Genomic DNA, 72,089 nt, shown 5'->3' on the forward strand with positions numbered 1-72,089 from the left:
CCGCCAATCTACCCAGCACCGGGTCAGATCAATCCCGGTTAAACCGTTGGCTGTCAAGGCTATGAGCTTCAGCCATACAAAGGCAATGGTAGCACGCTCTTGTGAAGTTAGTGAGTCGGGAAGTTCAAAACCCATCGGAAGGCATTCTTCTCTAAAAGCCGACACGGGGTTCACGTTGCCGGGTGCAGTACTCTTGCAGTAAAACCAAGTTTCCCCCAACCTTTGGGGTGGCTAGGCAAGGCGGTAGCAGGAAAACCACGCTCTCTTCGCCTCTGAATTGTTACCCCGCCATGTTCCAAGATGGGCCCATCAGCAAATTCTGTCTGGCGGTTTAGGTAGAAGAATTCCCTGAATAAAAGAACCATGGGCTCTATTCCCAAGTATACCTCACAAAAAACTTGAAATTGTCATAAGTTGCTGATCGAATTGGGGCCCAAGTCTTGAGGATGAAGATTGTAGAAGTGCAAGGCATCTTGAAAGAATTTTGACCCGGGGGTGTAAAGCCTCGTTCAAGGTGATCAGCGAAAACAACTACTTCCCATCCGTCGGGTCGTGGACACACTTCCCCAACGGCGTCTCACCATATGATCTCTTCCTCAGGTGACAAGACTCCTAAGTTCATGCACTGCTGGAGCGCGGCTTCAGAAATCTTCGAAGGTAGCCAGTCGCATGTGGAAGATTTTGACATGATAGTGGATCCAGGAGGAAAAAGAGTTGCAGAGATGTGTTTGGCGGATTATCCAAATGATGAATAGATTGCTTGAAAAGCAAGGGACTCAAGAAAGAAGTAACAGATCAATTTACAATGTTCAAGACGCCCTAACTTGAGTCGCCATTTAAAGAAAATAGGCGACTTACAAAGCTAGTGAATTACAATCTTATCAAGGAAGCCGGTATAAAGTGAATGCGCATTGCAAAGGGATAAAGATTTCAGATTTTTTTTACTAAGTGTGGGACAAACAGGTTTCCACCAAATTGCCTAAAAATATGGATTTAACAATGGTTCAAGAAGGGAAGAATTTAGTAACCCTGGATGAGAGCGAGGTATGGAAGCAGTGGCAATTCGTTAGTTGGCAAATCTCACAAAGCATCTAGTTGGTGTTGTGCAAGGGACCAAATCACTATATCTACTGCAATCTAACGATGGAAAAATATCCATTGTAGGACCAAGTAGGTCGGCAATGGCAACGAACACGGGAGGAACTCCGACGAACTCTATTGAACTACAATGGGTTGACAGGCAGATCTGGGAGGAGAAAGGAACTTACCCGACAACACTGATGGTGGCAGAGAAGACCCATAGTACGGAGGTCAAGTCGCGCAACGCGACGTTCCAGGACCTGATCGATCGATGATGGAGGATGCGACGGCGGAGTCGTAGTGAAGGTCCGAGCTGGAGCAAGAAGAAGAAGTGGGGGGGGCAAGGTAAAAAGTAAAAGGGGCCCTCGTGGGTATTTAAAGGCCAGGTGGTGAAGTGCAAACGACAGGCGCGGGAATCCAGGCGGCGCAGTAAATTTCAGAGCCAAGGGCGCCTCGATTTTCGGGCTAAACTAATAAGTCAAAGGAGCCGTTACAATGACATCATTAAGTCTTTAGAATTTTGGGGCGGGTGACGTCATTGGTAAACAGGGCAAGACCTTATGAAGATATTTGAAGCCGGCATTTCTACCTCGGAAGAAAAGACCTGAATTTCACATGAGCCGCCAAGATTAAAGTAAAGACTATTGACGCTAATAAATTCAAGTCAATTTGGGGCCTAATGTTGGGGATATTATCCCACCGTATGACCCGCCCTATGAGGCTGGGTCAAGATTATGGTGGCTCAATGTTCATACTCAAGATGGGCCTTGACATACAAGACTAGAGGCGCAAGGCGGTTTACCAAGGGGGCCGGTGGTGGCCCAGGACACGAAGATGGTGACTGTGAGCCCACAAGGTAGAAGGTCGCCAGAAGTTTCCTTGATAGAGGATTAAGACGAGTTAAAGATATATCGGGTCACGAATCATAATGTGACGTGGACTCTTGTAAACCTACGGTCTCGACCTGTATATAAAGACGAGTCCCTAAGGCCAGTAGACTTAAGTTACAATCAATCGGGAGCTAGATCGGGCGAATCCGCACCCTTGTAATCGATTTCATCGTCAATACACACAAAGCAAGACGCAGGCTTTTACCTCCATCGGAGGGGCCGAACCTGGGTAAACCCGTCTCTCGTTTTCGATCAGCCCCTTTGAGTCGCCACGTAGTTGCGATGGCCTCATCACTAAGTCCTTTCACGAGGACATCTGTTGTGACAAAACCACGACAACATGGATAATAAATGATTATCATGAACAAGGAAATATAATAATAACTAATTTATTATTGCCTCTAGGGCATATTTCTAACATTCCCAAATCCTCGCATTGATATCGACTGATGGGCATCTCCATAGCCCGTTGATCCGCCTAGTTGATGCAAGACTTTCTTATCCACTTTTACCCATTTGAAACATACCACCATATTCTATTCCACCTATATATTATGTCCATGGTTCATGCTCATGTATTGCATGAGGTATAAAAAGCTGAAGCGCGTTAAAAAAGTACAATACAATTGCTTGGCTTAACACTATGGTGCTTGAAATTTATATTTATGTGGTGAAGGCGGAGCCATGCCATGCTAGTATGCTAAAATGAATGGGGGGGGGGTAAACATTCTTTAAGGATCATATATTCTGAAAATTGATGATTGTGTTAAATTTTGATTGTTCCATGCTATTTTATTGTCATTCTAGTATACTTTTTAAGCATTTACTTGTTGATTTATATTATTTTTGAACACTAACCTATTAACTCAGTGCCAAGTGCCAGTTGTTGCATTCTGCATGCTTTTGGTTTTTCAGGAATACCATACCAAACAAAGTCCAAATACCATGAAACTTTTTGTCTAATTTTTTGGGACAAAATAAGGACCTGGAAGCTTCAGAGGAAGACCAGAGGGCAAAATAGGCGCCCCAAGCCAACGGGTCGCGCCCGAGGTGGGGGGGTCGCACCCTGATGACTTGGGGCAACCTCCCACCCCTCCATCTCTCTTCTCTTGCCTATAAATTCTCTAATAACCCCAAAACCCTAGAGAGACTCCCGGAACACTTTTTCCTCCGCCGCAAGTCTGTGTTCCACCGTGTGCCCATCCGGAGCCCTGTTCCGGTGCCTTGTCGGAGTGGGGATCGATCACGGAGGGCCTCTACATCAACCTTACTGCTCCCATGGTGATGTGTGAGTGGTTCACCACAGACCTATGGGTTGTAGTTAGTACGTAGATGGCTCTCTCTCTCTATGTTCTTCATTGCCAAGATCACCACGATTCCCGTGGTGGTCTATCTTATGTAATCACTCTTGTGTGGTGTGTTTGTTGGGATCCAATGAATTGTGGGTTTATGTTTGGATTATTCATGAGATTATATTGAGTTCCTTGTTGGTCTTACATATATATGCATGATTATGATAGTTTCATAATTCTCTCCGATCTATTGATTTGTTTTGGCCAACTAGACTTATTTATCTTGAGCACGAGAGGTGTGCTGTAATGGGTTCAATCTTGCGGTTCTCAATTCCAGTGACGGAAGGTACATGACATGTAATGTATTGCTACCACTAAGGGTAAGACAATGGGGTTCATTCATACTAATTGGATTTACTTTGTCTACATCATGTCATTATCCTGCAAGCACTACTTTGTTTTCACTTAATACTCTAGATGCGTGCTGGATAGCAGTCGATGGATGGAATAATAGTAGTAGATTCAAGAAGGAGTCAATCTACTTGCTTACGGACGTGATGCCTATATGTAATGATCATTGCCATGAATAAATATTGCATAACTATGCACTTCTCTATCAATTGCCCAACCGTAATTTGTGTACCCACCGTATGCTTTCTACGAGAGAGAAGACTCTAGCAACAACTATGGCCCTAGGGTCTATTCACAAATATAATTACAAAAACCCAAAATACCTTGTTTTTCTTATTTACTTTCTATTTATATTATCAAACTATCCATCTACACTACTTATTGGTTGCAAGTAATGAGTTCAAGGGGATTGACAACCCTCCTGCTTGCGTCGGGTGCATATGTGTGATCTTTTATGTGTAGGCGATGAAGACGAGAAATTGTGTGGTTCTCCTATTGGTTCGATAACCTTAGTTATCACTGAGGGAAATACTTACATATACTTTGTCGCATCATCCCCTCCTCATCGGTGAAAAAACCAATGCATATCACAAGTATCAATATGCAATATTTATATTGGAAAAGGAGATGCACTATTAGATTTATTAAGGTGGGGTAGGAGAACACTAAGTTCTTCCATGCCATGGCAATTGAAAGATATATAAGGAATTCCATTGCTAATCCGCAATTGTCAGATGGAACTGTTGTATTAGAACATAGACAAATGGAAAGAATTTTGTGGTCATCTTTCAAGGCAAGAATGGGAACCTTAAGAGGAATTAACATGGGTTTTTATCTTAATGTCTTAATCTCTCAAGTGCCTGATCTGGATGCATTGAATAAATCCTTTACTTATGAGGAAATGGACGAGGTTGTTAAGTCCATGCCTATTGATAAGGCCCTGGATCTGATGGTTTATTGGAAATGCTGGCATACTGTTTGCAAGGATTTTTACTCTCTGGTTGAGAAATTTTATGAAGGAAAGGAAATGTTGGAGAACATTAATGGTTCTTATATAACTTTGGTACCTAAAAACTATCCCCTGATTCTGTTGGAGATTACATGCCAATCGTTTTGACCGGGATGGGTATCAAATTCCTTACTAAAATGGCAGCTAACAGATTCCAGGAGGTAATTATCATTTGTGTTCACAAGAACCAATATGTGTTTATAAAGACTAGGACTATTTAGAACTATATTGGTTGGACTCTGGAGTATTTGCATTAGTGCCGCCAGTCAAAAAGGCCCATCCATGTTTTGAAATTGGGCTTTGAGAAGGCCTTTGATTCAATTGAACATCAATTTATTCTGGACGTTTTAAGGCATAAAGGTTTAACAGTAAGTGGACGATGTGGGTCAAGCAGTTTTTGTCCACTGGTACATCTTTTGTTCCGCTGAATGGAGTTCCGGGCAATCAATTTTTGGGTAAAAAAGGTGTCAGACAAGGAGATCACATTTCACCTTTGTTGCTTTCTATTTTTGTTGATCTTTTGCAAAGAGTGGTTAATGACATGTTAAATAGGGGAGAAATTCAATTGCCAATTCCTTGCCATGACAAGGATTATCCTATAATACAATATGCAGATGATACTTCGATCATTGTCCCTACCAAGGAGGGACAATTATTGGCTCAAAGAGAATGTTGTTGGTTTTCTGTGAGTCAACTGGTTTGGGTATTAGTTACCGTAAATCATCTATGGTACCAATCAATGTATCTCTAGCATAAACTGAGAGACTTGTTGATGTTTTTTGTTGCAAGGTTGGAACAATGCCTTTCACCTATTTAGGGATGCTTGTTGGTACATCAAAACCTAAAATTGAAGATCTCATGCCCCTAGTTAATTGTATGGAGAGGAGGATGTCTACTTGTTCATCTTTTCTTGTTCGGGGTGGAAGACTATAGTACCTCAACTCTGCACTTTTCTCCATGGCAATTTCCCCTTTGCGGCCTTTCAATCCATCCAGGCATTCTGAAACACCTTGAGAGAATTCAGAGGCAGTGTTTCGGAGGAAGAACAAGCATGAGCAGGCCCCCTCATTGGCTGTTTGAAATTCAATTTACATGCTCAAAAATAAGGGAGGTTTGAATATACCGAATCTTGGGTTACAAAATGTTGCCCGCCTAACGAAACATGTCAACAAATTCCTCCACATGGCTGATTTGCCTTGGGTCAATCTGATTTGGAACACATATTATTATGAAAGAGTGTCCGAGGCAACTGAGCCATGCAGTTCTTTTTGGTGGAAGAACATCTTGAAGTTGTTGGACAATACCAGAGAAGTTATCTAGGTGGAGGCTAACGAGGGGGACACTATTTTGTTTTGGAAAGACAAATGGAAGATTGAAGATTCTGTGCTGCCACTTCAGGATAGGTTTCCAAGGTTATTTTCCTACACCAAAGATCCATCGGTTACTGGAAGATTGGAGATTTTGTGCTGCCACTATGGGATAGGTTTCCAAGGTTATTTTACTACACCAAAGATCCATGGCTTACTGCTAAGGAGTGGTCCCACTGTGAGAATTTGCTGGCATGGTTTAATCTACCCTTGTCTAACCAAGCCTTTGAGGAATTACAAAAGGTGCGTTCAATGATGAATGATAGAGAGCGCAAGGATGGTCAGTTGGATGTCTGGTTTTGGCAAGGGTCTATAAAGCAATACACTTCAAATATGTTCTATACACATGCTCATCAAATCATCTCTTTTAACCCTTTATTGGATTGGATTTGGGCGAACTGTTGTACTTTGAAGATCAAGGGTTTTTGCTTGGATGCTGGTGATGGACAGACTTAACACCAAGGATATGGTGGAAAATGGGCACTGGCACATGGATGATGGAGTCCATTATGTTCTTCGTCATTCTTAGGTCATTCTCCTTCACTTTCAACACAAGGATTTGGAATTACTTGAAAGATTGAATGGGGTCGTGGGATAATATGTCTGATATAGCTGTTCATGCGAGGAGGGATTTTGGTAAATCTTTCTTCTCTCAGGTGGTGTTCACTGCTTGGTGGCACATCTGGTTAGTTCAATATGCTAAGGTGATCACACATGTTAGGCCAAGATTTAGTGTTTGGAGATCACGCTTTGTTCTGGACATGTCTTTGTTAGCTCATAGAATTAAGGCTAGGTTCAAGAAAGACCTTCTTAGAGCATCTCCAATAGCCGTGCTAAATAAGCGTCGCGCCGTAAATTTGTCCTTTTTAGCGCGCGCGCAATCGATAATTGGGCTCCAGCGGACACGCAATAAGCGCGCACGTGGCATATAGAGTACAACGCGCGGTCCGAATCGCCATCGTGCACTGTGTATTTGGTACGCCCGCTTTCGCACGCCGCACACTCGAGCGCTCGCGCCGCACTCTCTCTGCCGCGCCACCCTTCGCCCCGCCCCGCGCCGTCGTCGACGAATTGACCCGATGGACGCCCGCGCCGGCATGGGCGGAATGTCTTCCGGTGTGCCTCACACACCTTCACATGATGTCGTTGAAGATCTTGTCAACACCGCACACGACAATGAAGAGGAGGAGGAAGAATCGTCTTTGGATGATGAATCGGAGGAAGAGGAAGAGGAAGATGAAGACGAGGATGGGCTTGATTGTTGATGGGCCATTCGTTGGTGTGAACTTTTGTGCCATGAACTTGGTTCGGATTTTGAACTTGGTTGGATGATGTTGTGGGCATGGACTTTTTATGTCATCATGAATTTGTTTGTGTGATTTAAATTATGACATCTCTTTGTTTTGATGTTTGAAATTCATTTCGTGTCCCAACGCTCCCCGCCGCACCAAAACAGACGATCCACACGCTGCAAACATATTTTTAGCGCGCCGCTCGTTGGACGGCTATTGAAGATGCTCTTAGGTGGGTGTCTTATTTGCCCCCGTGAGGGGGTTTGGTCAATTAGGACATGTTAGTCTTTTCTGTTTTACATTGGAGTTGTAACCTTGTAATTTTATTGTGTATCTGTTTGTTCTTTTAGTAAATGGAAAAGGCCGTGGGGTTTTTCCCTACAGTTTTTGGTGAAATTTTTAAGCGTTCAGAAAAAACCAAAAATTTCCATTTGAATGTATCATTTGTGAATAAAGATTTTTATATGTTTGAGCTCAAACGGCTATTTAATTACAAATCATACATCCAAGTGGGTTGAAACATTCCCAGGGTATAAAACATTTTTTATTATTCATTAGTATTTTTAATTTTTTTAAACATTTTATTTTTTCAGTTTGAAATATGAATTAATCTGGTGGGTCGGATTTTTAGTGGATAACTGATAAAAGGGTAAGTTACGTTGGGACTTGGCTTTGTTAAGGCCCTGTTTGGAACTAGAATAAATTATGATAATCTGAATTATGAAAATAGATTATATAATTTGATTTATAAAAATAATTTAGGTGTACATGTTTGGAGGCCAGATTATATAAACTATAATTCAGGTTTTATATTGTATAATGACCTATCCGTCCTCTGTTTTTATTTAAAAGAGGAGGGTGACGGTGGTAAGAATGTAATTATCTTCAACTTTACAAGGGTAATGAGTCATTAGCAATTCATAATCTGATTTTAGCTGTTGTAGAATAGATTATGAGTTTCTAATAATCTGTTCATCAAGTTTTTATAATCTACACCATAAACTGTCCTATTTGAAGACATAATAGATTATAAAAACTAAATTATACCCCCTTTGTCTTAAAATAACTGTCTTAACTTTGTACTAGCTTTAGTATAAATTTGTATACATTTATTTTGAAAGCGGAGGGAGTATAATCTAGATGATTCGAGACAGGACCTTAAGCTGAGTCCCATTTTCACTACCCGCCCCGTCTGCACCCTCGTCTCCCAAGCCGTGGACTCGCCGTATCTTTGGTTCCCCACAAACCCCGCAAAAAGGCCCTCCCCAAGTGCTCCGCCCACCATCTCTCCTTTCTCATGGCGGCACAAGAGGCCTCTGCCGGCGGCGGCGAGGACGCGCGCCGCGCTCTCGCTACCCCCGCGCTCTCGCTACCCCCGCGCTCCGCCGTCGAATCCTTCTTCGCCTCTGGTGCCACCGCCGCCTCCTTCGCCGAGACCAGCCCCGGCCCGTTCACCCTCACCGCCGCGCTCTTCCAGGACATGCCCTCATCGGCCTTCCACGGCTCCTTCACCCAGCTCCTTGTCGGCGCCATGGGCTCCCCAGCCGCACCCCCTGCTGGCGGCCCTTCCCCTCCCTCACCGTTTGCCGTGCCACCGGGGCTCTGCCCCACCGCTGTCCTCGGCTTCCCTTCGCTCTTCTCCCCTACGGTAACTTCTCCAGCGTTACTATACTTGCTCGTGCACCAGTGCTTGCCGTTGCTTAGGTTTCCAGCTCGTGCGTTAAGAGTGCTAGTTTGTTAAAGTTGCAGATACTATCCTGCTACTTTCAACTGGTACTGCGGATTTTTGAGACTAGTAGTACAATGATAGTGCCTGGACTGGGTAGTAGTGACGAGATTGGGTCGTGGAACCATCAAGGAGGGGTAAGAGTGCTGTAACTCGCAGTGTTTAGTGTGTGCACTCATGCATGATGTGATGGATTGCTCTATACGTTAGAAATAAGTTGTGGTCTACCCCCTATTCCTCCGCGCTTTTCCGTGGGGTAGGGACCTTCTTATACCGCGTTTCGAAAGAGACCTTCTTATACCGCGTTTCGAAAGAGACCTTCTTATACCGCGTTTCGAAAGAGTCCACCTCTTTTACAGTTACAAGATTCCTAGTCTTTAAACTAGTTTCCGGATAGAGTCCAGATCAAACTACCAACCATGATATAATTTGTCTGTTAGCGGATCCTATCCGTCGAGTCCCCGAAGCACGCGCTTGTGAGCAACGCGTCATAACAGAGTATAAGTTCCTCTAATTATGTAGATCAACATTAGGGCCGTAATCTAATTACACGATCTAGCTTCTTCCAATTATCAGCGTACCCGGGTAGTCTTTCCGATATATAAAATATATTGTATTCCACCGATAATTGACCAGCTTCCTTAAGGATGCAACACTTAAGTACATTCCAGCAAGAATAATTCCATGCACATAACACATGTCTAATTCCATATGAGGTATTCCGAATATTAACGATAACAAGTATTTGAATATAGTTGTAGGACACATAATCCCAACATCTCCCACTTGTCCGAAACAATCATTCAAAATATTCGTAAACCCATAGCCTTAACATGCTTACCAAATACCACCTGACTAAGAGACTTAGTCAAGGGATCAGCAACCACATCAGTACTAGGTAGAAATTCTAAAGAAACTGACTTAAGTCTATTAATTACATCACGTATATAGTGATACCTTCCCTCAATATGTTTGATCTTGCTGTGGAACTTGGGATATCTGGAAACCTTTATTGCAGCCTGATTATCACAATACACAACCACTGGTTTGCTAGCACTTTCAACAATCTTCAAAGTCGATTTTTTTTTTCTTCAACCACACCGCCTCTTTCACAGCTTCTGATGCAGCAATTTATTCCGCCTCCATGGAAGACAACGCCACGGAATCTTGCTTCTTACTACACCAAGATATAGCACCACCAGCCAATGCAAATAGATACCCAGATGTAGACTTCCGGTCGTCCAGATCGCCCTGCCAATCAGGCAATCAGCATCAGTATAGCCCTGCAGCTGTAGATTCCTTTTGGTTAAAACAGAGTGAATAATCCAGTGTTGCTTGAACATTACGAAGAGCATGTTTAATTTGATTCCAATGCCCAATTCCTGGATTTGTTTGATATCTACTCAACAGTCCAACCGTATAGCACAAGTCAGGGCGTGTGAATAACATGGCATACATCAAAGATCCCAAAGCAGAAGCATATGGAGTCTTCTCCATTTTCTTCTTTTCCTCAGGAGTTTTGGGACACATACCCTCACTGAGTTTAGTTCCTACAGCCATAGGCACTAAAGCAGGCTTGCAGTTTTCCATAGAGAAACGTTTAAGAACAGATTTGAAATAATTCCTTTGAGACAAACCCAAAGTTCATTTATTCCGATCTCTAAGTATTTCCACTCCCAGAACATAGGAAGCTTTTCCCATATCTTTCATTTCAAATGTAGAAGACAACCAAGTTTTAACTTCTACCAACATTTCCTTATTACTAGAAGCAATAAGTATATCATCAACATACAGTGACAAGAGTGTAAAATTTCCTCCCACTATTTTAAAATAAATGCAATGGTCTCCTTCCATCACAGAAAACCCATATGATGTAATAGCACCATCAAACAAGATATTCCATTGCCGTGAAGCTTGCCTAAGACCATAAATAGATCTATTTAGCTTACACACCTTTCCCTGATTTTCCTTTTCAACAAAACCATCAGGTCGAGACATATAAATCTCTTACTTCGAATGACCATTCAAGAAGGCAGTTTTAACATCCATTTGATGAAGTTCCAGATCAAAATAAGCAGTCAACGCATCAATTATACGGATAGAAGTAAATTTTGCTACAGGGGAAAAAGTTTCCACAAAGTCAACGCCTTCCTTTTGTGTGTACCCTTTAGCAACCAACCTAGCTTTGTATTTTTCAACATTACCAGAAGCATTCAGCTTTCTTTTAAAAATCCATTTTGATCCAATTGCTTTTCGGTCATTTGGTAGATCAACCAATTCCCAAACTTTATTCTTTTCCATGGAGTTTAGTTCCTCACGCATGGCTTCCATCCATGACTTAGATTCTGAACAAGACATGGCATGTTTAAAAGATTTTGGTTCTTCCTCTAAACTAGAAGTTTTAGAGTATACTTCCCCCAGAAATACATAATAATCATCAAGATATGATCGGGCTGCAACATTCCTCCCACTTCTTCTAGGTAAACTAGTTATGGGAGTTTCAACATTTATGTTGCCATAAGTTTGGTTTTCCTGATTGTGAGAATCAGTTTCAGCATTAGTATCTAATGGGGTTGACAATAATTCCACTCTCGCACGTTTGGTGCGGCGAGGTGTATCTTGATCTAGGAAAACAGCATCTCTACTTTCAGTTAACTTCTTCTTCTCCGGATCATAAAATCTATAACCATTTGAACCAGAAGCATATCAAATAAATATTCCTGGAAAACTTTTAGGTTCCAGTTTTGTTCTTAGTTGACTAGGCACTCTAATTTGTGCATTGCATCCCCACACTGCTAAGTTTAACAATGTAGGTTTCCTCCCTTTCCATAATTCATAAGGAGTTGAACTAACATATTTAGAAGGCGAATGATTAAGCAATTAAACAGCAGTATGAAGAGCCTCTCCCCAAAAAGATAAAGGAAGATCTGAATATGCCATCATAGACCTAACCATGTCCATTAAAGTTCTATTCCTCCTTTCAGCCACACCATTTTGCTGAGGGGTATAAGGTAAGGTATAATGATGAACAACTCCATTTTCCTTGCAAAAATCATCTAATATTCCTGATGTGTATTCACCACCACGATCAGTTCTAAGCACCTTGATCTTTTTGTTTAACTGATTTTCTACCTCAGCTTTAAATACCTTGAACATGTAAAAACCTTCCGACTTATGCTTAATTAAGTAAACATAGCCGTATCGAGAGAAATCATCTATAAAAGTACTGAAGTAGACCTTCTGTCCAAACGTAGGTACAGACATCTCGCCACAAATATCTGAATGAACAATGGCAAGTGGTTCAGTAGACCTTGACGCTTTAGGAAAAGGCGCCCTGGTCATTTTTCCTACAACAAATGCCTCGCAAATGCCGTAGTCCTCCCACTTAAAGTTTAGAATTCCAGAACTAATTAGCCTTTTAATTCTGTTCTTTGAGATATGACCCAAACGAAGATGCCAAAGATATGACTCTGAACAATTATTGTTTCCATCTATATTCCTCACTACCGAGTTCTGCTCAGTTACCATACAATCCATTCTATCAATGTCTAGAAAATCCTCAATATAGTAGAGACCATCAAATCTATTTCCTGATTGAACTAAATTTCCATTCATCAGTATTTTAACTTTGCCATCTCCAAATAAGACCTTAAAACCAATTGATTCCAGTCTAGAAACAGAGATTAAATTCTTTCTCATGCTAGGCGAATAGACTGTGTCTTTCAAAATTAATTTTCCTCCACCAGGGAGTTTGAGTGTATAATCACCTATGCCCAAAATATCAGCTTTTGCAGTTGTTCCTAGATAAATAAATCTAGTTCCTTTCGGTATGGGTTTTAAAGAGGTGAAACAAGCGCTATTCCTTGCAATATGCGAAGTGGAACCAGAGTCTACTACCCAATGATCTGAGGCTGAAGTAGTAAACAATGATTCAGAACAAACAAATAGATTGTACGTACCATCAGGAGAAGAATTATCCTTCTTGTTGCCCTGATGCTTGTCTTGGTGCTGCTTCTTAGACTTGTCATCTTGTCTATAAGGCTTCTTATTCTTGCACTCCGTTCTAAAATGCCCATACTCCCCACAACTATGACACTTAAAATTCCTCTTATCAAGATTAGAGTTTGGACCTCTTCCATTACGATCATCCCAGTTTCTCTTCCTGTTAATTTTGTCCCTCAAATCACCTCCTTGATTCTTCTTCTGCCAGCGCCTCCTATCTTCACCAAGGTGCAGCTCCTGATGGTGTGAGTGTCTTTCTTTCCCTTGTGAAGTTTTCCTATCTTCTTCCATGAGCAAATGATGCCTCAGATTGCGCATGTTCAGTAATCTTTCAGAATGACAGAATGATATTTTGAATTGTTCCCAAGTGTGCGGAAGTGAGTTCAGAGCCACCATTACTTGCACCTCCTCAGAAAAAGGATAACCAGCATTCTTTAATTCCTCATTCAGCACACACAACTTGTTTAGGTGTTCATTGACAGAAGTATTATCTGCCATCTTAGACGTCAAGAATCTGTTCAGCAAGCTAAGCACTTTGATTAAAGAGACTTCACCAAAATCCTCTTCCAGCTGTCTCATAATTCTGTGTGCAGCAACCTCTGTTTCAAATTCACCTGCCAACGAATCAGACATGGAGCCAAGAACAAAAATCCTAGCCCTTTTATTGTCCTTATTCCACTCCTTGAGTTCTTCTGCATAATTATCCTTTTCCTCATCTGATGCATCATCAGCAGGTTTGTTAGGCTCGGCGGACGAAATAACATACTCAATATTCTCAGCTGTAAGCAGAAACATCATCTTCCTTTTCCAAACAGTGAAGTTTGTGCCATCTAATTTGTAGTTCCTGGGCAACTCAGCGAACACGCTGTTTGAAGCCATCTATCCACAAAGTTCAGGGGAAAAGAAAAAAAAATCCTTGGTGGAGTTGAATTGGAGCAGCAGTAGCAGGTGAGAGACCTGACAAAATTCCAAGCAGCCGTTGGTGACTAGCTTGTGTACCTGATGCTGTAGCGGACGAAGACGACGGCCGATAGCAACTAGGACTGCTGCAGGACGTGGGCTTGGAGGCGAGCTAGAGGTGAGGGGCGGCTGGAGATCGGATTTCCGGCAGATTCGGCGAGTTGGTCAGTTTCTGATGGCGAATTCGAGGCGGCGCTCCGCGGCAGCAGTGCGACGGCGCGGCGAGATTGGAGTGTAGCGGCGGGAGACGGCGAGCGGCGCGGCAAAAATCGATCTGGATCAGCTTTGTGGCGGCGGGGCGAGCTTGTCCACGAAGCGCACACCAGATCAATCTAATTCCAAGTTGACGTTGGTGTGGATTCCTTGTATAGGTTGACCACGATCGATCTCGTAGAGTACGCAGCGGAACTGATTCCGGATCGAATCGAGTCGACGACTACGTCGTGAACTCTTATCGGCTCGGATGCCAATGTTAGAAATAAGTTGTGGTCTACCCCTATTCCTCCGCGCTTTTCCGTGGTGCCGCTCACAATCGCATATCTGAGGCTAGGGGGTAGGGACCTTCTTATACTGCGTTTCCAGAGAGTCCACTTCTTTTACAGTTATAAGATTCCTAGTCTTTGAACTAGTTTCCGGATAGAGTCCAGATCAAACTACCAACCACGATATAATTTGTCTGTTAGCGGATCCTATCCGTCGAGTCCCTGAAGCACGGGCTTGTGAGCATGGGGTCATAACAGAGTATAAGTTCCTCTAATTATGTAGATCAACATTAGGGCCGTAATCTAATTACACGATCTAGCTTCTTCCAATTATCAGCGTACCCGGGTAGTCTTTCCAATATATAAAATATGTTGTATTCCATCGATAATTGACCATCTTCCTTAAGCATGCAACACTTAAGTACATTCCAGCAAGAATAATTCCATGCACATAACACATGTCTAATTCCATATTGTTAGACTTATAATATAAGTCATGTACCCTTTTGTATTTATCCCGATATATAAGGGGTTTCCTGCATATAGTCCATCATCTGTACATGTATATATATTGGCCTATGGCCTCATGGGAATACAAGTTGCATATTCCTAACATGGTATTAGAGCTAGGTCAATTTTTTGCACGCTGCAACTCGTGCGATTGATCCCGATCAAAGCCGACGGCCTCGATCTCCTGTTCCCGATCGCAGACGCCGATCTCCTCCACCCCGATCGCAGCCGCCGATCTCCTTGTCCCGCCCGAGCTCGTCCCGCTCGCAGCTCCCGATCCTGCTCGAGCTCGTCCCGCTCGTAGCTACCGGTCCCACTCGAGCTCGTCCCGCTCCTGGCCAGGATCGAGGCCGCTGCTCCCCGTCCCGCTCGCATCAACGCCAGCGCTGGCGGATCGAATCCTCCTGCTGCTGGATCTCGCCGGTCAACGCCTGCTACCTCTCCTGCAGGCCCGCAGGTCTTCTGCAGCCGACACCGCCGCCCCACCACCGCCCCATCCCGCCGCCGCCGCTGCCGCAGGTGCTCCTCCCGCCGGATCTCGACCACGTCCGCTCCAGATCGAGGCTGCTCATCCCACAGCCCCCTGATCCGCTGCTGACGCGGTTCAGTCCCTAGATCCGTTGCTGACGCGGATAGTTCTTCTGCTGCTGACTCCCGTCGGTTTCCAAAAAAAAAAGACAAAAAAAATGGTCTACACCAGCACGCAACGTTGCAGTCCCTTGCTTCCCGTGACTCCTGTTGGTAGTGCTGGTAGTTCTTCTGTTGCTCCTGCGAGCTCTACATATGGTGATTGTCACTCTACACCGACTCCTCTCGCGACTTCCATCGGTGCATGTTGCTCTTCCCAGACACCTCTCGCGACTTTCACCGGTTGTCCTGGTGCCTATAACTCCATGGACTGCTCTTCGTCCCCGCGTCTTCCCTTGGCGCTTGGTGCTTGTCTGCACACGGCCTCGTCTTCTCCACCGGTCTTTGCCTACGATACTGGACATGCTACACCGCCATATTTAGCGGCTTCCACAGGTGGTGGTGGTTGCTTCTCTCCTCGTGCCATTACGCCGCCTACTTCAGTTGTGTACTTCACCGAGGACGAGATTGCGCAACTTCGCGCCCTGCTGCTTGCCTTCGACTCTCCGTTGTCGGGTGTGTCTACATCGACATCTTCAATTGCGCCCCTGACTGAGCAGGAGATTGGATGATTTCAATGTCTGCTAGCTTCTTTCTTGGGATTGAAGTCTCTTCTACCTCTGATGGCTTTTTTATATCCCAGGAAAAGTATATCCAGGATCTTCTTGCTCGTGTTGCTCTTACTGACGAGCGCATTGTTGAGACTCCTATGGAGCTCAATGTTCACCTTCGTGCTACTGATGGTGATCCTCTGTCTAACCCGACGCGTTATCGTCATCTTGTTGGCAGTCTTGTCTATCTAGCTGTCACTCGTCCGAATATCTCTTATCCGGTTCATATTCTGAGTTAGTTCGTCTCCGCTCCCACCTCGGTTCACTATAGTCATCTCCTTCGTGTTCTCCGATATCTTTGGGGCACGATCTCTCATCGTCTATTCTTTTCTCGCTCCAGTTCTTTACAGCTTCAGGCCTATTCGGATGCTACGCGGGCTAGTGATCCTTCAGATCGCCGTTCACTTTCTGCTTACTGTGTTTTTCTTGGTGGTTCTCTCATTGCCTGGAAGACGAAGAAACAGATTGCAGTTTCCCGTTCGAGTGCAGAGGCTGAGTTACAGTTGGCGGATTTCCTGACGAAGGCCCAGACTAGAGCACAACATGGCTTTTATCTCTTCAAACTCAGTATTATTCATCCACCATGAGTTTGAGGGGGTGTGTTAGAGTTATAATATAAGTCATGTACCCCTTTGTATTTATCCCGATATATAAGGGGTTTCCTACATATAGTCCATCACCTGTACATGTATATATACTGGCCTATGGCCTCATGGGAATACAAGTTGCATATTCCTAACACATATGAGGTATTCCGAATATTAACGACAACAAGTATTTGAATATAGTTGAAGGACACATAATCCCAACACTATACCCTTATCAATGCTGTGGAAAATGTGTTATGAATTCAATTTTTTTCTTTGAAAAGAGGGGAACTCCCGCAACCTCTGCATTGAATGATGCAGAGACTTTTATTAATTATTGTCATTGAAGGTCAAACAAGATCAACTTACATAGAACGCCACAAATAGCTGCCCAAAAAGCAAAGAAAAAGCGGTAGGAAAATGAGCCTCATGCATCGCAAATCCTACTAGTAGGTCGCCAACCAAACCGGTTAAATAATTCCCGAGGGACCATCCCCCATCGGTTGCACCGAAAGACTGTGGGTGCCCCCTCCTCCTACTTGGGGAGTAACGACCACATATGGATCCAATTGACGGCCTTGAAGACAATGTTTACGGTCGAGTCGACGAGTCGTTGAGTCTTTCTGAGGTTGAGACTCATGGACTGATCGTGACTATTCTAGACTAGTGACTATTCTAGACTAGTGACTATTCTAGACTAGTGCTGGACTAGTCGACGTGGTACTGTAGTACTCAACTACTAATACCTAGTAGTAATATGTACTAGTATATACTCCCTCCGTCCCATAATGTAGGACGTCCCATAATGTAGGACGTTTTTCGACACCGGGAGTACTATATAGTACAGTACAATATAGCTCATCCGGTTCAGCTAGAGCAGCTGCTGAGCACACTACTAGAGATATCTCTGGTGTTGTAAACATTGTAGCTCTAGCTCAGACCTAAGGATGTTGAATTGAAACAAGCAAAATGAAATCAGGAACCAGCCGAGGAATCAACAGTGGATGAACCAGCCAGAACCAGCAGTAGAGGAACCGGCTATGGATAAGAGAATGGAGAAATTACTTGCCAAGGGTGGATCCTGGAGTAGAAGAACCAGCCAAGGAACCAACAGAGGGAGACCATAGTGGCTAATCTATGGGAGAGCAGGACCAACGGAGAGGGAGAGCGCCAGTACGGTGGAGTGGATAATGGGGAGGAGCAGAACCAGCGGAGGGAGTCCGTTGTGATTCTCCTTGCCATCGACGACGGGTCAGTGGGTGCTGGTGACGCCTCATCCCAGCTGAGGCAGCTCAATCTGGGGCGAGCCTGGAAACCTAGTTGACCAAATTTTCCCTGCCACGGGCTGTGGGCCGAGCGGCTGGCTCACTTATCTCCTCCCAATTTTTAGTCGCTCGACTCAAAGAGCACAACTAGTCTAGACTAGTCTATGTCTAGTCTCTCGATCGTTTGAATTGGCGAAGTAACACGAGAATTGTTCGCGACACTGGACTTGCGACTCATAGACTAGTCCTTTGACTCGTAATGGTTGCTCGACGACAACCTGCAATTCCTTTGGAGCTTTCGTTCTATTAAATATACAATCATTATTGTTAGAGTTATAATATAAGTCATGTACCCCTTTGTATTTATCCCGTTGTATAAGGGGTTTCCTGCATATGTTTCACACCTGTACATGTATATATATCGGCCTATGGCCTCATGGGAATACAAGTTGCATATTCCTAACATGGTATTAGAGCTAGGTCAATTTTTTGCACGCTGCAACTCGTGCGATTGATCCGTCTCCTCTCCCCGATCGGAGCCCGTTCTCGATCTCCTCCTGCTGCCCCGTTCCGCTCACATCCTCTCCTCTCCCGTCCGATCTGCTCGTCCCGTCTGATCTGCTCGTCACCTGGTGTGTCTCGCGCGATCTGCTCGACCCGCTCAGCCTCCAGATCGAGCCACTCGGGATCCAGCGTCCCTGCTCGTCCCGATCTACTCGCCCGCTCAGCCTCCAGATCGAGCTGCTCGTGGGATCCAGCTGCCCCTCATGGATCTGCTTCAGATCGAGCCACTCGTCCCTGCTCCTGAAGCTGCTCGTGGGATCCAGCTGCCGCTCGTGGATCTGCTTTAGATCGAGCCACTCGTCCCTGCTCGTCCTGATCTTCTCGCCGGCTCAGCTTCCAGATCGATCCACGAGGGATCCAGCGCCCTGCTCGTGGGATCCAGCCGCTGTCTGGTGGCACTTGCTTCTGGTGATTCGATTGTGGGATCCAGCCGCCGCTCCTCGTCTCGCTGCTGCTCCTGATCCTATAGGATCCGGTCTCTTCTCGTGCAGCCTCGTCCCCGCTCCATCTCGCGGCGGCTCCAGGTCAAGGCGGCTCCTGATCCAGGTCGAGGCGCCGCCCCATCCCACCCCGTCTCGCCAGATCGAGGCGCCTCCAATCCTACTGTCGACGCGGACGCGGTTTCAGATGCGGACGCTGTTCATTGACTGCGATTCCTTAAAAAAATAATAAAAAAATGGTCTACACCAGCACGCAACGTTGCAGTCCCTTGCTTCCCGTGACTCCTGACGGCTGTGATGGTAGTGCTTCTGTTGCTCTTGCGAGCTCTACATATGGTGATTGTCGCTCTACACCGACTCCTCTCACGATTTTCATCGGTGCATGTCGCTCTTCCCCGACACCTCTCACGACTTTCACCGGTTGTCCTGGTGCCTATGCCTCCATGGATTGCTCTTCATCCACGCGTCTTCCCTTGGCGCTTGGTGCTTGTTTGCACACGGCCTCGTCTTCTACACCGGTCTTTGCAGACGATATTGGACATGCTACACCGCCATATTTAGCTGCTTCCCCAGGTGGTGGTGGTCGCTTCTCTCCTCGTGCCATTACGCCGCCTACTTTAGCTGTGTACTTCACCGAGGACGAGATTGCGCGACTTCGCGCCCTGCTGCTTGCCTTCGACTCTCCGTTGTCGGGTGTGTCTACATCGACATCTTTAGTTGCGCCCCTGACTGAGCAGGAGATTGGACGATTTCGATGTCTTCTAGCTCCATCTTTTGTTTCTTCATCGACAGGTTCTGTTGGTTCTGCTACGGACTCTTCTGGCATTGAGAGACCACCTTCTACACATGCAGGTACATCTCCGTGGGTTCTTGATACTGGAGCATCTTTTCATATGACTCATGATTCATCCACTCTGTCATCTACTCGACGTCTTGATTCTCTTGTTCATGTTCTTACTGCTGATGGTACTTCTCTCCCGGTTACTGGCTGAGGCACTCTTAGCACTTCATCTTTTCATGTTCCTGATGTTGCTCATGTTCCTCGGCTTACCATGCAGCTCCTTTCTGGTGGCCAGGTTGTTGACTCTGGTTGTCGGGTCATTCTTGACTTTGACTCATGTTCAGTTCTGGACCGTCACACTGGTGCTCTTCTTGGTGCTGGCCCCCGGCGCCGTGACTCTCAGGGTCTTTGGGAGCTTGACTGGCTTCACCTTCCATCCGCTGCCACCGCAGCCAGTCTCTCCTCTTCTGTTGCCTTGTCTACCAACTCTTTTCAATAGTGGCATCATCGTCTGGGTCATTTATGTGGCTCCCGTCTCTCATCCTTAGTTCGACGTGGTCTTCTTGGATCCGTCTCCGGTGGTGTGTCTTTAGACTGTCAGGGCTGCTGACTTGGTAAACAGGTTCAGTTACCTTATCCTCATAGCGAGACTGTGTCTCAGCGTCCTTTTGACCTTGTTCTCTCGGATGTTTGGGGTCCAGCTCCCTTTTCCTCGAAAGGAGGCCATCGCTACTATATTATCTTTGTAGATGATTTCTCTCGATACACGTGGATCTATTTTATGTCTTCTCGTAGTGAGGTATTATCTATCTATAAGCGTTTTGCTGCCATGGTTCACACTCAGTTCTCTACGCCTATTCGTGTGTTCCGTGCTGACTCTGCTGGAGAGTATATCTCCAAGATGTTGCGTGGATTTCTTGCTGAGCAGGGTACACTTGCTCAGTTCTCTTGTCCTGGTGCTCATGCTCAAAATGGTGTGGCTGAGCGCAAGCATTGTCACCTTCTTGAGACGGCTCGTGCGATGATGATTGCTGCCTCTCTCCCGCCTCATTTCTGGGCTGAGGCCGTCTCCACCTCCACCTATCTCATCAATCTACAACCTTCTGCTGCTCTACAGGGTGGTGTTCCTTTTAAGCGTCTTTTTGACCGTTCTCCCGATTATTCGATGCTTTGCCTGTTTGGTTGTGTTTGCTATGTTCTTCTTGCCCCTCGCGAACGCACCAAACTGACCGCTTAGTCTATTGAGTGTGTCTTCTTAGGCTACAGTGATGAGCATAAGGGCTATCGTTGTTGGGATCCTACCGGTCGTCGGATGCATATCTCTCGGGATGTGACTTTTGACGAGTCTCGTCCCTTCTACCCACGCCCATCTTCCTTGACCTTCTGACTGGAGGATATCTCTTTCCTCACTTTTCCTGATACACTTCTCACCCCATAGAGTCTTTGCCTATTCGTTCCGCCCCTCTGCTTCTTCACCTCTTGTCGATTTGCTACCACCATCTCCCACGGTTTCCTCTCTTGGCATGTCACCGGATTTTGCACCCCCCGATTCTATCTTGGCGATCCCCTTTTGCATCGTTCCATCTTTTCCTCAGTGTTACACTCGTCGTTCACGTCATGTGGATGCCTCTGTGGATGCCTCTGCGGATGTGTCGTCATCCTCATCTCAGCTTCCCTATGCCTTGCGTTCTCGCCCTCGTTCGCCCGTTGATCGCCTTGGATTTCCCACCGTTGGTGCTGCTGTTCTTGAGCTGACTTTCTATCGTCAGGCTGTTGTTCATCTTGAATGGCAGTTTGCGATGGCAGAGGAGATTGCTGCTCTTGAACGCACTGGTACGTCGGATCTTGTTTCCCTTCCTCTCGGAGTCCGTCCCATCACTTGTAAGTGGATTTACAAGGTTAAGACTTGCTCCGATGGTTCTCTTGAGCGTCACAAAGCTCGTCTTATGGCTTGTGGTTTTCAGCAGGAGCATGGTCGTGATTATGACGAGACTTTTGCTCCTGTGGCCCATATGACCACTGTTCGTACACTTCTTGCCGTGGCCTCTGCACGCACTGGTCTATATCTCAGCTTGATGTTAAGAATGCCTTTCTTAATGGTGAGCTGCGTGAGGAGGTGTACATGCAGCCACCACCTGGGTATTCTGTTCCTGATGGCATGGTATGTCGTCTTCGTCGCTCTCTCTATGGCCTTAAGCAAGCCCCTCGCACCTGGTTTTAGCGTTTTGCCTCTGTGATGACTGCCGCTGGTTTTTCAGCGAGTGCTCATGATCCAGCATTGTTTATTCACCTTTCTCCTTGTGGTCGGACTCTTCTTCTTCTCTATGTTGATGACATGGTCATCACTGGGGATGACTCCGAGTATATTGCCTTTGTAAAGGCCCGTCTTAGTGAGCAGTTTCTTATGTCTGATCTTGGACCTCTTCGCTACTTTCTTGGGATTGAAGTTTCTTCTACCTCTGATGGCTTTTTATATCCCAGGAAAAGTATATCCAGGATCTTCTTGCTCATGCTGCTCTTACTGACGAGCGCATTGTTGAGACTCCTATGGAGCTCAGTGTTCACCTCCGTGCTACTGATGGTGATCCCCTGCCTAACCCGACGCGTTATCGTCATCTTGTTGGCAGTCTTGTCTATCTAGCTGTCACTCGTCCGGATATCCCTTATCCGATTCATATTCTGAGTCAGTTCGTCTCCGTTCACACATCGGTTCACTATAGTCATCTCCTTCGTGTTCTCGATATCTTCGAGGCACGATCTCTCACCGTCTATTTTTTCCTCGCTCCATTTTTTACCTCTTTAGGCCTATTCAGATGCTACGTGGGCTAGTGATCCTTGAGATCGCCGTTCACTTTCTGCTTACTGTGTTTTTCTTGGTGGTTCTCTCATTGCCTGGAAGACGAAGAAACAGATTGCAGTTTCCCATTCGAGTGCAGAGGCTGAGTTGCGAGCGATGGCTCTTTTGACGGCAGAGGTGACTTGGTTACGGTGGTTACTTCAGGATTTTGGTGTTTCTGTCACTAAACCGACTCTGCTCTTATCTGACAGTACATGTGCTATTAGCATTGCGCGTGATCCTGTGAAGCATGAACTCACCAAGCATATTGGTGTTGATGCTTTCTATGTGCGCGCTGGTGTGCAGTATCAGGTTATTGCTCTTCAGTATGTGCCTTCCGAGTTACAGTTAGCACCACATCGTCCGCAAAGAGCATACACCATGGGACATCTCCTTGTATATCCCTTGTGACCTCATCCATCACCAAGGCAAAAAGATAAGGGTGTGTTTGGTTGCTGTCATCGGCTGGAATGTCACGGGTCGGACCCGTTCCTAGTCCTCGTTCCTGCGTTTGGTTTACCAACTGGAACAGAACCCACTCATTCCACTTTAGGGAATATTCCACTCAGATCCGGAACGTGCTAGTACCACGAAATTGATGGAATCACACGGAACGGCTCGTCTGCTCGCGCTGCTCGTCGTCGCTCGTCCGCGCTGCGCCTGCCGGGGCCGCCGCACACCCGCGCCCTCGCCAGGGCCGCCACGCACCCGCGCCCTCGCCGGGGCCGCCGCCCACCCGCGCTGCGCCTGCCGGGGCCGTCGCGCACCCGCGCCCTCGCTAGGGCCGCCACGCACCCGCGCCCTCGCCGGGGCCGCCGCGCACCCGCGCCCTCGCCGGGGCCGTCGCGCACCCGCGCTGCGCCTGCCGGGGCCGCCGCGCACCCGCGCCCTCGCCGGGGCCGCCGCCCACCCGCGCTGCGCCTGCCGGGGCCGCCGCCCACCCGCGCCATCGCCGGGGAAGTCATCAATGTCGCCATCACTTGTTCGAACACTTGTCACAACATTATCATACATGTCCTTGATGAGGGTAATGTACTTTGCTGAGACTGTGGTTTTCCAAGGCCCATCACATAACATTCTGCGGTATCTTACCATAGACCTTCTCCAAGTCAATGAACACCATATGCAAGTCCTTTTTTTCTCCCTATATCTCTCCATAAGTTGTCGTACCAAGAAAATGGCTTCCATGGCCGACCTCGCAGGCATGAAACCAAACTGATTTTTGGTCACGCTTGTCATTCTTCTTAAGCGGTGCTCAATGACTCTTTCCCATAGCTTCATTTTATGGCTCATCAATATAATTCCACGATAATTAGTACAACTCTGAACATCCCCCTTGTTCTTGAAGATTGATACTAATATACTCCGCCTCCATTCTTCTGGCATCTCGTTTGCCCGAAAAATGAGGGTGAAAAGTTTAGTTAGCCATACTATCGCTATGTCCCCGAGGCCTCTCCACACCTCAATGGGGATACAATCAGGGCCCATCGCCTTGCCTCCTTTCATCCTCTTTAAAGCCTCCATGACCTCCGACTCCTGGATTCACCGCACAAAACGCCTGCTAGTATCCTCAAAGGAGTCGTCCAGATCAATTGTAGAGCTCTCACTCTCCCCATTGAACAACTTGTCAAAGTACTCCCGTCATCTATGCTTAATCTCCTCGTTCTTCACCAGGAGTTGCTCTGCTCCGTCCTTGATGCACTTGATTTTGTTAACATCCCTCGTCTTCCTCTCTCGGATCTTGGCCATCTGATAGATGTCCCTTTCACCTTCCTTCGTGTCTAACCATTGGTAGAGGTCTTCATACGCGCGACCCCTTGCTTCACTCACAACTCGCTTTGCAACCTTCTTTGCCATCTTGTACTTCTCTATGTTGTCTACACTCCTATCTAGATATAGGCGTCCGAAACAATCTTTCTTTTCCTTAATTGCCTTCTGGACATCATCATTCCACCACCAGGTATCTTTAGCTTCTCTTCTACCTCGCCTGGACACTCCAAACTCCTATGAGGCCACCTTACGAATGCAAGTCGCCATCTTCATTCGCATCTTGTCTGCATACCTCCTTCCTCCCAAGGGCCCTCCTTAATGACCCTCTCCTTAAACGCCTGAGCTACCTCCCCCTTGAGCTTCCGCCACTTCGTTCTAGCGACTTTGGCACGCTTGTCCCGCTGGACACGAATCCGAAAGCGGAAGTCAGCAACCACAAGCTTATGGTGAGGGACAACACTCTCTCGAGGTATCACCTTACAGTCTAGGCATGCACGCCTGTCTTCTCTTCTCGAGAGGATGAAATCAATCTGGCTAGAGTGTTGACCACTACTGTAAGTCACTAGATGTGATTCTCTTTTCTTAAAGAGGGCGTTAGCTATGATCATGTTGTAGGCTAGCGCAAAGCTTAAGATGTCTCCCCCTTCTTGATTCCTGATGCCATAGCCAAATCCCCCATGCACCTCTTCAAAACTTGTGTTAGATGTGCCCACATGGCCATTGAGGTCTCCTCCTATGAAGAGCCTCTGGCCAATCGGTACACTCCTAACCATGTCCTCCAAGCCTTCCCAGAACTCCCTCTTTGTGTTCTCATTGTGGCCTACTTGCGGGGCATACACATTGAGAACTAAGTCCCCAACTACTAGCTTGACCAAGATAATCTGGTCCCCACGTCTCTTGATGTCTACCACTCCATACTTGAGGCTCTTGCTGATCAAGATGCCTACTCCATTTCTGTTTGCAACCGTCCCCGTTTACCACAACATGAAGCCGGTATCCTCCACCTCCTTCGCCTTCTATCCCCTCCATTTGGTCTCTTGGATGCAAAGGATATCAACGCCTCTCCTCATTGCTGTATCAACTACCTTCCGAAGCTTACCTGTCAGAGACCCTACGTTCCAGCTACCTAAGTGAATCCTCCTAGGCTCGGCTAGCTTCCTTGCCCTTCGCACTCGTCGAGTCAAATGCGAAGGCCCTTGCTCATTTTCCACTACACCCGGGCGCCGATGTAGCGCGCCACTAAGGATTCGACGACCCTATCCTTGCTCACTTGCGACCGTATCCAGATCACGATACGGCGCGCCACCTGGGGGGTGACGGCCCGGCCCTTGCCCATTTCCCACCACACCCGGATTCCGATGTGGCGCATCGCTGAGAGGGTTACGCCCCAACGAAAATCTTTTGGGTTTCATCTCCATAAGAGTCGTTGAGTTTTGACGTTGGCTCGCCAAGCCTATCACAACCCTCCTCCTTTACCCGGGCTTGGGACCGACTATGTTGAGACAACATAGGCGGAGTTGGTCAAGGTACCACATGAATATTTATTTTTCATTGAATCCTGTGTCCATCCCGGACAGCTTGAGTTTCTTACATTCTTTTGGTGGTCAATGTATGGAATGTATTTCCTGAGACAGTTTTGAATTTGTATTGTTAGTGGTCGGACCCTACGAAAGCGGGAGCTACGTGCACCGGGCTGCCTTTTCTTGGTAGCAGGTAAATAGTAAAGTAGGTCCTCTTGTTTGGACTCTTCTTTATTGATGGAAACAATAGTTCAATATTCCATTAAGAGAGGCAATTGATAATCTGGATCAGTTGCATTTCCAGAAAAGTGAGCTTGATACACTTCGATGTAGCTATCTTATCTTATTCCCTTACTGTCTAGACTGGGCTGGTAAAAGTGGGCCAATGTGTCTATGCTTTGTCACTGCCAAATATTCGTACTACATCACAATCACATTATATCATTGTAGTTCTTTCTCCATTAAACAGTCGCCGGAAGACATGGATGCTGCAAAAGGAGTTCAGTATCAATTATAGAATTGATTCTATTAGGGTTGCTATCATTGGGTTAATATTCTATAAATCAGTAGATGATAAGGGAGCAACCAGCTTCCGGTTTAATATTTACGTGGAAATGGGTGTCTATGCAACCTTTAAGAAGATCATCCATTCAGTTATACTAGAAAGTGCAACAAAAGTACATACCATTCTTATGAACTTATTTCTTGCATGCAAAAAGTTGATTTGTAATACAACATGGTAAGAAATACATGCTTGGAGCTATTTACACTAGCAAAGAATGAAATTATTTGGAATATTCTTTAATGTAATTTGCAGGTTTGCACTTATTGACAGGGTTATGCAGCCACTGAAGTGGGTTCTTAAGTCTTAACCCCTTAAGAGGCCAAGTCAAACAATTTCTTTGCCGACACTTCAAAAATATTATTTTGGGGCATTGGGTGTGATTTATTCAGTAATAATTTGACACTGGATTCTTGTGCAACAGAAGTAAACATCAGGGCTCCTGTCTTAGTCCATGGACAACTGGTGCTGCTTAGTATTTATGGAAATTTGGTGTACGAGTGTATGACAAGATTGGGGATTGATACTCCTTTGAAAATACTCAATGGAAGAAACACAGTGCCTTTGCATATTCTAAAAAAAGATGACAAACTATTTTTTGACATGGACCATCAAAATGTTTGGAAAATGGCGCAAACATGTATGGCACATGTATATTACTGAATAACCCTAGGAAAATTATCACTTTGTCCTTGTGCATTACCTAAGTGGATGTAGGTTCATAAATATACGGGGCTAACCGCATGGGTGTCCCGGTCTTCTTGAATTGGAGGTTGAATGCGATGAACATGAAGAGCAACTGAGGAACACTGAAGAGAACACTCACAAGGAAAAGATTCACCACAAGTTTTACTCAAAACACATGTCAAAGTACGATACATCGCAAGATCCAAACAACAACAAAGGAAAAGATAACTAAGGTAGCTCATCCAAATCTCTAGGAGAGATGGGAGATAGTTCTTCCCCAATCCTAAGGATATGGATGTCTTGTAATCCGAAGGATTTTTCTCCGTAAAAAGCCTTGTAATCCAATGGATTCTTCTCCCTTAAGAGGTCTTAATCTCCAACGGAGAGGGTAGATTGAGCAAAGCCTCAAGATTTAGTTTCTATTTTGCTAACCCTATATCTAAGAGTACATGTATTTATAGTCTAGGCATGAAGGGGATACGGGTGAGGATAGAACATGGGCCCAACCCAAAATCGCTGCGTAGACATAACTAATTACTGGACAGTCTGGTCGGGTAGGACCGCATCGGGCTATGCAACTCTTCGAAGTTCTCGGTGTGGGACTAGAAAGTCTGGTTCTTGGGACCAGACAATCTGGTGGTGGAAGTCGGGGTGTCTGATCACAGGCGCCAGCATCGACCGACCAGTCTCGTCGTCCGGACAGGACAGTGGTCGGTCGGACCAGACAGTCGGGTTGACCGTCTGGTCTCTCCAGAGGGATGAGGCCAAGGTGCCATCGCTCACCGGACAGTATGGTCGGCCGGCTGGACTATCCATAGTGCAAAATTTGCACTGATTTGCTTCTTTCTCTTCTTTGAGCCTTCGCTCCTCGCTTGGGATTTTGACATCCTTCCTTGCTTCTTTTTGGTCCATGTCTTCGTACGTAAGCATACATAGCATGTCGGCTTGAGGTAGAACCAATGTCTCATCCAAATTCATAGGGAACTCAAGTAGGAGAGCTCTTGTCATCGTTTCAATAGGAGCTTGTGGGGTTGATGATGGGTTCATGGTGATGTTCATGGGATGCTCCGCATCAGGTTCTTTATGCCCTACCCTCAACACTTTGCTCTGCATTTTCTGTATCTATGGGTGTTCAAACCCGTTTTCCTCAAACCGTCTAAAACCCAATATAGTGGTGGTATGAATGCAGACACGCCAAACCAACAAATTTGTCTTTGTGTCTAGAATACCATACTTGACTTCGAAATTATATTCCTTGTTGATGTTGTAAAAGAGATTGAACGTATGTCTTCTTTTGTCTGGGTTTGCAAGTACTTGCTGATTTGTTTATCAATGCAACATTTTCTCCAAATAGCCTGTTATGTGGGCAGGTCCATCAAACGTGTAGTCTTATGACTAATTAGAGTCCTAGTTGATTAAGCAAGAGTCCAGTCAGTTTAGAGACCATGTCAGTGTTTGAGTAGATTTACCAGCTTGTTCGTCAAGTCTTGTGTACTATTAGAAGGGCCGATCCCTCTCAACTAAGCAGAGAAGATTTTTTTTTTTTTTTTTGAGAAAACGCAAAAGACTTTTGCGTTTCATTGTATTGAAAAGATAGGGGTTTAGGTTTCAATCCTCCTAGGAGGTGGTTACAAGGACAGGAAAGAAAATCAGTGGACATCCCAGGTTTGCGGGATCGCGGCTTTGAGGCCATGCGCGCCGGCTCTGGCCCAAAGCGCCGCTTCCTCCTTGATCTTTGCAATCAGGTTAGTGGTCGAGGGTCGTTCGCTGTCAAACACGCATCCATTTCTGTGTTTCCATGTCATCCAAGGTACGAGCAGGGTCATGGATGCGAGGCCTTTGCGCATGAGCGTCGGCGTAGCTCGTCTCGCGGTGGTCCACCAAGTGCTGAGCGAGTCCTCGCCATCAGGTGGGCGGCAGGGGATCCTTAGCCAGGCCAGGGCCTCATGCCATACTTGTCGGGAGAATGGGCAGGCGAGGAGGAGGTGGTGCATAGTTTCCGGTTCCTGGTCGCATAGGGGGCACCGTGGGTGGTGCTGCAACCCTCTCCTGGCTAGCCTGTCGGCCGTCCAGCAGTGATCGAGCCGGGCGAGCCAGTGGAAGAAGCGGACACGCGGCGGCGCCCAACACTTCCAGGTGAGCTTCCAGGCATCGCATGGGATGGAGCCGTGTAAGGTAGCTTTGTAGGCCGATGGCGCGGTGTAGGTGTCGCTAGTGGTCCACTTCCAAAGCAGGCGATCAGGCTCGGCAGAGAGCGTCGTAGGTTCGATCTTGTGCCAGAGCTGAAGGTATTGCCCAACTTCTTGGATCCCGAGCACGCCATGGATACCTCGTGCCCATTTATGAGCTTGCAACCCATCGGCCACAGTCCGCAGTCCGCAGCTTGCGCCGGTGCTTGGGAATACTTGCATGTAGCTGGGGCGCGATTTCGCGGATGGCATGTAGCAGAGAAGAATATTGCTGATTATGTTTATCTACTTTCTAGTAATTAGGATTATGTCAGTAGTAGATCCTTCCAATTTGGTATTAGAGCCAAAAAAATTGAGACCGGGGCTGTGGAGCATATGGTCATATGAAGCAATTGGAGACCTTCACACGCCAACGAAGGGTGGACCAGGTGCTCCCCACCGGACTGGTGCAGCACTGCTTGAGCAATGGCTGCCGTCCATGCCCCCACCACCAGATTTTGCGGCTGTAGCTGCCACCCACGGCGCCACCTCCACATCCCAGGCCCTCCTAACCCAGCGAAGACGTGCCTGGTGCTTCCCCTCTCGAACAGATCTTGTGCGCCCCTTTCTCCAGCAGGGGAATCATCACTGACAAACCTCCATACCTGTTGGGTAGATTGCCCTCATCACCCCCTCACTTTCCTGGCTTCCATCGCCTACCTGTTGTCGCAACACAACCATGTGCTGACTCTTGCCAATTACCAACCAACCGCCATCCCCCCTTTACCACCTCGAGGGCTTAAGTGAGATGGGCCAGGCAGCCCATACCGGTTCAACACTCCCCCTCAAGATGGGTGGTAGATATCTATCACCCCCATCTTGTCACATGCCAAGTTACAGTCCTTTGTTCCCAGTCCCTTTGTCAAGCAATCTGCAAACTGCTGCCCAGAGCTGACATGAGTAAGACTGATGATTCCAGCATCAAGTTTCTCCTTAATGAAGAAGCGATCAATTTCCACATGTTTTGTCCTGTCATGTTGAATTGGATTATTAGCAATGGCTATAGCTGACTGATTGTCACAGCACACCTTCAGGGGTCCCTTCCTCAGAAGTTTCAACTCGCTCAGTACGTACTTCACCCAGAGCATGTCAGACAACCCTTGAGATAATGCTCTATACTCAGCTTTTGTTGTTGATCTAGATACAACAGGCTGTTTCTTGCTTCTCCATGACACCAAATTTCCACCCACAAACACACAGTAGCCAGAAGTTGATCTTCTATCATCTTGACAACTGGCCCAATCAGAGTCACTATAGCCATCCACCTCTAGATGTCCACTCGCAAACCACAACCCTTTACCTGGAGTCCCCTTCAAGTATCTCCGAATTATGTGCACAATATCAAGATGCCCACTCCTTGGTTCATGCATGTATCTGCTCACCACACCCACGGCATACGTAATGTCAGGCCTGCTATGACACAAGTACAATAACCTCCCAACCAGTTTCTGATAATCTTCCTTATTCACCAGCTCTCCTGATTGTGCTGTAACTTGATGATTTTATTCAATCGGAGTAGGGGCTGCACGACATCCCATCATGCCCATGTCACTCAAGAGATGCAAGGTGTATTTTCGTTGGCACAAAGATATTCCCTTCTCTGTCCGAGCCACTTCAATGCCAAGGAAGTATTTTAGGTTGCCCAAATCCTTTACCTCAAACTCCTTGCTCAGACAACCCTTCAATCTCTCTATTTCCTCCTTATCATCTCCAGTGATGATAATGTCATCCACATACACAACAAGAATGGTGATCTTCTGGTCAGAGTGCCGGTAGAACATCGTGTGGTCACCGTTACACTGACCATATCCCATACCATGGACAACACGTCTGAATCTATCAAACCATGTCCTCGGTGATTGCTTCAGTCCATACAAGGCTTTCTTTAGCCTGCATACCTTCCCCGTGGTCTCTGACGTACCAAAACCTGGTGGTATCTCCATGTACACTTCTTCCTTCAACTCACCATGCAAGAAGGCATTCTTGACATCTAATTGATGCAATTTCCACGCAAAGTTTGCAGCAAGGAGACCAATATCCTTACTGTGTTCATCTTTGCCACTGGAGCAAACGTCTCATCATAGTCAATTCCATAAGTTTGACTATATCCTCTGGCGACCAATCTGGCCTTATACTGTTCCACCTTCCCCAAGGATTCTGCTTCACGGTGTATACCCACTTGCAGCTGACTGCTTTCTTTTCTGCTGGTAATATGGTGAGCACCCACGTCTTGTTTTTCTTTAGTGCTTCCAACTCCTCTATCATTGCTTCACGCCACTTTGGATCTTGCTTTGCAGCCTTCCAATCCTTTGGGACTGACACGGTTTGTAGAGAGGCAACAAACGCTCTATAGGAAGGAGACAAAGCCTCATAGGACACAAAATTGCTAATGTCATGATCGTCAAAGCCATCCTGTGGTAGAGCCCTCCTTGCCACTTCACCTTTCCTTGCCGCTTCACATGTCCTCTTCCGCAACGCAATAGGCAGTTCCACTGTGTCGGATGAGCTTGCATCATTGACTTGCTGCTCCCCCTGCACTGACTGCTCCCCCTGCACATGTGGTTGCCGCCGTGAATATACCAGACGTGTGTCAGATGAGTTGTGCACTTGTGGCACTTGTGGCTGTCGTCGTCAGTACACCAGGGGAATCTTTTGCCGCCGATCCCGAATAGGAACCTGAAGAGTACCAATTGTCATTGTTGGCTGGACTTGAACCTGCACATCATCATCAGTGAGAGTACCAGCCGGAATTGTACCCACTATTGGCTGGACACGAGCCTGCACATCATCATCAGTGTTAGTACCCTCAGAGTCACCATGAGTGGCCTGCTCCCCCTCTTGACCATCTTCCACGGAGTGTAGGTGGTCAAGCTCTGCAAACAACAGACCTGAGTCTGTTGGCTCACCATAGAATGGCTCGGATTCCTTGAATGTGACATCTATACTTACAAATCTGCATTTCTCAGAGAGACACCAACATTTGTACCCCTGCTGACTAGAAGCATAGCCTAGAAAAACGCACTTCACTCCCCGCGGATCAAGCTTCCCAACAGAAGGTTGGTGATCACGAACAAAGCAGGTACTGCCAAACAACTTTGGGGGAACAACAAACTTATTTTCTCCAAGCAGCAACTCACACGGAGATTTCATGCCGAGTATCGTTGAAGGTGTCCGGTTGATTAGGTATGTGGCTGTCATAACTGCTTCACTCCACAAGAACTTGTGCACATTCGTGGTAAACATCAATGACCGAGCAACCTCAAGGATATGTCGATTCTTCCTTTCTGCCACTCCATTCTGAGGGGCTGGGGGGGGGGGGGGGGTGTCTGGACAGGAAGTTTGATAAAGAATCCCTTGGTCAGACAAGAAGGCCCCAAAGGTATTGTTCACATACTCTGTGCCATTGTCAGTCATGATCACCTACACCTGCACCTTAAACTGATTCTTCACCAAGGCATGAAAATCCTGAAAACAGCTAAACACCTCATCCTTGTGACGCATCAAATAGATCCAAGTCATACGAGTATAGCAGTCGATAAAGGTAAGAAAGTACTTCATTCCATGCATTGAGACAACTGGGCTTTTCCATATATCCGAATGAACAAGCATAAAAGGAGATATGCTCCTAAGTCCCTTACTCACATAGGAGGCTCTTGTGTGTTTAGCATATTCGCAAGCATCACATGACAACTTGCCCTTGCCTATGCCACACATAGCATCCGGAAATATTCTACTCATCTTATCAAAAGATACATACCCCATCCTACAGTGATGAATCATCGCCTGCTTCTCCTTGTCCTCCATGGTCACAACACACACCAAGTCCGGCTGCACCTCCTGGTACATATACTAGAGCCCCCTACGCGTGGTGCTAGTCCCAACCATCTGCCTCGTCTGTCGCTCTTCAATCAAGCAACCAAACTTGTCAAGAATCACACGACAGTCTATTTGATCAACGAGGGCACTCACCGAGACCAAGTTGACAGGAAAAGCTGGCACATGTAAAACTGAGGATAGGGAGATGCTCGAAGTACATTGTACTGTGCCAACCCCTATGACAGGCTGCTTTGTACCATCGGCAGTTTGTATAGTGCCCTTGTGAGTAGGAGGGTGCTTATTGTAAGACTCAAACACACTAGATTTACCCGCAACATGCTTAGATGCTCCAGAGTCTAGAACCCATTTTGGACCATTCTCATTAGTGGTAAGAGATGCCTTTTCTGGATTATCTTCATTAGTGGAGGCCCAATGAGCACAATCTCCATAGGCAGCATCATCTACCCCTCTACCTCTGCCTCCTCCAAACTTCATGCGCGATATGAAAGCATGGAGCTCCTCCAACTCAGCCCTCAACTTAACGGTCTGAGCCTCCTTCTCATGTGTCACCCCCTCGGCTGTTTTCTTGTCAGCTTGGATTTCCTCCACCTTCCTCTTGAGGCTCTCCAATTCCTTCGCCATTTCAGTCTTCTCAGTTTCTGCCACCGACATGCTGTATTTCTCCTCTACGTCTGCAACCACCTCTAGTCGCTGCCTCTTTTTCCCTCTCATTTCTGCTTCTGCAACCACCTCCAGTTGCTGCCTCTTTCTCCCTCTCATTTCAGTCACGGTCCCCTGTTCTCCCTCTGGCTAGCAGCAGCTCCACGCAGCACACAACAGAAGCAGATCAACAGCAAGCACCAGCCACACTCCTTCAGCAGAACAGCAGTCTTCACTTCCCTTTCAATCAGCAGCACAACACTGTACCACTTCTCCTTCCTCAGCAGCAGGACAGCAGACCAACAACAAACTCAGCTTCAGGCAGCTACAGTCTTCTCTTCTCCCCTTCTCTGCCACAGCAACGCAGGAGCCCCCAGCAGCAGTAGTCAGCAGAGCACGCAGCACCTCCTCTTCCTGCAGCTACCTTCCCTGCTCTTCCTCCTCTCTCCTCCTTTCCTCCTTGAGAAGCAGCAGCCGCTCCAGATGCAGCTGCCTTTCTTCCTCCTCCCGAAACGAAGCAGAGAAGAGGTCCGGGCAGCAAGAACCAGCCCCAGCCGTCGCCCCGTCGCCCGCGCAGCCTCTCCGCGCGAGAGGCTCTTCCAGATTCGCACCGCCGCCTTGCCGGACCCCGCCGGTCGCATCGCCGTCGCCGTCGCCACCTCAGGCCCCGCCGAACCTGGCCTCTGATACCATGTTGAATCGGGAGGGAAGAGAGGAGTACCTCCAGCCTGTGTGAATGTGTGTGGTGGCTCAAGCTCCAGGGAGGACTGGGAGCTCCTCTTTCTAGGTCATTACAAGGGCTGGGCCTTGTGGGCTCAAGTGAGATGGGTCAGGCAGCCCATACCGGTTCAACAAGAGATCGTATTAGAGTTTGAATAGATTTACCTGTTTGTTGGTCAAGTATTGTATACTCCCTCCGTTCCTAAATATAAGACCTTTTAGAGGTTTCAGTATGGACTACATACGAATGTTTATAGACGTATTTTAGAGTGTATATTCACTCATTTTGCTCCGTATGTAGTCCATATTGAAATCTCTAAAAGGCCTTATATTTAGGAATGGAGGGAGTACTGGGGCCGACCCATCTCAATAAAACAGACACTTTTATCTACATTTCAGTAATTAGGGTTGTCAGTAGTAGATCCTTCCATACCCGTACTAATGGCATATTTGCAGTGGTTTTAGACAGATGGTGTACAGAAATAGGCTGAACTATGTCAAAAACTAAGTGTTAACTTACTTCTTATGTGTTCATGAAGCTAAAATGGCAAGTAATTCAGATCAAACGTTATTGTATTTTAAATAACATGAAGTAATGGCAATGATGCTAGCTTTTGTGTTTTTGTCTTGATTTTTCTTGAACACCATTCACTGTGTTTATTTCTGGCGCTACTTATTAGATATTACATTGGCAGACAAAGATCTGTTCATGTCTGAACTTATAAATAATATACATAGCCGTGTGCATCAATTGATGTAGAGGCCAGGTGTTCTTCCCACTTTTCTTTTTGAAAAAAAAGATGTTAATACATTTGTTTCTACAGGGGAATTTTGAAATGTCCCATCAGCAAGCGTTAGCCCAAGTAACAGCACAAGCATTCCATTCTCAGTATACTGTAGACAGTCAAGCAGATTACTCACTCCCTTTCTCATCGGAAGCAACATCAGCTTTGACATCACAGTTTATCAACTCTTCTGCAAATGTGACATCAATGAAGGAGACAGCAACTCCGCCATTGCGTACAGTTCATGATTACCTTAAAACATATGAGGTTTCACAAGGATTCCAAACTTCGGCCCTCACCGTGGATAAACCTGTTGATGATGGCTACAATTGGCGAAAGTATGGCCAGAAGGCAGTCAAGGGTGGAGAGTATCCAAGGAGCTACTATAAATGCACCCAGGCGAGCTGTCCAGTTAAGAAGAGAGTGGAGCACTCAGCATATGGACAGATTACTCAAATAATTTATAGAGGCCAGCATAACCACCAGCGTCCACCAAAAAGAAGGTCCAAAGATGGTGGCAATTTACTAAATGAAGATGATTTCCCTGAGAACAGAGACGCTTTGACTCGATCAGAACGAGGCTCTCAAGATCATTCTGGAAAAGTTGAGGTGTCAAATGATGGCATCGCAGGGCCTTCAATGTCCAAGAGGAGAGACGGAGGTGATCAATCGTCTGGCTCAAGTGATAGAGAGGAGGAGGATAATGATGAAGCAGGTGATGACAATGGAGATGCCGGTATTGTGAATGCAAACAAAAGGTGTATGTAGTGAATAAAATTTTGTTAGTAGGATTTTTGAAGCTTCAATCTATAAATGCTAGTTTCACTGGACAGGCAAGTGCCGGCGCCAGCTCAAAGAATCATCGTGCAAACAACCAGTGAAATTGATCTTTTGGATGATGGCTACCGGTGGCGCAAATACGGCCAGAAAGTGGTAAAAGGGAATCCTCATCCAAGGTAATCCTTCTGTTGCCATTTTGCAGTCGCTCTCTATCTTTATCCGTTCTGCTCTGAGTGCCCGCGTGCACATTGGACCATATTGGGATCAACTCTAGATAACACCACATTTTCCTGCATCTCTATGTAATTTATTACTAACTATGAAGAAGACTACTGTTTGTCAGTTGAAGACGCACATATGTCAATGATCCGTTGTTCCTTGGATTGTAGTTGTGACAGATGAATCCTACTATCCTAGTATGGCATCGAAATGTATTGTGCCTGAAGATGACATCTAATTGTGAAGGGGCATAAAAAACATGCCTATTGGAAAAGTTTTGACACTTATGACACCAACTGTGAATTTTATCTTTGTAACACTGTCATCCTTAATTTCTAGAGATAGTGGAACTCATACTGTTGTCAGAATTATCAAGCATACATGTATGAAGCTCTGATTAACCATGACTACCTGATAATACTATTGATTGGGTGGACAATTTTGCTTCTACACGGAGTTGCAACAGATTTAAGTCATAGCTCAAAATTTCAAACAGATAAACTTCTAGACATACTGACAACCACAAGGTTTAGTTTTAAGAACAGAAAATAATCAAATGGATCATGCTGCTAATTAGTCAGAGATTGAATGAATAATTCCTTGCATGTGCTACCTGCTCTATTCCCTTCATTTGGTTGAATTATTTTTATGGCATAGTCCGTTCCTTGACTTTGCTTGTTTGGCAATATACAGAACATTTTTTTTTCTATGGTTCTCTTTGGGCAAGTTTGCTGCTGTCAAAATGGTATCTAGCTAGCAGTTTGAACTATTTAGTAATCCCCCCTTTTTGTTGATCTCTTTCTGAAGTTATTCATAACATATTAACTCTAGTTGCATTGTGTAGGAGTTACTACAAATGCACGTACCAGGGATGCGATGTAAAGAAGCATATTGAAAGATGTTCGCAAGACCCAACGTCAGTGATAACTACATATGAAGGCAAGCATAGCCATGATGTGCCAGTAGCTAGGAGCAGCGTGGCTGCTGCTGCCAGTGCCAATGCATCCTCTTCCATTAGCTTACTACATAGAGGCCAGAAGGCAGCATCCAGTGGCCAACGGGTATTGCCCAGAGCAGCACTACATACATCGGATTCTTCCTTGCAGCTAAAAGAAGAAAATGAGATAACATAAACTTTTGGAGTACGTAGCGAGGCAATTATTCCCATATAGCCCATTTCTGGCTGTGCTGCTGCATTGGTTCCAATCGAGAGGAGGATATTCTTCCACGAGCCTTGCTTGCACAGAGCCTGTGTTGCAGCACTGCATCTTGCATGCTGTACTCCCATTGGTTCAATTGTATTGGTCTCCATTCCATGGAAAAAATGTAGGTGGCGGAGGTTTCGTTGTTCCAATTGTATATGCTCGAGTTGTAGCTCTTACCTGATAGCCTCATTTGTACATATATCTCCTTAAGTGTCATCTGACAGGATGTATTAAAGTCGTAATTGATGAACAAGGCAATGGCCTTCCGTGAACCTCCTTTCAGTTTGTCGTCGCAGTGGACCTGACGCAAAAGAAAAACCATAGTGGGTTAGCCCTTTTGTGTCTCATAAATCAAAGTGGTTTGATGCTTGTGTGTCTCATAAAAGGGGAATATTCTTTGAATGTGAGACGATGTTCTTGTTAATAGTGAGGTGCTTGTTGTGTCTTTTTGTCCATCTTAAGATCTATGGGCTGAGTCTTTCGTAGATGCTCATATGGATAAGATGTATGTTTATGTTCATAGAAGTGAATGCATGTATGCATGTGTATGTGATCGTTTTAGTTTAACTACTGACTCTTGAATGAGAAATGCATGTGTATGTGATCGTCTTAGTTTATACTCTCTTCGTTTTAAAATAAATGTTGTTGATCTAATACAAAATTTGTACTAATTTAATACTTCCTCCGTCTGAAAATACCTGTCCTAAAAATAGATGTATCTATACTTATTTTAGTTATAGATACATCCATTTTATACATTTCTAAGACAAGTATTTTCGGACAGAGGTAGTACTAAGTTTGTGACACTTATTTTAAAATAGAGGGAGAACTACTTTGATTTTTGAAAGAAAACCCTGTATGTTCCAACCGAATTATGTCGGGAAATATAAGGTGTATTTTGTTTGGTTACAAGTCTTTGGCCGGAAATGCTGTTTGGAGACCGAGCTCCATTATGCTCTTTATCCTGCGCGTCAATCTTTGTGGTATCAGACACGGCCTTGTATTATTGTCGTGTATTTCATCCTCCAACTGTTTACAAGCTGTTTACGAAAAACAGGAACATGATATTTTTATCACCAATGGCTTGGGACATAGTACCCCTGTTAGCTTAGAATGGCTGGACCAAGATGAAATGATATTTGAAAGTAAATCTATCACTAAATCTAAAAAGAAAAATAATAGAAAACCTATAGTGAAGATTTCTAGACCTGTGACTAGAAGCCAGAAAAAGAAAGAAGAGAATGATGGAGGGAAATGTAACTCTACCATGTCCCCTGGTGGAGTTACTCGGGCAAAATTCCATAAGAAGCATTCCAAATGAGAGGTCTCATTTGGAACTGTCGGGGGTAGGCAAGAAAGGAATGGCCACCTGCCTCACTGATGTGACGCCCTCGATTTAATCGTACGCTAATCATACACGCAAATGCGTACGATCAAACCCAAGGACTCACGGGGAGATATCACAACACAACTCTAGACACAAATAAAATAACATCAGCTTCATATTACAAGCCAGGGGCCTCGAGGGCTAGAATACGAAAGCTCGATAAACACACGAGTCAGCGGAATAATAAAGTGAGGTCACGCCTAAAGATCCTCCCTCGACTCCCTGCGAGGAAGCAATCCCGAGGCAAACTAATTCCAGTTAAGTAACAATTGTAGTTGTAAAAGATCGGGGCACAACTCCAAGTCGTCCTGTAACCGTGGACACGGCTATCTGAATAGTTAATTTTCATCCCTGCAGGGGTGCACCACATGTCCCGTCACGCTCGATAACACTCTCGGACATACTTTTCTGGGTCCTGCCCGGCCTCGGAATATCGACACGTCGCAGCCCCACCTAAGACTAATCAGAGAGGCCAGCCCGCCGGTCTAAATCCTAAGCACGAAGGGTTCATGGGCCCAGTTCCCCTTCACGCTCCTGCACGTGGCGTGGGCGGCCGACGTCAGTCCTAGCATCCCTTAGTCACAAGCGCGATGCATCTCGGGACCACTCTGACCAACCCAGATCAAATACCCAAATCCATTAGCATTTTAATTAGGCCAGCAACACAGTCTCACGGGAATCCACCCGTCTTACAACTAATCACCAATGATCCCAGTAACATGGTCGAGTAACTGTGTGGTTGTAACATCGGGGGGAATCCGAGATATCACCCTCATTGGATTCCGAACGATGTACCCGTCAAGGTGAGCTTAGAGGAATCACCCTCGAGGGTCCCACACTTGAGGGGTTGCACGACAGAGACGTCATCGGGAATGGTGAAAGAGGAATCACCCTCGATAACCACGACCGACTAGCTATACTACAGAGATATCATCAGGAGTACTTAGTGAGGTGTCACCCTCGGTACCCGATAGTATCTCTGTAGCGTCGTACAACAAGGGGGGAGGGGTGAATGTGCTGTGTCGGGTCTGGCTCGTCGATCAGAGATCGAGATTTGAAAACAAGCGGGGCAACTGATCTACGGGGTCAGAGGGGATGACTGCTCCACCTATACTAAGCATATTAAAGGTACAGGACTAAAAGTAGCAGTTCATCAAAAACAGGCTATGCATCAGATATAGGAGCTAACTACAACAGTAGCAAAATACTAATGCAAGCAGTAGGAAGAAAGACATAGGCGATATAGGAATGATCAAGGGGAATTTGCTTGCCTTGCTGCTCTGCGGCAAAGGACTGATCGGCAGGGTCGTAGATGTACCCGGAGCAGCGTCAGTCTCGGGGTCTACCGGTAAGAAGAGGGGGAAGAAACAATAAATAATAGCACCGATGCAACACAAAGCATGACATGGCAAGATGCAGGCTAGACATGAGCTAACGCAGCAACATCCGTCATAGACGGGTCGGAAGAATATCTGACGATATTTTCCTGGGTCTCGGGCTACTACCGGTTATACTGGAAACGATGGAAAAGTTCCATGTTTGCTATGCTAGGGACACGTGACAGACGAACGGACCGTGTATCCGGGTTCGTCTCGTTTTGCTGATCAACTTTCATGTTGAAAATATTTTGATCTGACTTACGAATTATTTAATATTAATTTTCAAAGTTTTATTAATTATTTAAGAATTAAAAACAGATTTAAAAGATTTAGTAAAATCCTATCATGACATCATCACGATGTCATGCTGACATCAACATTTGACCGGTCAACTGACCTGCGGGTCCCGAACATCATAGGCACAAGTTTTTATTAAGATTAATTATTTATTAATCAGATTAATTCAACGAGGGACCCACGTGTCATACTCTAATTATGTTAATTAATTATTTTAACTAATATATCTATTTATTTATTTATTTAATAAAACATTATTTTTTTATTATTTATATTAACTACCGCGTGGGGCCTCCCTGTCATAGACAGCGGGTGCATTAGCCCCACCGGTAAGTGGCCTAAGATTATTTTCTCATTTTATTATTAGATACCTAACCGTGCAAATACCGTATTTATTTAAATATCCATATATGCAAATACATACATCACATCTCATACATACATACATACATACGCATCTAATACATCATTTGTTTTTTTTTCTTTTCTCTCACAACACTCATCTCTCTCTCTCTCTGTTATGTTAACAGACAAAGAACAACTCTCTGCTAACTCCACCTAGAAGAACCGAAAGTTCAAATCCTCCTACCGGAGTCTACCATCGACGGATCGAGGTCCCGTTTGCCGGAACGGAACCGGGACGACGAGGAGATCGACATGGTGGGAGGAGCCCGAGGAGGGGCTCACCGACGGTGACGAGACGGCCCGATGAATCAGGAGTTCGCACGAAGGTGACGGTGGAGACGGCGTGGTTCCGGTGGTGGAGGGGACGGTGATGATGGTGGTGACGTGCCGGCGAGGGGGAGCCGGCCGGATCCGGCGAGATGATGACGTCTCCCTGCCCGGTCCCTCCCGGACCGAGCGGGAGAAGGCCGACGGGGGGCGGGGTGGTAGGCCGGCGAGGTGGAGGCCGAGGCAGCCGGGGCCCCCTGCCGGCGGGGTGGAGGCCGAGGGGGGGCTGCTGGCCGGCGCGGTGGAGGGGGTGGCTCTCCGGCCGGGAGAGGGGAGGGGCCGCCGGGGGAGGAGGAGGCCGTGTAGGGGGGGGGGCGCCGGGGTAGGAGGAGGCCGTGTAGGGGGGCTGCCGGGGTAGGAGGAGGCCGTGAGGGGGGGCCGCCGGGGGAGGATAGGCCGCCGGCGGGAGAAGGAGGCGGTGGAGAGGAGGGAGGAGGAGGTGGATCTGGCGTGGGGGAGAGAGAAGTCTCGTGGCGTGGGAGGGGGGCAGAGGAATCACGAGAGAGAGAGAGGGAGTTACGGGAGATGGGGTGGGGGAGTCTCGGTGGGGGGACCGAGAGGGAGGGAATGGGAGGACGTGGGGCTCCTGTCGGTGGGGTGGGGTGGAAGTCACGGGAGAGAGAGGGGCAGCGTGAGGGGGGGGGGGGGTGGCGGCGCCCAGGGGGGAGGGAGGAGTAGCGAGGGGGGAGGGAGAGGTGGCGGCTCCCTCGCCAGGGGGCTAGGGTTTGGCCGGTTGGGCTGTGGGTGGCCCAGCTGGGGCGGGGGGGGGGGGGGGGGTTGCTTTTTCTTTTTTTTCTTTTTGTTTCATTTTGTTTTATTTTGCCTTTTGCCTTTTTTATTATTTCTTTCTTTCATTATTTATTTTACTATTTGATTTTTTCTTTTTAAATACTTTCTTTTATTATACTTTCTTTTACAATTTATTATACATACTTTTAATTCTCTCTTTCATATACATACTCTTTTAATATTTATAACGAACTTATAAAGTACTTTTCTTTTGTTTTCAAAATTGGAAACCGGACAAACTCGAATCAACACGGGTCTGAGATGGGAATTCGATGATGTGGCATCATTAGCGGTTGATCACTGTAGCTTAAATACAATAATTACTGTTGCAAAAGTCGAGGATGTCACAATTCTCCCCTACTAACAAGAATTCTCGTCCCGAGAATTAAGAGGTAGAGGGAAAGAGCCCGGGGTATTCATCACGAAGATGATCCTCGCGTTCCCAAGTGGCTTCATCTTCAGAGTGATTTGACCACTGCACCTTAAGGAACTTGATGACCTTGCGACGAGTCTTACGTTCAGCTTGGTCGAGAATGTGGACCGGATGCTCTTTATAAGAGAGGTCTTGTTGTAGCTCAAGCATATCGTGATCCACTGCTCGAATAGGGTCCTTGAAGCAGCGACGGAGCTGAGAAACATGGAAGACATCGTGAACCTGAGAAAGGTTCGCCGGCAGTTCCAATTGATAAGCCACTCTTCCACGCCTTTCGAGAATAGTGAAAGGACCAGTATAACGAGGAGCTAACTTGCCCTTGATTCCGAAACGGTGTGCACCTCTCATTGGTGTGACACGAAGATAAGCCTTTTCGCCAGGTTGATAGACCATATCTTGATGATGACGGTCATACTGACTCTTCTGACGAGACTGAGCAGCCTTCAGATTCTCATGAATAATACGGACTTGATCTTCGGCATGTTGAATAATATCCGGACCGAAGAGTGATCGTTCCCCAGTTTCTGACCAATTCAGAGGAGTTCGACACCTTCGCCCATACAATACTTCGAAAGGGGCCATCTTCAGACTAGCTTGATAGCTATTGTTGTAAGAGAACTCGGCATACGGGAGAGATTCCTCCCATTTCTTACCGAAAGAAATGACACAAGCTCGAAGCATGTCCTCGAGAATTTGGTTGAATCGTTCAACTTGTCCCTGGGATTGAGGATGAAATGCAGTGCTGAAGGACAGATGAGTCCCCATAGCCTTCTGAAAACTTTCCCAGAATTTTGAAGTGAACAAGCTGCCACGGTCCGAACTGATTACCAACGGAATACCATGAAGTGAAACAACTCTTGACATATAAAGATCTGCCAGTTGACTAGCATTAATCGTTTCTTTGACGGCCAGGAAATGTGCAACTTTGGACAGTCGATCAATGACGACAAGAATAGCATCATTACCTTTCTGAGATCTGGGAAAACCAGTGACAAAGTCCATTTCAACATGGTCCCATTTCCACTCGGGAATAGAGATAGGTTGCAGAGTTCCAGCAGGCTTTTGGTGTTCTGCTTTGATACGCCAGCATATATCACATTCTGCCACATAGCGTGCAATGTCTTGTTTCATATTGGGCCACCAGAATCTCTGCCGGATGTCTTGGTACATCTTGGTACTACCCGGATGAATAGACAATGGTGTGTCATGAGCTTCTTCCATCACCTTCCCAGTCATCCTGAGATTTTCCTGCTTACTTGGGATGAATAGGCGACCCTTGAAATACAAGGCGCCACCTTCATGAACAGTGAAAAAGGAGGGTTTACCCTTCGCAATATAGCTCTTAATCATGTCGACATCATCGTCAAAGTCTTGTATATTCTTTATGGAGCTCACAAGATCTGGTTCAACCACTAGGTTACTGAGGGAACCCTGATTAACAACACGAAGGTTCATCTTTTGAAACTCTTCAGGAGGGGGAACAAGGTAACCCTGAGGAACAATGTGGAGGTTCAGCTTACGGAATTCCTCTTGCAGACGATCGTGAACCTGATGAACCTGGAGGTGGTTGCAGTATGACTTGCGACTTAAGGCATCAGCCATTACATTAGCCTTGCCAGGGGTATATGATATACTACAGTCAAAATCTGCTATACGCTCCATCCATCTTTGTTGACGCAGGTTCAGCTCCGGTTGAGTGAACAAGTACTTCAGACTTTGATGGTCGGTGTAGATTTGACAGCGATTACCGACAAGGTATTGTCGCCATTCCTTCAATGCATGAATGACTGCGGCAAGCTCGAGATCATGAACTGGGTAGTTCTCTTCATGAGCACGCAGTTGACGTGAAGCATAAGCGATCACCTTGCGATCCTGCATTAGGACACAACCTATCCCTTGACGAGAAGCATCACAGTATATGACGAAATCCCTTTTCGTATCTGGAGGAGCAAGTACTGGAGCGGACGTCAGTTTGTCCTTGAGCGCCTGGAAACTTTCCTGACATTTATCAGTCCATTCATACTTAACACCTTTGTGAAGCAGGTTGGTTAAGGGCTTCGCAATCTTGGAGAAGTTCTCGACGAATCGACGGCAATAGCTGGCGAGTCCGAGAAAACTTCTGACTTGCTTGACATTCTTCGGGGGAGTCCAGTCAAGAATAGCTTGAATTCGTTCGGGGTTGACCGCAATACCATCCTTGGAAATCACATGACCAAGGTAAGTCACTTCGTCTAGCCAGAACTCACATTTGGAATACTTCGCATAGAGTTTATGCTCCCGAAGCTTATCCAGTACAAGACGAAGATGTTCAGCATGCTCTTCTTTGTTCTTCGAAAATACCAGAATATCATCCAGATATACCACGACAAATTTGTCGAGGTAGTCCATGAATATATAATTCATCAATCGAGAGAAAGTTGCCGGTGCATTGGTTAAGCCGAAGGACATGACGGTGTACTCGTATGATCCATATCGAGTAACAAAGGCGGTCTTTGGAATATCCTCCTTGCGAACACGGATCTGGTGGTATCCCAATCTCAAGTCGAGCTTAGAGAAAACGGTGGAACCAGCAAGTTGATCATACAAATCATTTATCCGAGGGAGAGGATATTTGTTTTGAATAGTGGCCTGGTTGATAGGACGATAGTCTTGAACCAATCGATTTGTCCCATCCTTCTTCTTAACAAAGAGAGAAGGTGCTCCCCAAGCAGAGGAACTCGGACGGATGAAACCCAAACGGAGCGAGTTGTCAATTTCTTGCTTAAGTTCAAGGAGCTCATGTGGTGGCATTTTATAAGGACGCTTGGCAATAGGAGTGGTACCGGGTACCAAGTCAATGACAAACTCGACAGCTCGAGCAGGGGGAATCCCCGGAAGTTCTTCTGGAAAAACATCTTGGAATTCTCGGACCACTGGTATGTTTTCAAAGCCTTCAAGAGGCGACGCATTTAATGCATTCAAAGCATACAGCCGTGCCTCAGCATTATGGACGAGATGAGCATGGTAGCTTACTAGTTCATCTGAAGGGTGTAGTAGGTGGACGGTTTTGGTGGCACAAACGATCGATGCCGTATGAGCTTTCAACCAGTCCATCCCCAATATGAGATCAATGTTGGATGACTTTAGTAGGATGGGGTTGGCAAGGAATTCTAATCCTTCAATTTCAACTGGAACATGGGGGCAAACCATAGAGGTTCGGCATTCGCCCCCAGGGGTGTTTACCACTATCGGGATGTTCATCTCTTCGCTCCTAATGTCATGCATGTATGCAAAATTTTCCGACATAAAGGAATGCGATGCTCCTGTATCAAACAATACAGAAGCAGGTACTGAGTTAACGAGAAGTGTACCCATCACGGTAGCAGGCTGGTCTTGAGCTTGACCCATATCAATGTTGTTGGCCTGACCACGAACATAAGCAGGCTTAGCGTTGAAGTTGCGGTTCTGGTTGTTGCCACGGCCAGTTGCGGGAAGTGCCAGCTGATTCGGATTCTGCCTGCAGTCTCTAGCACGGTGACCTGGACGGCCACACTTGAAGCACAACCCGTCCTCAGGGCGGGAAGGAGGAACTCGAGGCGGTGGAGCTGGAAGCCTCGGCTGCCTAGGTGGTGGAGGAGGCAGGCGAGGTGCAGCATAGGACGGCCTCGGAGTAGGAGCAGGCGCATGGTACATGTTGTTGGGAATCCAGATCTTCCGCTTCTGTGCAGATGAGCCCGAAGATGAGCCCATGTCACGGTTGCGCTTGCTGCTATCCTTGTATTCCTGCAGACCAGTCTCAACCTGAATAGCCTTGTTCACCAGGGTGGCGAAATCAGCATAGTCCTGAACGAGGAGTGTCAGCTTGATACCAGGGTGGAGGCCTTCACGGAACTTCTCCTGCCTGCGTGCATCAGTCGCAATGTCTTCTTCAGCATAGCGAGATAATTCCAGAAATTCCCGCTGATAAGCATCCACAGTCTTGTTGCCCTGGACCAAGTTGCGGAACTCACTTTTCTTCCGGTCCATGATTCCCTGAGGAATGTATCGAGCACGGAAAGCAGCCTTGAACTCTGCCCAAATGATGATAGTTCCATCGGGCTGAGAGCGCCTGTGGCTGTCCCACCATTGAGCAGCGGGACCCTTCAGAAAGTAGGCGGCAAAGTTGACATAGCTCGCCAGGGGCACATTGGCAGACTCCAGCTCATAAGAAATGTCACGGAGCCAGTCATCAGCATCAAGAGGCTGAGTTGAGCTGCGGTAGATCGCAGGGTTGAGACGGCAGAAGTCTTGCAGTGTCACGCCTGGTGGTTGGTTCATGTTCGACCTTTGAAACTGATCCATGAGCCCTTGCATAAATTGGCGGTTCAGCTCAAACTGTTGGATCATCCCCGCCATATACTCAGGAGGCGGGGGTGGTGCATCGTTGGCAGGGCCACGCGGGCGGCCAGCTGGTCTAACCATCCTGTTAAATATTTAGCAGGGGTAGTTTAGCTTAAAGTAATTGAAAAAGGCATCGCACGCATTCATGAAGTAATCAAGCATAATGAAAGGGAAATGCGATAGATACTCCATAGTAGTTGAGTTCGACATACAGACCCATACATAAGTTCGATTATAGACTAACGGTTACAAATTCCAAATTTGGCGATAGCCCGGACGCATTAGACGATACCCTGGACTCACTAGGCGGCGCGCAGGCACGCGGTGGAAGAGTACCACAACGAGATGTAGCGATAAGGCTACATCAACGTCGGAGAGGACGATCGAATCCTGGTAGGTGGCGGTGATAGAAGGTAGGGACAGGACCCTGTGTCCCGTTGTGACTCTGGTGAGGGTACCGCATCCAGTCGAGCAGCTGAGGTCCAAGTGCAGGGGTTCTACCCCCAACATCAGTCCACTCGAGAGCTGATGATAGCTCTATCCTGCTCGGCTCGCGGATGCGCATAGGTGGAACCCTCGGACAGTGTGATGGCTGCAGCTCTGTCAACGCGTCGTAAAGACGAGCGCGCGTAGCATACAACTCCACAGTCAGAGCTCGGAAAGCACGATCCATTGCCTCAGTGTACTGCACCAGAACCCGCGCGTCGTAGCGACACGTCACGTAGGGGGCGCAGACAGCGACGTAGGAACGGTCGCTGCGCTCCCGAACGTCAGAAGCGTAGGCAGTGAGATCAGACCCAGTCTCATCCCCAGCAGGAGCATGCGGGATGTATCTGAAAGGGCTCTCCTCCAGGTGAGGGTACGCTCCACGGAGACGGGTGATGGCGATGTAGGCCGCATCATGGACGACCATCTCGACCGACACTCCAATACCACAGAACACGTGGCGCTCGAGGGTCTCGCCGCCCCTCTGGTCGAAGATGCGAACCTCAGCCTGGTACTGGTACTGGTTGTACTCGCGGAAATCCTCGAACACAGTGTACTCGGGGTACCAGCGATATCCCAGCCTGGTCAGGAGATCGACCAAAATGGCCGGGAACCCAGTCGTCTCAGTGGCTGTGTCAGGCGCACGTGCTGTCTTGCGGGACACATCTGAAAATAAGATTGACGGATGTCAATGACAGTGTGTGTAATACATATTCAGGAGAAAAAGAGTAGATAGTCCAGCGCTCCGGATCGATGTGATTCGAGAACCTAATGTTAGAGTTAGTAAAATCTTTGACCCGAAAGATAAGAGAAAGTAGAGCCCAGAGTATAGGAAAGGAGTAAAAGATACTAATACCACCCAATTGAGATGTGGGCCCGTAAGCCACAACGTCAGTGTTAGTAAAGTTTTTTCAAACACTAGACTCAACTTCGGCCAAGGAGTTGGAAAGGGGGCTACCTACAGGCAGTTGGCTCTGATACCAACTTGTGACGCCCTCGATTTAATCGTACGCTAATCATACACGCAAATGCGTACGATCAAACCCAAGGACTCACGGGGAGATACCACAACACAACTCTAGACACAAATAAAATAACATCAGCTTCATATTACAAGCCAGGGGCCTCGAGGGCTAGAATACGAAAGCTCGATAAACACACGAGTCAGCGGAAGCAACAAATATCTGAGTACAGACATAAAACATGGGGTGCCTTACAGAAGGCTAGCACAAAGATACAACGATCGAATGAGGCGAGGCCTCCTGCCTGGGAACCTCCTAACTACTCCTGATCATCAGCGGCCTCCACGTAGTAGTAGGCACCGTCGGGGTAGCAGTCGTCGGCGGGGGGGACCTCCATCTCCTGGGCTCCATCATCTGGTCGCAGCAAACGGATCAAGGGGACACGAGGGGAGCAAAGCAGCGGTGAGTACTCATCCAAAGTACTCGCAAGTCTTACATCAGAACTATTCTAATTATGCATCAGTATCAAAGAAGCGGGGGTTATATGTGGACTGACTGCAGCAATGCGAGAATAGAGAGAGAAGGCCTAGTCCTAGTGAAGACTAGCATCTTCAGGGTCTTGCAGCAATAGACGAGAGTAGAACAGGGGTAACACATTAATAGTCATATTGTTGCAGCAATAATAAAGTGAGGTCACGCCTAAAGATCCTCCCTCGACTCCTTGCGAGGAAGCAATCCCGAGGCAAACTAATTCCAGTTAAGTAACAATTGTAGTTGTAAAAGATCGGGGCACAACTCCAAGTCGTCCTGTAACCGTTGACACGACTATCCGAATAGTTATTTTCATCCCTGCAGGGGTGCACCACATGTCCCGTCACGCTCGATAACACTCTGGCCGGACATACTTTTCTGGGTCCTGCCCGGCCTCGGAATATCGACACGTCGCAGCCCCACCTAAGACTAATCAGAGAGGCCAGCCCGCCGGTCTAAATCCTAAGCACGAAGGGTTCATGGGCCCAGTTCCCCTTCACGCTCCTGCACGTGGCGTGGGCGGCCGACGTCAGTCCTAGAATCCCTTAATCACAAGCGCGATGCATCTCGGGACCACTCGGGCGCGCGTCGCTACATTGCTGGCATCTGAAAAGCTTCGACTGATACCGCGACGCCGAGTACCCATAATTCTTCCCGCGTAGCCGGTTAGTGCGAAAAGGTCTCCGACCAACCCAGATCAAATACCCAAATCCATTAGCATTTTAATTAGGCCAGCAACGCAGTCTCACGGGAATCCACCCGTCTTACAACTAATCACCAATGATCCCAGTAACATGGTCGAGTAACTGTGTGGTTGTAACATCGGGGGGAATCCGAGGTATCACCCTCATTGGATTCCGAACGATGTACCCGTCAAGGTGGGCTTAGAGGAATCACCCTCGAGGGTCCCACACTTAAGGGGTTGCACGACAGAGACGTCATCGGGAATGGTGAAAGAGGAATCACCCTCGATAACCACGACCGACTAGCTATACTACAGAGATATCATCAGGAGTACTTAGTGAGGTGTCACCCTCGGTACCCGATAGTATCTCTGTAGCGTCGTACAACAAGGGGGGGGGGGTGAATGTGCTGTGTCGGGTCTGGCTCGTCGATCAGAGATCGAGATTTGAAAACAAGCGGGGCAACTGATCTACGGGGTCAGAGGGGATGACTGCTCCACCTATACTAAGCATATTAAAGGTACAGGACTAAAAGTAGCAGTTCATCAAAAACAGGCTATGCATCAGATATAGGAGCTAACTACAACAGTAGCAAAATACTAATGCAAGCAGTAGGAAGAAAGACATAGGCGATATAGGAATGATCAAGGGGAATTTGCTTGCCTTGCTGCTCTGCGGCAAAGGACTGATCGGCAGGGTCGTAGGTGTACCCGAAAGCAGCGTCAGTCTCGGGGTCTACCGGTAAGAAGAGGGGGAAGAAACAATAAATAATAGCACCGATGCAACACAAAGCATGACATGGCAAGATGCAGGCTAGACATGAGCTAACGCAGCAACATCCGTCATAGACGGGTCGGAAGAATATCTGACGATATTTTCCCGGGTCTCGGGCTACTACCGGTTATACTGGAAACGATGGAAAAGTTCCATGTTTGCTATGCTAGGGACACGTGACAGACGAACGGACCGTGTATCCGGGTTCGTCTCGTTTTAATGATCAACTTTCATGTTGAAAATATTTTGATCTGACTTACGGATCATTTAATATTAATTTTCAAAGTTTTATTAATTATTTAAGAATTAAAAACAGATTTAAAAGATTTAGTAAAATCCTATCATGACATCATCACGATGTCATGCTGACATCAACATTTGACCGGTCAACTGACCTGCGGGTCCCGAACATCATAGGCACAAGTTTTTATTAAGATTAATTATTTATTAATCAGATTAATTCAACGAGGGACCCACGTGTCATACTCTAATTATGTTAATTAATTATTTTAACTAATATATCTATTTATTTATTTATTTAATAAAACATTATTTTTTTATTATTTATATTAACTACCGCGTGGGGCCTCCCTGTCATAGACAGCGGGTGCATTGGCCCCACCGGTAAGTGGCCTAAGATTATTTTCTCATTTTATTATTAGATACCTAACCGTGCAAATACCGTATTTATTTAAATATCCATATATGCAAATACATACATCACATCTCATACATACATACATACATACGCATCTAATACATCATTTGTTTTTTTTTCTTTTCTCTCACAACACTCATCTCTCTCTCTCTGTTATGTTAACAGACAAAGAACAACTCTCTGCTAACTCCACCTAGAAGAACCGAAAGTTCAAATCCTCCTACCGGAGTCTACCATCGACGGATCGAGGTCCCGTTTGCCGGAACGGAACCGGGACGACGAGGAGATCGACATGGTGGGAGGAGCCCGAGGAGGGGCTCACCGACGGTGACGAGACGGCCCGATGAAGCAGGAGTTCGCACGAAGGTGACGGTGGAGACGGCGTGGTTCCGGTGGTGGAGGGGACGGTGATGATGGTGGTGACGTGCCGGCGAGGGGGAGCCGGCCGGATCCGGCGAGATGATGACGTCTCCCTGCCCGGTCCCTCCCGGACCGAGCGGGAGAAGGCCGACGGGGGGCGGGGTGGTAGGCCGGCGAGGTGGAGGCCGAGGCAGCCGGGGCCCCCTGCCGGCGGGGTGGAGGCCGAGGGGGGGGGGGCTGCTGGCCGGCGCGGTGGAGGGGGTGGCTCGCCGGCCGGGAGAGGGGAGGGGCCGCCGGGGGAGGAGGAGGCCGTGTAGGGGGGGGCGCCGGGGTAGGAGGAGGCCGTGTAGGGGGGCCGCCGGGGTAGGAGGAGGCCGTGAGGGGGGGGGGGGCGCCGGGGGAGGATAGGCCGCCGGCGGGAGGAGGAGGCGGTGGAGAGGAGGGAGGAGGAGGTGGATCTGGCGTGGGGGAGAGAGAAGTCTCGTGGCGTGGGAGGGGGGGGCAGAGGAATCACGAGAGAGAGAGAGGGAGTTACGGGAGATGGGGTGGGGGAGTCTCGATGGGGGGACCGAGAGGGAGGGAATGGGGGGACGTGGGGCTCCTGTCGGTGGGGTGGGGTGGAAGTCACGGGAGAGAGGGGGGCAGCGTGAGGGGGGGGGGGGGGGGGGGGTGGCGGCGCCCAGGGGGGAGGGAGTAGCGAGGGGGGAGGGAGAGGTGGCGGCTCCCTCGCCAGGGGGCTAGGGTTTGGCCGGTTGGGCCTGTGGGTGGCCCAGCTGGGCCGGGGGGTTGCTTTTCCTTTTTTTTCTTTTTGTTTCATTTTGTTTTATTTTGCCTTTTGCCTTTTTTATTATTTCTTTCTTTCATTATTTATTTTACTATTTGATTTTTTCTTTTTAAATACTTTCTTTTATTATACTTTCTTTTACAATTTATTATACATACTTTTAATTCTCTCTTTCATATACATATTCTTTTAATATTTATAACGAACTTATAAAGTACTTTTCTTTTGTTTTCAAATTTGGAAACCGGACAAACTCGAATCAACGCGGGTCTGAGATGGGAATTCGATGACGTGGCATCATTAGCGGTTGATCACTGTAGCTTAATTACAATAATTACTGTTGCAAAAGTCGAGGATGTCACAACTGACCTCATTCGTGATCATTCCCTGGACTTCTTGGGTCTTCAAGAGACCATGAAAAAAGATTTTCCCCCTAAATGCCTTAGGAGGCTGGACCCCTTTGGCCTGTTTAATTGGGAGTTGATTCCATCCAAAGGTAAATCTGGAGGGATTCTGTGTGGAGCTAGACATGACGTTCTGGACATTATATCCTGCACCAAAGGCAAGTATATCTTGCAACTGGTCGTGGATGATAAGAAAAGTAAGATAGTATGGGGTCTGTTGGTGGTATATGGGTCTGCTCATGAGGAATCCAAAGAAGAATTTTTGGTGGAGCTTGCATCTATGTGCAGTAATATGAAAGTACCGTACATAGTTGGAGGTGATTTCAATATTTTGAGACACTCCGGGGAGAAGAATAAGAGCTTCTCTATCCGCAAATCCACGAATCTTTTCAATTCAGTTATTAATACTTTGGCGCTGAGAGAGATCCATATTAGTGGGGGTAAATATACCTGGACCAATAATCAAGCCCATCCTACTTCAGAGAAACTTGATCGTATTCTGATGTCTGAAGCATGGGAAGACTTATTTCCCCTTGTTTTGGTCAGGACATTGGTTAGGGAAATTGCTGATCACAGTCCTCTATTGCTTAGTTCGGGGGAGGAGGGGAGGGATGCACCTAAACCTCGTGAATTTTGGTTTGATCTGTCTTGGATCAAAGATGATAAGTTCATCCCCACTGTTAGCAAAATCTGGTCCAGGTCTGTGCGATCTGTTGATCCCATAGATATCCTGAACATTAAGTTGAAAAGGATTAAAACCTACTTCAAGGGATGGGGCTCGGATAAGTTCGGCCGTGATAAGAAGAGGAAAGAAGAGCTTAGGAACGAGCTAGCTCATCTGGAAGAATTGGAGGAAGAGGGTTCGCTGTCACCTGAATTGTATAATAAGAAAGTTGACGTTGACTTCGAGCTTCATGAGTTGCTGGTTAATGAAGAAATATACTGGCTGCAGCAATCTCATGAGAGATGGCTGTTGAAGGGAGACATGAATACTAGTTACTATCATAAGATAGCTAACGGCCGTAAACGGAAGAACACAATTCACTCACTTAAGATGGGGGAAGAAGTGATTGAGGGAAATGAAAATCTTATTGCTCACGCCACTGAGTTCTACAAGGAACTATTTGGTCTTGGCCAAGGCAATGTTTTTCATTTGGATCCCGAGACGTGGTCACAGGAGGAGAAGCTGAGTGAAGCTGATAATGATATCCTGTGTCAAGAATTTACGGAGGCTAAAGTTAAAAGTGCTTTATTTGATATGGCAGCAAATAGAGCTCCTTGTCTAGATAATATTCCTGCTGAATTCTACCAAGTATGTTGGGATATTGTCAAGAATGACATTATGTCCTTGTTTCATCACTTTCATAGGGGGCCGCTTGATGTTAAGCGTCTTAATTACGGAGTGATTTCCTTGCTGCCTAAGGTCTCGGGAGCTGATAGAATCCAACAATTTAGACCCATATGTTTGTTAAGATGCCCCTATAAGCTGATTACAAAGGTGTTGGATAGGCGTGCAGCTTATGTAGCTGATACTTTGATTAGTTCCACACAGAATGCTTTTATAAAAGGGAGAAACATTATGGATGGGATTTTGGCTTTGCATGAGATTCTAAACCATACTCATGTGAGTAAAAAAGTTGGCATTGTGCTGAAACTTGACTTTGAGAAAGCTTATGACAAAGTTAACTGGGACTTCCTTTTGGAATGTCATAGCATGAGAGGCTTTAGTGAAACTTGGTGTGGTTGGATTAAAAAAATCTTGTATGATGGTACTGTCAGCATTAAGATTAACAATTGCGTGGGGCCTTATTTCCAGAGCGCAAAAGGGGTGCGGCAGGGTGACCCGCATTCCCATTTCTTTTTAATCTCGCTGCGGAATGCCTTGCGAAGATGATTAAGAATGCTCAGCGGAACAAGCTTATTGTTGGTCTTGCGGCAGATCTTATTCCTGATGGTATTGCTGTGCTGCAATACGCTGATGATACAATTATTTGTATTGAGCATGATGTAGATAAAGCAGTCAACCTGAAGTTGCTGCTTTATATTTTCGAGATGATGTCTGGCCTTAAGGTCAATTATCAGAAAAGCAAGATTTTTACTGTTGGAGGGGATGACAATGTGGTTAAAACCTATGCTGATCTATTTAATTGTGATATTGGTAAGTTCCCTATCAAGTACCTTGGGATGCCTGTTAGTTATACCGCATTGAAGAACTCTGATTGGGACTTTATTGTGGAAAAATATATGAAGTGGTTTGAGGCTTGGATTGGCAATGCTGCTTCCATGGGGGGTAGACTGACTCTCCTGGATTCTGTTATCATTTATCACATGTCTATGTGGCTTATGAATAAATCATTCATAGAAAAGCTGGATAAACACAGACGTAGGTTTTTCTAGCAAGGCAACAATAAAAAGAGGAGATATCATATGGTTAAATGGCGTAGGGTATGTAGTTCCAAGCAGAAAGGGGGGCTGGGAGTTAAAGACCTTCGTAAACAAAATATTAGCTTGATGGTGAAGTGGTGGTGGAAGTTGGAGACGAAGAAGGGTGTCTGGCAAGATATTATCAAAGCTAGATATCTCAGAAACAAAACTGTGGCAACTGTTAAGCCCAGATTCTCTGACTCACCCTGTTGGAAATCTATTCTTAAGGTCAAAGAGTTTTACTTGGCAGGGAGAAAAGTTAATATTGAATCTGGGAATATTGCCAGGATTTGGCATGACTCTGTTGTGGGGCTTCCTCCTTTCAAAGATCAATTCCCTATGCTTTTTGATATTTGCAATGATCTAGAGTGTACGGTGGATAGGTTATGCCAGGTTGACGATTACTCCTTTTTTAGGAGAAGGTTAAACCCTGAACTTAGAGATCAATGGAGAGAGATGCATAGAATTATCTCTGGGATTGTGCTGACCAGGGACGGTGACAAAATATCCTGGGTCTGACTGAGAATGGGAAGTTCAGCACTAAGTCCAAGTATAAGTGGTTAGAGAAACCACTACATGGGTGTCATTATAGATGGATTTGGAAAGCGAAATTGCCTTTGAAGATTAAATTTTTTATGTGGCAGATGTCTCAAGATGCGGTGTTGACTAGAGATGTGATGAAAAGGAAAAATTGGCCTGGGAATCCTAGTTGTTCTTTCTGTCGTCAAAAGGAAACTTCGCAACACCTTTTCTTTACATGCCGTGTTGCTAGGGTTGTGTGGAGATCGGTTGGGGTCACCTTGGGGACTGACAGTTGCCCCAATTCTTACTGGCAATACTATTCCTGGTGTAATGCTTTCTTACCTGCTGGTGGGAAATATTACACGGTGGGGCTTGCGGCTGTATGCTGGGCTCTTTGGTTGGCTAGGAACAGGGCTACTTTTGAAAATAAATTGATAAAAACTCCCTTTGAGATCATATTTTCAATGTGTTCGTTCCTTCTATATTGGGCAGGCTTGCAGCAGGAGAATGATGCAGGAGAGCTTCGTTCTGGTGCGGAGTTGGTGAGGACTAATACCATGCAGTTGATGAAGCTCTGTGAGGCAGCGAGGCATGGGATCGCAGGAGGATGAACTCGCTGTTCTTTGATGATCTGTGGGAGATATCCAGCTAGATGTTAGTCCTTATGTCTGGTTAAGACTTGTGCGCGTGGTTATGCTGTGTCAGAAAATACTTTGTCTGCTCTGTTTGATTGTTGGCTTTTATACTATGACAGTCGGTTCGATGGCGAGCGGCTGTTCCATAGATGAAAGCTGGCAGTCTGCGAGAGCTTGTTGTCGTACCCAATACTCTTTTCCTTTTTTCTGTTGGCAACTTTGTGGTACTGCTGTATTTCCGTTCGAAGTAATGGAAAGGGGTGTTATGCTCGGCTCAAAAAAAAAAACAAGCTGTTGTATTCTCTCTTCTGTAAAAGTGCTATCCCATGTCAGATGTCCTACCACTTGTGGTAAAGGTTGTCCCCTCTACATCTAATTAAAGTCCATAGACACACACGTATAATGTCCACGGACCGGTAGAGCCATTTAATTAGGAGATCACGCCAAGACATCTGCGGTCCCACTCACACTAGCTTGACGCTAGAGCAAGTACAATAAGGTACAGTCAGCAGGCTGTAAGACATAAAATATTATATTTATGTTGAGTTGGATGAGAGAAAAAAAGAGAGAGAAGGAAAGCGGGCTCTTCGTGAAGAGCGAGCTCTAGCACGTGCTCCTAGGTACTTTGTGAGAATGAAAGGTGGGCCATATATGATAAAAGTAGTACTCTTTTATACCTAACTATTGTACAAGCTAGCTATAAGATGGGCTATAAGATGGCTTATAGCCAGCAGTTGCTATACTATTAACCATGCTCCTATAATTACACCTCCAATTTTTTAAGTACTACCTTCGTCCGGAAATTCTTGTCCTAGAAATGTATAAAATGGATGTATCTATAACTAAAATAAGTCTAGATACATCTATTTCTAAGACAAGTATTTTCGGACGGAGCTGTCCAAACCGGAGCTTGTCTCCACCATTCACCCTTGGTGGCTTTTCCCATTTCACATAATGCATAAGACCACCCATGCTGATGTTTTGCTTGTATAATGATAATGTAATTTTTCTTTCCAAAAATGATTCCAAAATATTAGTACACGGGTGCAACGAGCTGCTGTGCTTGATTAGTACACAGGCCTTGGCCACGACGGATTTTGCATAGACATGACGTGCCTCCTGGGATGATTTGAGTTTGCCTCATGTGTCGTCAGGGCCGGGCTAGTGGGGCATTAAATGACATCAGTGGACTGATGATGTGATAGACAACCATTTACAGTTTGCGGTAAAAAAAAGGAACTAATTACATTTCCTGTAGGGCGATCCACAGCTTTGCCTCGTTAGACTGTCCATTTCCTGTTTTAAAAATAAAATCACCTTCCAAAACAAGTTTCTTTGTAGAAAGTATGTTCATCCGCTTTCTCTAGAGCAGTAGACAGAAGCACTTTCGCGTTGGATGGAATGAATTATTATTTTTTTGAACCAAGAACCGCCGAACAAGACTTCTACAATATACTTAATTAAATTTAAATCCAAAATATATTTAGAGTGTCCTTCGGCTACCAACCAAAACCAACACCACCTCTAAGAAAATCCATTATAAACATGAGGATGGGATGCAAATTATTCATTGAGGACCCGATTCAGGGTAATTTTTAGTGCTAAATCCTAATCACGTTGGACCTAATGCATTGATTGTTAATTTGTACTAAGTTAACACATGATCTGGTACAGGTCCCCTCCAGTAGTCGATCAAGTTTATTGCAGATGACAATCAAGTTTATGTCATGGGCCTTTTTATATCAAGGAATCACGATGAACTACATAACCATACTTGGTTGAACACATATTCCAGAGTTGATTTGCGAGGTAGAACCAAGGTCTTGGTTTACAGTTTGTGTTTTTTCGCCTCTGAACGAGATGGCCGGAATTTGGCCATTTCAAAAATTTCGGTAAAATATCGGACGAAATAGTAAAACCAAAATTTGAAGTTTGTAATGAAAAATGCCAAATTTTGATTTTTTTTAAATCAATCTGAATTAACGATCCAACATAACCCTAAGGAGTACAAATATAATTTTTGGACTCAGCCAAACCATGATGGGAAGACTCGAGAAGTTAGGCTAGGCTAAAACCTCAAATCGATCGAATTCTTTTGGTCAAAATTTAGTTTTCTCGTCCGAAATTCAAAACTCTGGGTGGAACACCATCCAACAGGAAGCATTACATCAAGGTAACAAGAGGAACGACATGATCATACCCGAGCTGAACACATAACCTAGCATTTTTTTGTGGGAATAATCTAGCATTTTTTGGTTAGCTAGAACACATCAAACACTACTAGTTTGTAAACACTAACACTGAATCGCCGCGAGGGCCACTTCAAATATTCTGGTTGCGGCTATCACCATCCACTCATTAAATGACGCGCTCAGGAACGCGTATGCCCTATGCATCACGTACTACGACACCTCTGTATTCCGCTGTATTGTTTTTTGTACTTATTGAAAAGCTGTCACGACATAGATGACAAATGGCTGTTTAACGATCCAGATACCAAGCTCCATGTAGCTCGGTCGCCAAAATGCCTCACTCATCTTCGGCACACTAGTTTGTACCTTATTATACGTAGAAAAAAGCAGGGTACCCCGTGGTGACGCGTGGGCGACTAGGTTAAGTTTGGCCATCTCGTTGCCGATTTGCCACTTTTTGTTGAGCCGCATCAGTTTTCTTTGCCTCCCTCATCGCTTGGTCAGTTGCAACCATCGCTTCCTGGAGGTGCTCGGGCATGCCTTTGGCTGTGGGAGGAGTGATGTGAGTAAGGAAGAGGAACCACGCGACCCAGATCTGTCCCGCCAGAGTGAGGTAGCTTCGAGAGAGAGGTTCCTGCCTCCAAAAAGCCTTCCCCAGGAGCCTAGGTCCCTGGGTCGTATACTCGGATGGCGTTAGTGAAGGACAAAGGGAAGGAAGCGGGTGTGGATAGAGTGTAAGCCCTGCTCAAGAATTTGAGGATTGCAGAGAAGAAGAAGTGTGTGGTGTTGGGGATGGCGAGCGCAAGAATGATGATAAACCCAAACCAAGCTGTGGGGAATGTGTTGTCCGAAAAAGCTGCGTATGTAGATGACATTGCTCAGACCTTGGAAGGATTTGGTGCCGAGGGGCTATGTGCAAGGAGCTGAGGAAGAATTTGTTCCCGCTCACTTTCGGCTAGGCTCGGGGAAGAGAAAAGAAGTGGAAGGGGGCCATGGCTAGTGGGTAAAGATGTGCTAGTGCTAGAGGATTTCATGGCAAGCAAAACTTTGGATGACTATGAGTTTCGACACTTCTCAATATGGGTTAGGGTGTCAAACATCCCTCTAGGAATGATGAACAAAGATACAAGAGGACTAATTGGACAAACTATGGAGGAATTCCTGGAAGCGGAGGTTGATGCGGAGGGTATGTCAGTTGGTGAGTTTATAAGAATAAAGGTTAAAATCGATGTTCAGGAACCGCTAATGCATGGTATAAAAATCAGGGTGAACCCAAGTGAGGGGGAAGGGGAGGAGGAGGAGGAAAGCGATGGGGAGAGTGACGAGGACCGGGGGTGAGAGGATGGAGGTAGTCCAGAAGAAAAGTAAGAAGAGAAAATGGTGCCCCTTTGCTTACGAGTACATATCAGACTTTTGCTTCACATATGGGCTGAACGGCCATATGGGCAAAGAATGTGATTATAAACTGAAGAGTGGGGAGGTGCAAATGTACACCAAAGAGATGAAGGTGAACATGGTGATCAACTCTAGGAGACTATGAGGTGAGGAGGATATAGGACAATGTAGTGGTGGATGGGGTGGGTTTTAAGCTAGAAGCAAGAGTTCTGGGGGTAGGGAAAGCTGGACCAGGAGCGATTCAGAGTCATGGCAAAGGAAGGAGGAGGGACATGCTTGGTGAATGAGAAAAAAGAAAGGGTAAGAGAAGGGATTCACTCATTCATTAAAGCCCTCGGACCCGAGAGTGCTTCTACACGGCAAAAACAAAAGGCAGCTTCTGTTCCTAGATGGGAAGGGGATGGATGATAAAGTCATGGAAAGTAAAGTAGGGGGAGAGGCATGTAAGGAGGATGGGAGGAAGGGAAAAAAGAATGACATGGAAGAAGTGGGGAATATGAATGGAGAGAAGTGTGGGTTAGGGGACCAGATTTCAAGTGAACCAGAGGCTCGAAGTGCAGAGGCGGAAACGAGTTTACAAAACAACATGGTGAGCAAAAATAAGACAAGGGGGAGGGTAAGGTAAACAAGGTAAAAAATGTACAAACAAGTGAAAAGGAACATTTAGAAAGAGCTTCCTGAAGGGGGAGTGCTCTGTTTGGTGCACACAAAATGAGAGCTAATTTCAATGGAGATCGAGACTATTTTGGAGGAGGAGATAAGGGCGAAGGGGCAAAGGGTGTTGGAGATCGGCATGGAGACGACAAGTGAATTACCAATAGAAGCGGGCTGCAGGTATAGTCGTGCAATAGTTAATGAAGATCGTGATGTGGAAATGTCGGGAGTTAGGAAACACTTCGATAGTTCGTGGACTTCTCTGGATATTCAGAGGCCGAGCACTACTAGGGGAAACCCTAATAGTAGCTCGTGTTTTTTTCCTAGCAGTAGCGCGGGCAGTATTCCTAGGGCGCTACAACTAATTTTTAGCAGTAGCCCCGGTATTAACTAGCGCTACTACTAACATGCTTATCAGTAACGTGGGCGGTGATAGAGATACTACTAATTAGTAGCATTGACGTGTGTTACACCATGCTACTACTATTCATCTGTATTTAAGTTCTTCTATTTTGTACTATATTTATACATCATTATACAATTTTTTATACAATAGCAATTAATAGATTGTTATATCATTATGATTATGATGAGTTATTATATCCAATGTGGTCATTTTGGATCCATCCACTTGAATCTAATCCGTGTTTCTTCCACCCATTGATATAATAACTCATCATGGTCCGTCCACTACAAGTGCCGAATGATAGGCACACTTGCCATAATCATAACTCATCGTTATCAAAAGTCATCATCATATTATCATAACTCATCATCTCACGTAGCACAAGTTACCAACACTAATTAATTTTTATCGTACTAGTTAAATAACTCATCATCATTCTAACGCATGATGAGTAGAAGCTAGAACCTACTACTCTCTCCTAGGCAAAATAGCATAAAAAAGGTAAACTCCTCCATCTCCCCTATGAAGAATACAAATCAACCTATCTTTAACTTGTGTCCCGTGCAAAGCCTTATCGTCTATGCCAAGTGGATGCGTGCGTGCTTTTATTGCATTTCTTCATCCTTTGGTTTTCGGGGTTTCATTCCTTCGAGACATCTTGTATCTACCTAGGAAACTCGCCGACAGAATTGGCTGTAAGTTAACCATATGCAAATAACCTTCAGCGAAATCACGATAGGCAAAATCTCTAATGGGTGTATATGTTGAAGAACATAATAATAACATAGTTAGCAAACTAGTTTTGCTTAAGAAGAATGTATGCAAAAGATGAACTAGTGACACAATAGCAAAAAAATCTTACAAAGATGTCTGGAGTGATGTTAACATGGTTCAACTCGTGCACTAGTGGCATGTATCTAGTATAACTATCGTCAATTAGGTAATTGGTCTTAAAAAGCTCAAGATCAATAATAAATGAGATCGAATGATTTTCTCCAACCAAGTTAGCTCGGAGCCATAACTGTGTATTTTTTTGGAGAAGAGAAATAATTTGATAATTAAAAATAGACAAGTTTAGTCAGGATGAGTACGAAATAGTTTTCAATAAACAATATAAATTACTTAACAAGCTTGTTGAAAAACTCACATCAAGGTAGAGATGGAATCAAGTGATCCACATGCACTCAAATTTTGATATTATTTCCACCATCATCGTCATGACCAAGATTGAAGGTTATTTGCATGTCGTCCTGAAACCCATAGGCCTTGTGTAGTGCTCTCCAAGTGGAACAACCAAAATATGTGTGATCCACTTCATTTTTTATCTTAACATCAAAAGTGAAAATTTCCGTCCTTAGGTGAGCTCTCTTAGTCTCCGTACTTTCCTTATCTTCGAAATGGAACTTCTCCAATACATGCAGTCTTGCATGGCAGGGAATGCACTAGTCGAATTGTAAAAAATAAAATTATAGGTTAAATAAAGCGAAAAGCACACCTCATGCTCCATCACAAATATATACATGTCGTCGTTACATACCGTAATAATTTTGAAGTCCCCTTTTAGCGTGACGGTGAAGGACTTACCATTGTCTAGGTGAGGATAACGGTCACATATACCCCTGTCGTCGGTGGAGTAATTACACTCAGGGATCCCATCATCATTAGATATTTCTTGTGTTCGTGATTCAAAGATTAAAAATCAATGACAATGATACGAGGAACTCAGTACACAAATCACTATTCAGCACGAGTTGACTTTTGGTTTGTCAGGCTTCCTTGAAAAACTCTCATATCTGTATGTGCATCTTGTGCCCCTTAGTGATTTTGGTGTATTAAAGACTTATAGGTTAAGAAACTGATGTGTTTGTGAGTGTACACATGCTCTATAAGTCGCTGAGGAGTTTGATTTATTCAAACAAGATCGACCCCTAAAAATGTATGTATTCGGCTGAAGTCTTTGGTATTTCCTCGAAGACTTTGAAAGTGAGGAAATTGGTGTGTCCATGAAGAAATTGATACGAGGACTTTGAAGCGTGAAGACTTTTGTTTTCGTAGTTTCATTTCTCGTCTTTGATTCATAGGACCACCATACTGTTAAAGGGGGTCGAGGTAAAACTAAGGAAAAGTTTCCAAGTGATGCTCATCTCAAAGACTACACATACCAATCCTCCGAGTGAAACCTTTGGAAATCTTTTATAGTTTTGTCGAATTCTTCAATGATAGAGACAAAGATCTTGTAGTCTGTGAGGAATTTTCTCTAACTGAGGAGTTAGGTTTTCACGAGTGTGAATTACCCACGAGTGAGGAACATGAGAGACAGGAGGACTTTCACAGTTGAAATGTTTCGATCGTTGCTGCACCACGCGCCAGCTGTCCCCAACCTTATCCACATAACATGCATATCATTGGGGGATTTATGTCAAATCATGTCGGGATTGCTCCCAGGCTATAAATAGCTGCCCCCATAACCACTTGCTGGTTGGCTGCTCCGCAAGAGAAACTAACACTTGTCATTTGAGAGCAACCCATCCCTCGAAGACTTTCATAGAGAATCATCAGTGAGGAAAAACCCCAAACACCCAAATCAAAACCCCATACCCCAAAGTGATTGAGCAACACTTAAGAGATTTTTCGTGTGTGGCACCTATGCTTGTTACCTTTGAGGACTATGCATCCTTGAGACGGTTAGGCGTCATGGTCTAGAGAATCCAACAGTCAATTGTGGATCGCCGGGTGATCGAGCTTGTGAGGGTTTGGAAGTTTGTCGTGAAGACTTACCACGAGTGTTGGGCGAGGACCGTGTGTCCTTAGCTCAAGGAGAATATGGTAAGGACTGTGTGTCCTGGGACTATGTGTCCTTTGGTTTAAATACCAAGCCGCTCCAAACCAGACGTACGACTGTCACATCAGTTGAAACTGGGTCATCAAATCATTGTCTTCATCGAGTACCTGGGTTTATTTCCTCAACCCTTTTATTTCCTTAGTTGTTTGATGATGAAATTGATTGTTACTGTTTGAAGAATTTGACTGAAGAATTTCAGAATTTCCTCACCCCAAATTCTTCACTTCATCTGTTCTTCTCTCGCATATCCTGGACACACTACTTGTGCAAACTGAATGTTTCATTTCATCCTGAAGACTATGCTATTGCTGTTTTGCACGCTCGCGTGAGTAATTAATCCATTGCACACTATTCGTGAGTGAGGAATATCCTCATAAGGAATTTCGTTAGTGAAGAATTCGTAAAAATCGCCTATTCACCCCCTCAAGTCGATATAACGCACTTTCAGTTGGTATCAAAGAAGGTACTCCCTTGTTCTGTGTGGTTTTGGTTTAACCACGTGGAGTTTTAGATATGTCAACCGCATGTATGATCAAGGTCAGTACGATCTTTCCTACCTTTGAAGGGATGAACTACCCTTACTGGAAGAACAAGATGCACATGCACCTTGAAGCAATTGACAACGATCTCTGGTATGTTGTGGAAAATGGTGTTCCATTTGTCACCGCAATAATCACCGCTGCTATGTGAAGTGATTTAAGCAACTCGACTCTCAAGTGAAGAATATCATTTGTGGCCATCTGAGCAAAGGTAAGTAAGGCTGAGTGAGTGCTTTGGGATCTGCAAAGCTTATCTCGTAAAGGCTGTCCAAGGTCAATGAAGATGTGTCCACTCAACATGACTCTTGGGTTGACGTTCTTCGCAATCTCTTCAACCGCTTCAAAAGAATCGATAATGAGAGCTTTCGCAAACCTTCGATCGCCTCACTGATATCTCCAATGAGATACACACTCTTGGAGCCAAAGACATCACTGACCATGAGGTGGTGAAGAAACTGCTGAGATCTCTTGATTCTTCATTAGATATACTGGTTCTCATGATTCAAGAACGAAGAGACTACAAGTTACTTGCTCCTACTGATATTCTTGAGAGACTCAATACTCAAAAATTCCAACAAGATGAGAAAAGAGACCTCTATGGACCAAGTTATGGAAGACCACGTGTGCTGAAGGCAAAGGTTGTTTCCTCATTTGAAGAAGAAGACTCGCCTTGCAGTCTTGGTGATCCTGAAGAACTTGGCCAGGAACTTGCTATGCTCGTGAGGAAATTCCACGAGTTCTCTAGATGAGGCTAGTTTGGAAAGTCTTCTAGAAGAGATATGAGGAAATCAAAATCTTCATCTGAGGACTACAAGAAAACAACCTGCCATAAATGCAAGAAATCTAGTCACTACATTGCTCATTGTCCTCGCTAAGTGAAGGAATCAAAGAAGAAAAACAAGGATGGCAGCACTGATGACTCAAAGAAAAATAATAAACCTTCAAAGTCCTCATCCTCAAAGTCCTTATCACACAAGAAGAACAGTTTTAGACAGCTCGAGCTCTTATTGGCAAGGAAATGGATTCCGAGGAAGAATCTGAAGAATGTGATGAAGAGGAAGGATCTAAAGAGGAGTCAGAGTCTGGTGTGGCAAGCCTAGTCCTTGCTACCACATTCATGAGCAAATCCATCTTCAACCTCGAAGAAGATGCCACCATCAACAATAGTGATGACTGCGGCGACGACTTTGCGCCCACCTATTGCTTCATGGCAAAAGGTTCCAAGGTACCCAACCACATTTCCTCTTGTGATTCAAGTGACTGTGACCATGAGGACTACCAAAACCCAATTACTACAAGCTTGCTAATCTTGCCACTAAGCAACAAACTGTTCTTGAAAATCTTCAGAAACGGCTAGACGAAAGCGATGACCTGTTGAATGAGGAAATGAATCAGACTCAAATCCTGACTAATGATGTTAAAAGTCTTTAGTCCAAGTTTGATAGTCTTCAGGATCATCATGACACTCTCTTGGCTGATCATGAGAAGCTTTCTTATGAATTTCTTCAAAGAAAGCAAGATCTTGAGAAACTAAGGGCATATCATGATGATCTTCAAAGTGAAAATTATTCTTTGCTTGCTCAACAGATCAGTACCGCTCAGGAAGAATTCATTCCACCATGCTTGAAATGCATCGAACGCGAATCTGCTAATTATTCACGTGAAAGTTCAAATGCTTCTATTGCTACAAATTCTTCAACTGTATATGTGGTTACAAATTCCTCACTTGAGGAAATCACAAATGTCACTGACGAAAATGCAGGGTTGAAGGAATTGTATTTGACACGCATTTACAAAATACTCAAAGGGCATCAAACCCTTTGCGATGTGCTCAAAAAGAAGATTCTAAATAGAAACACTAGGAAAGAGGGTATTGCATTTGGGAGGAAATTGAATGCTGATGGATCATACTGGAAACCTGAGCAGTACCCCAAAACCTCATGGGTTGCTGCAAAAGGACCTCATGTTGATCCATCTACTTTATCAGGCTTTGCATGTGAAACTCCATATTCCTATGATTGATCACTTGACTCCAACTATAAACTGTTCAAAAATCAGAATGGTGAAGTATTTGCTAGATATGTTGGAACTAACTACAGGAATGGACCATCCTTGAGGAAAATCTAGGTTCCCAAAAACATTTGGGAAAGTCTCTAGGTGAATGTCCTCATGACACCACCCGTGAAGAACACGAACCCCAAATCAAATTCCTCAAGTGGGCCAAAGTCTTCACGAGGATCAAATTCCTCATATGGTCAAAATTCTGCTCATACTCGTGCTAATGCTTCTGATATGTAGGGAAACTACAAGGGACATGAATATGTGCACTATTCCTCAAATCACTATATTCATAGGTCCTCGAAGAATTTTTGTGCATATTCATTTGAGTATTCTAACTCCCTCCTGTGAAATGAAGTGCATTAGCTTCAATGCCAAAATTCTCTTATGGTGCTCGCAGGATGATGAAGTCTTTGCCACCCCTTGAGATGTGGGTGGTGAAGAAATTGAACTAATCTCTTCTGCAGGCCAGGTTTCCATATGAACATGATCATCTGAAGAATTTGTTGGAGACCTCAGGAAATGCTTGGAAGGATGCAAGCTAAACATGATGAAATGATTATCATTTCACACATCCTCATATTTTCTTAAATCTACACTATGTGATGAAATTCAAGTGTGATGAATTTGATATCATATTCTTTGCTCTGAAGCCTATGAGAGGGTAAGCAATACTAATTCATCTGCAGGATGACAATCCCGAAACCATAGAGTGGGTTCTTAACAATGGATGTACAAATCACATGAGTGGTGACAAAAGTTTACTGATGAACATCTCACTGACTCCATCACGAGTGAAGCATATCACGTACGCAGACAAAGGAAAAAGCAAGGTATTGTGCCTCGGTAAGGTGGCTATATCTATGGACCGGCACATGGACAAAGTCATGCTTGTCGAATCCCTTGGGTTTAACCTCATGTCTATCTCAATGCTTCGTGATCTTGATATGATTGTCATCTTTGGAAAATATCGATGCGTAGTCATCATGGAATCTGAGAAATCCAAAGTCTTCGAAGGCTTTAGGAGAGGAGACTTGTACATTGTTGATTTCTCTACAGGTCCACAACCGACCACGTGTCTACTTGCAAAAGACTCAGAGGGCTGGCTATGGCATCGATGACTTGGTCATGCAGGCACGAGGAATCTGCACACATTGGCGAAGAAGAAGCTTGTTGTTGGCATTGAATGTGTCAAATTCCTCAACGATCATCTGTGTGGGGCTTGTAAGTCTGGAAAGATGACCAGATCCAAGCACCCGTCGAAGACTATCATGACCACCACTCGTGCTTTTGAATTGCTTCACTTGGACCTCTTTGGACCTACTCATTATGCTACTACAACCAATGAAGCATCACTATATGGCTTTGTAATCGTTGATGATTATTCTCGTTACACTTGGGGTGCATATTATCCTTTACAAAACTGAAGTGCATGAAGTCTTCAAACGATTTTCCTCAAGGGCCTTGACAAACTTTGGTGTCAAGATCAAGCACACCAGGAGTGATAATGGGACACAATTCAAGAACATTGGTCTTGATGACTATCTTGATGAACTTGGTATTGCTCATGATCTGTATGCCCCTTATAATCCTCAACAGAATGGCATCGTGGAGCGCAAGAACATGAGTCTTGTCGAGATGGATCACACTATGCTTGAAGAATATCAAACTACTCATCGCTTCTGGCCTAAGGCAATCAACACCGCCCACCACATCATCAACATGATATATCTTCACAAATTCCTCAAGAAAACCTCATACGAACTCCTCACTAACAAACCCAATGTATGTTATTTCAAAGTCTTCGGTGCAAGAAGCTAGATTCGAGATCCCCACCATAGTTAAAAATTTGCACCGAAAGCACATGAGGGTTTTATGCTTGGTTACGGAAAGGAATTGCAAACCTACAGAGTCTTCAACAACTACCACACCAAAGTTGATGAAACTATAGATGTGTGGTTTGATGAAACTAACGGCTCGCAAAGAGAGCACCTACCTCCTATGCTAGATGAAATGCCTCCTGAGGAATCTATTAGGTTCAAGTCTACTAAAGATATCATTCGCATTGAAGAACCACCGCTGTGGAAGAAGTCATTCCAAACAACGAAGAAATTCGGGCTGGTGCACCTGAGGAAATTGCTCCCGATCAAATTCCTCAACCTTATCAAAGTCTTCAACCCAGGCATCCAAGGATCGCAAATGAGGTGCAAAGTTACAAAATCCTTGATGACATCAATGCACCAGGTCCCCTCACTTGCTCAAAAGCTTCACATTTAGTTAACTTTTGTGGGCACAATTCCTTTGTGTCTATCATAGAAACATAAGAAGTTGATGAAGCCTTCATGGAACCTAAATGTATTCAAGCAATGCAAGACGAACTTCATCAATTAAAGCTGAACAATGTGTGGGAACTTGTTAAGCGGACCGATCCTCGCAAGAACATTGTCATCGGTACCAAGTGGATGTACCGAAACAAGCAAGACGAAGATGGTCAGGCTGTGAGGAACAAGGCACGACTTTTAGCACAAGTATACACACAGGTTGAAGGAATTGAATTTGATGAAACTTTTGCACCCATTGCTAGAATTGAAGCTATTCATATACTGCTTGCTTATGTTAACCATCACAATATCACCTTGTATCAAATAGATGTCAAAAGTGCATTCCTCAATGGTAAGCTTCAGGAAGAAGTATATGTTGCTCAGCCCCCAGGTTTTGAAGACCCAAACATCCTCACAAAGTCTTCAGACTCAACAAGGCTCTCTATGGCGTCAAGCAATCCCCTCGGGCATGGTATGACACATTGAAGGAATTCGCCATGAAGAAAGGCTTCAAACCCAGTTCCTTTGATCCAACTCTTTTCACAAAATCCTATGACAGTGAACTATTTGTGTGCCAAATATATGTAGACGATATTATATTTAGTTGTACTGAGAAACGTTAGAGTGACGAAATTTCCTACTTGATGGGTGAGGAATATAAAATGTCCATAATGGGGGAGTTGAAATTCTTCCTAGGACTACAAATTTTTCAACAACGCAATGACATATTCATCTCTCAAGAGAAATACCTCAAGAATGTCCTGAAGAAATTCGGCATGCATGAATGCAAACACGTCAAAATTCCCATGCCTACCAACGGCCACCTCTGCACTGACGAAAATGGTAAAGATTTCGATCAACAGGTATATCGCTCTATGATTGGATCTTTATATTGCATATGTGCATCTAGGCAGACATAATGCCTAGTGTTTGCATGTGTGCCCGTTTCCAAGAAACACTGAAGGAATCACACCATAAGGCTGTGAAGCATATTCTTTGATATCTAGCTCACACACCAATGCTTGGATTATGGTACCCAAGGGCTCAAAAATTTATCTCATTGGATATTCTAACTCTGACTATGCTCGTGACCGTGTGGATCGCAAGTCAACATCAGGCACCTGCCATTTCCTCAAGCGATCCTTAGTGTGTTGGTCCTCGAAGAAGCAGAACTGCGTGGCACTTTCCACTGCTGAAGCTGAGTATATTGCTGCTGGTTCATGTTGTGCTTAACTACTGTGGATGAAGCAAACCCTCAAGGACTACAACATCAACATGAAGAATGTGCCACTCTACTGCGACAATGAGAGTGCAATCAAGATTGCAAACAACCCAGTACAACACTCGAAGACCAAGCACATCTAGATTGGTCATCATTTTCTTCGTGATCACGTACTCAAGGGCAACATATTCATTGACCACGTGAAGACTGAAGAACAACTGGCAAATATGTTCACTAAGCCCTTGGATGAAAATATATTTTGCAAGTTGCGGTGTGAGCTAAATATCTTAGAATCTTTGAATGTTTTGTGATAGGACACACATCCTAACAATTATGCAAACTTGATGACTTAGATGTGCAACACACGTAGTAATGTTTTTCTTCAATCAATGAAGAATAACACTCTAAGTGTGAAGAAATTAATTAAGAATTTGATTCTGAGGACCCTACGACAATTGTACGCGGTGTCTGAAAACATCATTCTTATACAGTGGGTCACGTGACCAACCCAATTTGAAATTCTTCAAGTTGAAATTCTTCAAAGTTGAGATTTTTGCAAATTCTTCAAATCTCTAAATTCTTCAGATTTTCAAATTCCTCAAGTTTGCAAATTCCTCAAAAAAGTTCAAATTCTTCAAACTTTACCAAATGTGTTCTTCATTGACTATATACTTATTTGTGAGCTTTCATGTCCTCAACAACATTCACTTTTTTGCTAAGTCTTCATGTTGCATTTTTCCTCTAAGTGAATGTGATCGGACCCGTCCCCCCACTATGTAAGCTCAACCTAGTATATTCTCAAATTCTTCATATCTGTTCTATTTGAAACTGGTTCAAAGTCTTCACTCAGTCCTTTTTAGGTGAAGAATTTGCGAACAATGTCCTTAAAAATTTATCAAAATTTTCATCCGTTGCCGCTCAAACCGCCCCCCTACACACGATTGGATAAGCACGATCTGTACGATCTCCACTAACTTCACCGCTTAATGCGTGGGTACAACTTGTCAAGCGGATAGGAAGGGCCATGGGCAGTTTGGTCCGAAAACTTTGAGCCGGACCGTTTTCACCCGGGCTATAAATACCCACTCTCATCCCTCAGTCACTTTCTTCGTCTCGTTTCCACTTCTGACCACTCAAAGCCCAGACCTAGCGCCGTCGCTAGAAATCATCATCGATGGCGAGGAAGAGCTTCACTGCCTCGATCTCGTCGTCTCCATACTCACGCCATCCGTAGATCTCCTCCCTCCGCCACCATCATAGTTGTCTTCAACGGCCAAGTTAGGGCGCTGAAGATCTGAACTGACAAGCTTTGATACATCTGCAACGTATCTATATATTTTGATTGTTCCAAGCTATTATATTATCTGTTTTTGTTGTTTTATATGCATTTATCGCTATTTTATATTATTTTTGGGACTAACCTATTAATCTAGAGCCTAGTGCCAGTTTATGTTTTTCCACGTTTTTTGTTATTGCAGGAAAAAAAATATTAAATAGAGTCCAAACGGAACAAAATCTTCGAAAAGATTTTTCTTGGACCAGAAGACACCGAGGAGACTTGGAGTAGGGGGCAGGGCATCTGCCGGGAGGCCACAAGCCTGTAGGGCGCGCCCTAGGGGGGTGGCCGCGCCCCCCTAGCTTGTGGGCCCCCCTACAGGTCTCCTAACCCTATTCTTTGGCCTATAAATTCCCAAATATTCCTGTATCACCGAAGAGAGCCACGAAAATACTTTTGCGTCGTCGGGAGCCTCTGTTCCCGTGAGATCCAAGCTGGGAGCCTTTTTCGGTAATCTACCAGAGAGGGAATTGATCATGGATGGCATCTACATCAACTCCATTGCCCCTCCGATGATGTGTGAGTAGTTCACCACAGACCTACGGGTCCATAGCTAGTAGCTAGATGGCTTCTTCTCTCTCTTTGATCTTCAATACCACGTTCTTCATGATCTTCATGAAGATCTATCCGATGTAATACTCTTTTGCAGTGTGTTTGTCGAGATCCGATGAAATGTGAGTTTATGTTCGGATTATCTATGAATATTATTTGAGTCTCTTCTGAATTCTTATATGCACGATTTCATATCTTTGGAAGTCTCTTCAAAATATTGGTTTGGTTTGGCCAACTAATTTGGTAATTCTTGCAATATGAGAAGTGCTTAGTTTTGGGTTCAATCTTG

The 72,089-nt window shown here is 45.4% G+C and overlaps 1 protein-coding gene across 1 annotated transcript; it reads left to right on the forward strand.

Annotated features, from left to right (window-relative positions):
* Positions 1 to 8,555: 8,555 nt before the first annotated feature.
* On the forward strand, positions 8,556 to 38,130 carry LOC123448657 (probable WRKY transcription factor 4). Its single transcript, XM_045125619.1, has 4 exons — positions 8,556 to 8,989; positions 35,520 to 36,238; positions 36,314 to 36,436; positions 37,324 to 38,130. Exons 1-4 carry the CDS (start codon positions 8,639 to 8,641, stop codon positions 37,610 to 37,612), a joined length of 1,482 nt encoding a protein of 493 aa, XP_044981554.1. The 5' UTR covers positions 8,556 to 8,638; the 3' UTR covers positions 37,613 to 38,130.
* Positions 38,131 to 72,089: the final 33,959 nt, after the last annotated feature.

Source organism: Hordeum vulgare, chromosome 4H (genome assembly GCF_904849725.1).
Source record: "Hordeum vulgare subsp. vulgare chromosome 4H, MorexV3_pseudomolecules_assembly, whole genome shotgun sequence".
NCBI classification, from domain to species: domain Eukaryota; kingdom Viridiplantae; phylum Streptophyta; class Magnoliopsida; order Poales; family Poaceae; genus Hordeum; species Hordeum vulgare.

Bases quoted from the DNA above. Each gene is read 5' to 3' on its own strand.
- LOC123448657 (XM_045125619.1), top strand. From the start codon at position 8,639: ATGGCGGCACAAGAGGCCTCTGCCGGCGGCGGCGAGGACGCGCGCCGC. The intron at 8,990-35,519 runs GTAACTTCTCCA...TTGTTTCTACAG, and splicing joins CTTCGCTCTTCTCCCCTACG to GGGAATTTTGAAATGTCCCA. The intron at 36,437-37,323 runs GTAATCCTTCTG...TGCATTGTGTAG, and splicing joins AAAGGGAATCCTCATCCAAG to GAGTTACTACAAATGCACGT.